The 72089-nt window shown below is 42.9% G+C and overlaps 1 protein-coding gene and 2 non-coding genes across 3 annotated transcripts; 1 reads left to right on the forward strand and 2 right to left on the reverse strand.

The window, feature by feature from the left end:
* Positions 1 to 12808: 12808 nt before the first annotated feature.
* LOC123406533 lies at positions 12809 to 12903 on the reverse strand. The gene has a single exon (XR_006612220.1). It is a non-coding gene; the product is annotated as a small nucleolar RNA Z103 (small nucleolar RNA).
* Positions 12904 to 13221: 318 nt separating this feature from the next.
* LOC123406659 lies at positions 13222 to 13366 on the reverse strand. Its single transcript, XR_006612319.1, has one exon. It is a non-coding gene; the product is annotated as a small nucleolar RNA F1/F2/snoR5a (small nucleolar RNA).
* Positions 13367 to 44693: 31327 nt separating this feature from the next.
* On the forward strand, positions 44694 to 45620 carry LOC123405232. Its single transcript, XM_045099000.1, has 3 exons — positions 44694 to 45045; positions 45130 to 45293; positions 45516 to 45620. The coding sequence occupies exons 1-3, from the start codon at positions 44694 to 44696 to the stop codon at positions 45618 to 45620; spliced, it is 621 nt and encodes a 206-aa protein (XP_044954935.1).
* Positions 45621 to 72089: the final 26469 nt, after the last annotated feature.

A 72089-nucleotide genomic window follows, 5' to 3' on the forward strand; every position in this document is an offset into this window, starting at 1 on the left:
CCGCGCTGTAAGGCTTCACTCGCCGAGCTCCTTTGGGGTTCTCGCAGGGACCCGTGATTTGGAGCACCCACGAGGTCACCCTGTCCTCGGTCACGCCCACCACGTTGGTCCGAGTGGAGTCTTCGGGACCCGTGTAATGCCACATGGCATGGTCGCGAGCCTGCAGAGGCTGGATCCGCCGACCAAGGAAGACTTCCAGCAGGTCTATACCGGTGACCCCCCCTCCTGACGACGTCCACGAGTGCCCCAACCAAGGGTTGGACGTCGTTCTTCTCCGCCTTTGAGAGCGCGAGCTGCTTAGGTGGGGCGGGCCGGTCTAGACTAAAAGGAGGCAGCCCAGTCGACGCATTCGGACATGCGATATCCTGGCAGTAGAACCACGTCGACTGCCAATTCCTAACCGACTCACTTAACTGGAGAGTAGGATAGCTACTCCGACTCTTCTTCTGGAATCCTAAACCCCCGCAGAGCTGGAGGAGGTGCGTCTTATCATCCGACTGGCTAAGTCATTTGATGGTTTGGGATAGGGCGGAGAAGATGTGTTTGAACAAACCCCAATGGGGAGGGCAACCGATGAAACACTCACACGAAACTATAAAGGCAGAAAGATGGGCGATGGCATTCGGAGGAAAATGGTGAAGTTGGGCCCCGAAGTGATTCATGATGCCCTTGAAGAAAGGATGCGGGGGCAAAGAAAAACCTCGGTGGACATGGCTGAGGAGCAGGATGCACTCCCCCTCCCGAGGCGCTGGCTCGACCTCGTCCTCCGCCGGCAGATTCCAGGACTTATGTACGAGCATTCCGTGCTCCACCAGCTGCAGCGGATCTCCCTCCGTCACCGTGGAGGGGAGGAAGTCTCCTTGGATCCACCCCGCCGGCAACGGCCGCTGCCGCCGCTGAGCAGGCGCCGCCGCCTTGCCCTTCTTCTTCCTCGCCTCCATCTTGCTGGTTTGACCCTTGGTCATGGAGGCGACAGCGAACCCTCGAGAGGAAGGAGAAGGAAGGAGTGTAGGAGCGCTGGAGGTGGCGAGGAAGACGGAGCAGGCGAGAGCGAAAGATTCGGCGAGCCTAACGAAGAAGCCTCGCTGCCCAGATTTAAATAGGGTTCCGACTGGGTCACTGGCGGGTGGCCCCGAAACCTTATGCGCCCGACCGGCCGCGGCGATATCAGTGGAGGAGTTGAAGGCACGAGAATCGAGTGCGCTGACGTCATCCCCGCTGAGCGCGCGGGACCCGAAATTTGAGATCCCGGAAAATCCGCCGCTGTCAGTTGACCGGTCACGTCAAAAGATGTCGCGGAAACACTCGGCTCCCGACAGTCTGTTTCGCAAGCACTTCCACTCGGATCGTTGGTCAGAAAAGATAAAATGGATAGAGGCAAGCAACGCCCAAGCCGAATCTAATCCAGTCGGATCCGAACTTCAAGCACCGCTTCGTCGTTTCAACCCCAATCCATTCGGGGACTAATGATGGGGTCATAGTCCTAGGGTAGGGTCATAGGCCTGCCATACAGGTCCTACCCAAGGACTACCCCACACAAAGGACAGGGCCCTAAGCCTGTCCCGACTGAATTAAGGAGTCCCCATCATCTAGTCGATAACATGTCCTCAATCATCCAGTCGGAGACTAGCATTCGTAGGATACCAAGCTAACCGACTGGATACACTCGATACACCGTAACCTCTCTGGAGGGAAACTGCCGTACGTTTCCGGGTGCATTTATTAGCATTTAGGGCATACGTTACCTGTAACATACGCATTCAACCCCCGTTACTCCACCCCTGTACCGGAACCGTTGAGGAGGGCAGCGGACTCTATATAAGCCGCCCTCCCCTACTAGTAGAGGGGTTAGCAAATCATTGTATTCCATATTACACTCGACAACAAGCTCTGAGAGCACTGAGACGTAGGGCTGTTACCTCCACCGCAGAGGGGCCTGAACTCATACAACCTTGCCGTAGCTAGGACTCTGCCCATCTCATTCGTACCCTACACATCTACTGTCTGGCTTATACCCACGACAGTGACTCTTGGTACCCGATAGTAGCTCTGCAGCGTCGTACAACTAAAGGGTGTGTAAGTGCTATGTCGGTTCTTGGCTCGTCGATCAGGGATCGAGACTTGAAGAGAAAGCGGGGGCAACTTGACTAAGGGGGCAAAGGGGGTGACTGCTCCACCTATACTAAACATTTTAGATTGCGGTACAGTAAAGTAGGAGTTTATCAAAAACAGGCTATGCCTCAGAATAGGATCTATTTACAACAGTAGCAAAATTCTAATGCAAGCATGAGGGAGAAAGAAATAGGCGATATAGGGAAGAACGAGGGGGGTTTGCTTGCCTTGTTTGTCTGCGGCAAAGGGCTGGTCGTCAGGAGGGTAGTCGTACCCGGCAGTAGCGTCAGTCTCGGGGTCTACCGGTAAGAAAAGGGGGGAACAAATAATAAATATAAACACACATGCCATCACTAAGCATGACATGGAAATATGCACGGCTAGGCATGAGCTAATGCAGTATCATCCATCATAGATGGATCAGGAAAATATCAGATGATATTTCCCAGGTCTCTGGCTACTAACAGTCAGGCGAAACAGATGGAAAAGTTCCATGTTCTCTATGCTAGGGACGCGTGACAGATGAACGGATAGCGTATCCTGGTTTGTCTCGTTCTGGTGATCAACTTTCATGTTCAAAATATTTTCATCTGACTTACGGTTTAATCAATATTAATTTTCAAAGTTTTATTCAATATTCAGTAATTAAAACATATTTAACTTAGTTCAATAATTGTATTTATGACATCATCATGATGTCATCATGACATCAACATTCAACACGATCTATTGACTCGTCAAAATGACCGGTGGGTCCCATACGTCATAGGCACAATTTTAATTAGGGTTAACTAATTATTAATCAGATTAATTTATGGGGTGGGACCCATGTGTCATAGTCTGCTTAGGATAGTTAATTAATAGAATTAATTAATAGTTTTAATTACTTATTTTATTTAATCTCAAACATCTTATTAAATAATTAACATAGTAATTAACTAATCAAATTAATCCTTAATTATCTATTCAATTAATTAACTATATAATTGATATAACTAATTATTTATTTACTTTTTTTAATTATTTTTTTATACAAATATTTCTAATTCCATTTTTTAAACATATTTTTAGAGGGGGAGGTGTCCTCGGCCCCCTGTGTCAGTCACTAAAGGGGAGGGGTTAGTGGGGGGTTAATTCCCCACTAACCAGATCGAGCCAGCCCTAGCAAGGGCCAGCAGCGGCACCAACAATGAGGGGGAGTCCAGAGAGGTGCGCTGGGGGGCGACCGACGTGTGACAGGTCATGGCGCACGGCGCGTGGCGGGTCATGGCGCACGACGAGCGGGGATGCGCCAGCCGGAGCCTCGGTGGGGCATGGCCGTGGCCATGGGGACTGGCCGAACGGCCAGAGCAGTGGTCGGGCGAGGCCATGGCGTGGCGAGAGGGTTCGGGGCTGGGCGAGCCACGGCGCAGGCCGGCACATCGCCGGATGGCGTGCGAAGCCGTGAGGTGAGGCGAGCTGCACAGGGGGGCGAACGGGGTGGCGCGATGGAGTGAGGCGCGGCTGGCCACGTCGGAGCATGGCCATAGGGGGGAGGGAGGAGCGGCAGCGCCGGGGCCTCACCGGCGGTTGTAGTGGAGTAGAGGCCTGGGGAGGTTCCGACAGCGAAGGGGAGAGGCGGCATGGTGGCGAGGTGGTCCGACGAAGGTCGCCGGAGGCCGCCGGCGGTGACACCGACCGATGCGGGGTCGGGGAGGTGCTGCCGGCCGCGAGGGGGAGTGCGCTACCAGGGGAGAGGGCCGGAGGTGGCCGACGGAGAGGAGGGCCGGTGGGGCAGGGCGTGGCTTCAGCCTACCCAGCCCCGATCCACTTGGATCGGGAGGGAGAGGGAGAGGAACGAGGAGGGGGGCGAGGGGTCTGGTGGTGGTTGCGGGTGGGAGGTTGAGAGTGGTGGGGTGGGGATATTAGGGTTAGGATTGGGGTTATATGCCCCATGGGTATTGGGTCGGTTGGGGGGAGGTGGGCCGGCCTGTGGGGGAGGCCACGCCGGGCCACGGTCCGAGGGGCGGGGGGGGGGAGGCTATAGTTCTTTTTTAATCTTTTATATATATATATTCTTTCAAATGTTTGTGTTATATTAATATTTCCTTTATAAAATAGTTTTATAAAATTTAGAGGACATGTCCAATATTACAAGGGTAACATTAGGCATGAGGATAAAAAGTTTAGGGGCCTTTTGAAAACAATTGAAACTTACATAAATCCAAATTGACATTTAATAATTGTTTTGCCACAGTTATAAATGTCTTATAGGCACAAAACCAATTGATAAAATGTTGTTTACAATTTTAGAATAGCTTATGGAATATTTGAAACCTATCCATGATTTTTAATGCCTGGGTTGGAGAACTTTTAAAATCATCTTTCAAATGAATTTTGAAAATCAGTTGGAAATTTAAGCGAGGTTTGTTTCTATTGATGATCAAACATGGTTTAGCAAAAGATGAGCTTAATCCTATGATCACTGTAGCTCAAACACAAGCATTACTATATCAGCTAATCCAGGGCGTCACATGATGTCCATAATCCCAGAAGGGATATGAGGATCGTAAAATCCTTGATTGAAATCATCCAAGGTGATCACACGCTCACCTTGCATGACCTTGAATCCATCCCACCAAGCTCTGGTGGTACCTCCGATGCAGTGAGAGGCATAGAGAAACTTCTCATAGTCCTCATTGCAGTTGACCAATGCAAGGAGGTCCTCGATGGTGTGGATCCAATCATTAACATCCAAGTGTTTAGCTATCTTGGTGAATGTGAGGGGCAAACTCTTCATGAACTCTGACAGAGTGGAACGATTGTTGCCATTCCCGCCCTCCTACTAGTTGTTCACGAGAATCCGAGCCGTCTCGTGGATAGCGGTAGTGTTGGCTTGGCGTTCCTCCCAGAGAACTTGGAGAAACTAAGCCATGGTCATGTTCTACGGTGGAGCGGTGGAGGAGCACTACAAGAAATATGCTCATACATGACGTTCTTTAAGATGCCGCTCATGAATTTGTCATAAATCTATGATGATTTCATCCGAGATTGTCGTAAGCCGTTTGAGGGGATCAAATCTACATATAAATTACGACGATGTGAGTCAAAAACATCGTAACCGCATATGATGAGATCTTCATAACTTTTACGACGATTATAAAAATGTCGTAACATGTTCTAACTATGTTGACATGTCACTCGTGGGTCCATTCTATCCCACCTCATCCTACTTTGTGAAGCAACCTACTATTCTGTCATTCCAAAAATTCTCGAAAAATTCTCATAAATACTTTTGGTAATATATTCCTCAAATATGTGAAGACCTTTCCTTCCATAGTTCAAAAATAATTCAGCAATATTCATTTTCCTATTCTGTTCACAATAGCACTTTGTGAAGTAAGTGCTATTTATATTTCTTTTATTACCCTCATATTTTTTGGCAATCTTTCCTATCCAAATCATTGCCTCATGAAAACTTTCCTAACCATTTGCCTAGTAAATCTTTCTCAGCAAATTTTCCAAAGTTTGTGTTCAGCTAACAGCTTTGTGAAGGAAGTACTAGATAGGAATATCCTGATGAGTTGAATCTTTTTCACATCTTCTATGTGCCCAAAACATAGCTCTCCATAAATTTTTAGCCCAATCTAACAATCCATGTGAGCTCATCATCCAATCTTTGTTTCTGGTAATATTTTCAGTTTGTGAAGCAACTACATTTTATAGTGCTTTATAGTTGATGAAAATTTACCACGGAATAAAACTGACCATATAACCTCACTCCACCAAGTTTTAGCTTATTTAATTCAGCCAATTTCCATCAATATTTTTCCCAATATTCTGCTCAGTAGAGAGCATTGTGAAGGAAGTACAATTTTTGTTTATCCAAATTTTATGAATTTTTTATAGTGCCTTAATGTGTCCAAATTATCATCCTCCTCCAAATTTCAGCTCAATACAATCATCTATGTGAGCCCAGTTTCAATTACCATTTTTTGTCCAGGTTGGCACATTGTGAAGGAATTGTCACTTTCGCATGTCCAAATGGTATAATTTTTTTACAGTGCCTTCATATGCCCAAATTAACATCATAATCCAAATTTCAGCTCAATCCATTCATTCATTTGATACTAGCTTCAACATCCATATTTCTGCACAGTGTGTTACTTTGCAAAGCAAGTGCCACCTAGGTTCATCCATTTGAGCTAAAAAAATCCACGAGAGTCTCCTTAGTATATGATCATCCCCAGCCAAAATTTAGGCCCATTGTCTATGTTCATTACCCGCACGGCTAATCAAACACTTGGCTGCTAGTTCATGTTTGAGCTTTGTTCAGTCTCCTCGTGAGATTCTTCTATTGTATTCTTCTTCCTAACACCTATCGAGGGATTGTCCAACCCACCAGACATGCTTATACGTCTCCATCGTATCTACTTTTCCAAACTCTTTTGCCCTTGTTTTGGACTCTAATTTGCATGATTTGAATGGAAGTAACCCGGACTGACGCTGTTTTCAGCAGAATTGCCATGGTGTTGTTTTTGTGGAGAAATGAAAGTTCTCGGAACGTCCTGAAAATTTATGGATAATATTTCTGGAAAATATGAAAAATACCTGCGCAAAGATCCATCGGAGGGGACGGGCCAATGGGCCACAAGCCCTGTAGCCGCCGCCCTGGTGGCGGCTACCAAGCTTGTGGGGTCCACGTGGCTCTGCCGCCCCCAATTCCAGCGCTATTTATTCCCTTTCGTCCTAGAAAAATCAAGAGAGAAGATTTCATCGCGTTTGCGATACGGAGGCGCCGCCACATCCTGTTCTTCATCTAGAGGGTAGATCTGGAGTCCGTTTTGGGCTCCGGAGAGGGGAAATCGTTGCCGTCATCATCATTAACCTTCTTCCCTCTCCAATTCCATGAAGCTCTTCATCGTTCGTGAGTAATCTATTCGTAGGCTCGCTGGGCAGTGATGAGTAGGATGAGATCTATCATGTAATCGAGTTAGTTTTGACGGGGATTGATCCCTAGTATCCACTATGTTCTGAGATTGATGTTGTTACTACTTTGCCATGCTTAATGCTTGTCACTAGGGCCCGAGTGCCATGATTTTAGATCTGAAATTATTATGTTGTCACCAATATATGTGTGTTTTAGATCCGATCTTGCAAGCTGTAGTTACCTACTATGTGTTATGATCCGGCAACCCCGGAGTGACAATAACTCGAACCACTCCCGGTGATGACCATAGTTTGAGGAGTTCATGTGTTCAACAAGTGCTAATGCGTTGTTCCGGTTCTTTATTAAAAGGAGAACCTTAATATCCCGTAGTATCCTTTTGGACCCCGCTGCCACGGGAGGGATGGACAATAGATGTCATGCAAGTTTTCTTCCCTAAGCGTGTATGACGACACACAGAATGCATGCCTACATCAAATTGATGAACGGGAGCTAGCCACATATCTCTCCGTGTTATAACTGTTGCATGATGAATGTCATCCAACAAATCACCGACCCGTTGCCTACGAGTTTGTCCCACTACTGCTATTACTTGTTTTGCTCTGCTGCCGTTACTTGTTTTGGTCTGCTGCTATTACTTGCTTTGCTCTGCTGCTGTTACTTGTTTTCCTCTGCTGCTGTTACTTGTTTTCCTCTGCTGCTGTTACTTGCTTTGCTCTACTGCTGTTACTTGTTTTGCTCTCCTGCTATTACTTGCTTTGATCTGCTGCTTGTTACCACTTTTACTGCTGCTGTTACTTGCTACTACTATTACTCGCTACTCCTGCTACTTGCTACTGTTGTCACTACTGCTGTTCCTTGCCACTGCTGCTACCTCCTATAATACTTTTTCTCGCACCGTTGCCTGGAAAGAATATTTCCCGTCCACGGGCAACTTCTCGCGCCATTGATACGACAGTTAGGAATAGTCTGCCTTGTCACCAGATCGTTTCTGACACCGTTGCTATCATACTACTTTGCTGCTGATACTTTGCTTGCAGACACTAATCTTTCAGGTGTGGTTGAATCTGACACATTCAGCTGCTAATACTTGAGAATATTCTTTCACTTCCCGTCGCGTGAACCAACAAATTTGGGTTGAATACTCTACCCTCAAAAACTGCCGCGATCCCACGCGCTGGTGGGCTATTGCAAGACAATTTCTAATTGTTGAGAAATTGGGAACAACATTTTTCTGGCGCCATTGCCGGGGAACTGCTAGCAGCATTTTTCTGGCGCCGTTGCCGGGGAAGGGATTGCTATATTCTCTGAGTCACTTGAGATTTATATCTGCTGATCACTATGAAGAATCTGAAAGATCCAAAAACCAATGTTTTGCCCTCAACTACGAGGGGAGGTAAGGAACTGCCATCTAGCTCTGCACTTGATTCATCTTCAGTTATGAGTAAGTTTGTGACACCACCTCGTGCTAGAAATCTTGATATGTCGTCTGTGCTTGATGATGCTTATGATGCTGCTATGCCTGATACTGCTAGAGATGCTATGCCTGATACTGCTAGAGATGCTATGCCTGATACTGCTAGAGATGTTATGCTTGATACTGCCTTGCCTAATGATGCTGTGCTTGATACTCCTTTGCCTGATGATGCTAGAGATGCTATTTTGCCTGATGATGCTATGCTTGATACTGCTTTGCCTGATGATGCTAGAGATGCTATTTTGCCTGATCATGCTACGCTTGATATTGCTAGAGATACTACTTTGCCTGATATGTCACTAGGGGTATTCCTTGATGCTCATATTGCTAGTGTTACTGCCAATGCTCGTGATGCTTTTGAAACTGCCGATACTATTGATGTAGAACCTGCTTTTGCTTCTGCTAGATCTAGCTCTCCTAGATATGAATTTCTTGATATACCTGAGGGTTATGTTATGGAGGGAGAGATAGCTGAGGATTTTCTTGCGTGTAAGGATGCCTATGACATTGAGAAATTACTTCTCAAGTGGAAGGAAAAATTTCTGAAAGCTAGGATGAAATACGACCCGAAGTTTGCCACTTCACCTATCTTTATCACCGATAAGGATTATGAATTCTCTGTCGACCCTGAGATAATCTCTCTAGTCGAATCTGATCCTTTTCACGGTTATGAGTCTAAGACGGTCGTAGCCCATCTTACCAAACTACACGATATAGCCACCCTTTTCACTAGTGAGGAGAAGATCCGCTACCACTACTGAAATTCATAAATTTGCCATCTGCCATGGCGGACGGCAAAGGGGGGAACAACGGACGGCAAAGCCTTTGCCGTCGGTCTGCAGACGGCAAACTAGACGGTAAAAAAAATCCGGTGAAGAGGTTCTTTGACGTCTGCTTTTTCAAAGCAGACGACAAAGAATCTTTGCCATGAGGGGGCAGCCGACAAAATAACTGGGACGACATATACTGCAACGACCCCGTTAAGTATTAACGGCAGGCCTCCTCTCTTTGTCGTCTGCCATCCCCCCTTTGCCATGCGGGGGCAGACGACAAAGAGGGGAGAGAGAGGGGGCTGATTCCCGCCTTTGCCGTCTGCCCACCCCCTTTGCCATGTGGGGGCAGACAACAAAGAGGGGAGAGAGGGGGGGGGCAGATTCCCCCATTTGCCGTCTGCCTACACCCCTTTGCCATGTGGGGGCAGACGACAAAGAGGGGAGAGAGAGGGGGCAGATTCCCCCCTTTGTCGTCTGTCATCCCCCCTTTGCCATGTGGGGGCAGACGGCAAAGGGGGGAACCAGCCCCTTTTTAATTTATTTTTTATTATATCCAGCATTTTTAACAATAATCACGATATATATATATATATATATATATATTTGACATAAATAAATTTCTTTCCGTACTCATAACCATATTTAAATAACTCTCATCCATCGTGCATACATATTATGCAAGTTGCATCCGTACCAAACCATATATTACACGAGTTTCATCCACATGCATACAATGTTTCATATATATCCATATACTACAATAGTTTCAATACAAGACATGGTACAAGAAATCATCTTCAAGCATTCCATCAATATAATCCAAGCTTCCCGTGAAGTTAAGCTAATCTGAAAAATGACAAATAAGAAAGTTAGAAGAATAATACTAGATGAAGAAGTGTATATATAGGTTATTTCGGAGGGAAATTAGCTAAGTATAGACCATTTAGGAGCTAACTAAGCTAATTATGTCATTTAGGTGGAACCCTAGCTAACTATAGGTCGTTTCGGAGCTAACTTGGGTAAAATAGGTCATTCCGGAGCAAACTATGCTTGTTAAGCCATTTTGGATCTAGCTAGGCTAATTATAGGCCATTTAATACCTAAGTTAGGGGGAATAGGTGATCTTGCAGCTACGTAAGCCTTATTATGTCATTTAGGAGAGAACTTAGCTAACTATAGGTCATTTTTTATTAAATAGGTCATTTTGGAGCTAACTAAGATAATTATGTCATTTCGTAGGATAATTAGCCAATTTAGCCTTTCTTGGATGAGTCTAAGCTACGTAGAAGAAGAGAAAGAGAAGAATAAGTAAAAGAAGGAGGAGGAGGAGGAGGAGAAGAAGAAGAAAAGAAGAAGGAGAAGGAGAAGGAGGAAGAAGGAGGAAGAAGATGGAGAAGGAGGAGCTCCTTCTCCTTCTTCTCCTCCTTCTCCTTCTTCTTATCCTTCTCCTTCTCCTTCTTCTTCTTCTCTTTTTCTTCTTCTTCCTTCCTTTCATTTTTCCTCTTTCTTCTCCTCTTGTCCCCTTCTTCGGGCTAAATTGGCTTAGAATGCCTTTTTGGAGCTAATTATGTCATTTTGAGGATAATTAGCTAAGTATAGGTCATGTTTTATTAAATAGACCATTTAGGAGCTAACTAAGCTAATTATGTCATCTAGGTGGAACCCTAGCTAACTATAGGTCGTTCCGGAGCTAACTTGGGTAAAATAGGTCATTCCGGAGCAAACTATGCTTATTAAGCCATTTTGGATCTAGCTATGCTAATTATAGGCCATTTAATACGTAAGTTAGGGGGAATAGGTCATCTTGCAGCTACGTAAGCCTTATTATGTCATTTAGGAGAGAACTTAGCTAACTATAGATCATTTTTTATTAAATAGGTCATTTTGGAGCTAACTAAGCTAATTATGTCATTTCATAGGATAATTAGCCAATTTAGCCTTTCTCGGATGAGTCTAAGCTACATAGAAGAAGAGAAAGAGCAGAAGAAGTAAAATAAGGAGGAGGAGGAGGAGGAGGAGGAGTAGAAGGAAGAGGAGAAGCAGAAGACACTACAAGGACTATGCTAATACATGACACTGTTTTTTCGTCGCTACATCGTCACGGTTTTTAATTTACGACAATCTCACGATGAAAAACCAAGCGTCGAAAACGGAGCGTCAGAAATGAACAGCAACGACGTTTTGATTAAAATCGTCATAACTTTTACGACGATTCGTGGATTGTCGTAACCTTTACGACGATCCTAAATCGTCGTTGGCAATCAAACTTAGTCCTACGTGGCAGTCCTACATGGCAAAATTACGACGAAATCAAAACGTCATGGTTGAAATCAGCCCAACCCATTTCAATTGATCACATGGGCTGGTTTTAATTTTTTGGGCTTTTTCTTATTGGGCTTGTTTTTGGGCCTTAGCCTATTTGCAGCCACTTCTAGTATTTTTTTCAAACTTTTTTTATATCATCATAATTTGGGCCATGGCCTTTTAGAGCCCAAATACATTTGGTCCAGTTTCAGTTTTGGCCCTTTTTCATTTTTGAATTGAGCAACTTTTTGTTCCAGAATTTGGATTCATTTCAATTTGTTGGGCCTTTTCAACCCAATTATTTGTCCAGTATTAAATCCAACACTATTTCATATTGAAATCAAGAAAACTCCAAGTCGAATTAAAATCATCCATATCCCAAGTTTACATATCACAATAAATCATCTCATGAATACATTTCCTTACACAGGAATATAGCAAGAATGAACAAAATTACACAATAGAACAATGGCACATCTTCTACTGTCCCAACAGTACAGTGGACTTCATTCCGCTCTCCTATGAGGCATGCTCGAGATGCCACAACTTGTCAACCTATAAGAACATTACACTGCACATGAATCAATCAAAAGGAAACAAATACAAAAAATATTAGAAATAAAAAGATTTGTTTTCATCCTGAAGATGATGTTAAACATCCTGAGATATAAATTCTGGAGTATAATTAGTCCAACCTAAACAGGTCACAGAAACTGAAAATTAAACTTCAAACTATCTAAGATTGTTCCAGGAAATTCTGGACAAAGGAAATGCAGACAAGCAAACTTAATATCTTTATGGTATTTTCGCTTTACTAGAGGAATTTAAGCACTGACACAAGCAGGAGTCAATGACACAATAATCAGCAGACATGTAAGATAATACAAAACAAGCTACTCCACATTACTGTGATACCCAAGTGCAAACCAGGGTGTAAGAATATTAGCCCAAAAAATCCTTTCGGCAACATACATCACTAAATTACGCTATCAATAAGTGCACCAGAGACTCTAATTTATTACCTTCAGAAGTTTTAGATCGAATCAAATGAAAACATGAAAAAGGGACTACCGAAGAACATTATTGATTTAGATAGAGCTTTGATGCTGAGTTGATTTCTGGTGTCAACTGGGGTAATTCTTTAGCCAGATTGCAGAAAGGAAACCTGACTAGCACTCAAAATATTAACGAGAATACAATAGTAAAACATAAAAGATGGATCAGATTTCTGGCTTGGAATCCTGATGGGATTACATTTGCGCATTGTATAGTCATAGTCGATAATTTGGGGAAAGTATCCTCGGGTCCATATAATCCATGGAAAAAAGCAATTGATCATCACAGTAAGTGCAGAAACGTGGTATGGATATGATATCATCACTTCTCACAGCAAACAAAAAATGGTGTAGGATTTTCTATTTATTTAAGACAAGACAACTATACAGCATCCATGACAGAATGTGTTGCTTACTAGACATTCAGAATAAGTAGAGATACAAAAACATGACTTCAGATGCCGAATATGCACAGTTTAATAATATACAGTCTCATGAGACACCTAATAAGTGTTGATCATCACTGATGAATCAACCACAGAAACCAGCTGCAGAAAGAATAATATAGTTGATATGTGTAAACGGGGTATAGTAACAGGAAGCTCCTTCTATGAGAGCAGCCAGTGTCGCAAAAACCTGTTTCCTTCTTGATGTCTGCCAATCTAACGAGAAACAAGGCCATGAAAGCAGGCCAAGCATCAGATACCTCATGGCATCCCAGATACCACTATCCAAACAAAATTCAGTTCAGTGCTAACATATGTATGGACAAGTTGAATGCAAAAACCATCTCAAAGAATGGTTCGTGCTAGAATCTTAACCCAAAGTATCTCTAGGCAACGTACATCGCTGAATTACGCTACCAAGAAGCTCACCCCAGTACTCAACCTTAAAGCTGATAAAAATTTAGCAGAGTTTACCAAAAGATGAAGGGGAACACTCAGCTTGTCAAAAAATAAGGCAGCATCAAATACTATAGTAATTATTATTGGACATGATATAGTAAGGTACTCTCACTGGTTATTGACTGTTGTCAGTTTTCACTAAGCATAAGTGAATAATATGGAAACAATATAAGAGAAAACATACATCCTCGGATATTAAGCTATTCCAAGTATGTGAGGTATACAACTTATAGGAGCTTACATGACATTTGAACCGATAGTCCCAACGCCCAAAGAAATGTTCTTCGGGTAATCTAGGTGTTCTTGTTTATTCTCTGTAATATCAGATCTCGATAACCTTTTCTTCTTCCCTCTACTGATTAAAAATAGAAGTAATTAATCTCAGTCCAATGTGTTGAGGGAAGAAAAACATAGCGTGTCAAAAAAGAAGGCAGCATCAAGTACTATAGTAATTATTATTGGAGACGATATAGTAAGATACTCTCACTAGTTATTGACTGTTTTCAGTTTTCACTAGGCATAAGTGCATAATATAGAAACAATATAAGAGAAAACAAAAGTAGTTAGTCCTAGTAAAACTATTTCACATATTTGTGGCATGTTCACTCTCAGTTCTTAGGAAGGGAAAATGCAACCTAGAGTCCTAAATTCTTTGCATATTTTGCCTATGATGAAACTACGAAAAACTAACTTGACAATACATGCTATGGAGTGTAGTCTAAAGAACAAATGACATACAAGATTAAATAATATGATTCTATTTTGCAGAAGAAACTATTTTTTCATACATCCCATGGCATTTCTGTCGTAATCACTCGCAACTTCAAATAGAGTTAAGCAAAAAATATCGACGTTCTTTATTGATTTCGATTACATGCAAATAAGTAAAAATGCCCTACTCTACCAATAAGACATAAGTAAAGAGCTGACAACACTAGACTGTACAACTACACAAACACATGAGGTGCTTCTAAGACAAAAAATAAACCTGAATTTAGTGTCAGGACTAGCCAATCAAGAAAGTAAAAAACACATTACTGAACAGTAACAGTTTCCAAAACACTAGACAATCCAGAAAGTAAATAACACATTAGCAAAACTACAGGACAACAGAAAGGAAGAGTTAATTTGTGTAGGTGACTGAACAATACTATTCATCTGGGCACCAGAAAACTCATCAACAAATCCTTTTCAGACAACTAATTCATCAAAACGAACAGGACATATCACGTACTAGTTCACATAGGACACTGAATTTGATAAACTGAAATATACCCAACAAAATACCGAGCACAAACAACATGTTTTAATATTCATATTCAGTTAGGGGAAGCAAGTTGGCACACATTTCTACATTAGGAAGTCCATGACTAACAAAACATTCATGGTAACACAAAAGGCACAATCCGGCGAAGTATTGTAAATTCCCTTGTATCCGAGTGGCACAAATCTGCCTATTTATGAAGTAAATCTAGGCCGGAATTCCTAGAATCTCGAACCCCCGAAGTCGCTGAATAATCAATTTATTAGAAGATCCAACGGGCTAAACTTGTCAAGTACTAGAAACATCTATCTAAACGTTGTCCCAGGTAACAGCAGATCCAGAAAATCTCTAGTTGGGACGTGTCCCGCTTACTTGAGGTAGTCATCGTTGAAGAGGTCTTCCCCGTCGTCTTCCTCCTCGTTGCGGATAACGGTGGCGCTGTCGTCCTCGGGGAGCACATTGGGGTCGACCTCCGCCTCGCCATCGTCGTCCGAGTAGGAGGATGCGTCGGTGGCGCCCTGGCTGCTGGTGGTGTTGGGCGGCAGCCGGTCAGTGCTGAAACCCGGCGAGTCGGGGGTCGACGGCGCGTTGTTCTCCGAGTCATGATGGGAAAAGCAAATCAACCGACGAAAACGTCAGATCCGGAGGCGAGAAGCAATTCAACAAGTTAAACCATCTGTTAAAAAATGAAAACCACGCGAATTTAATGTGTAAAGATCTAGCTCGAAGAACAATAATATATAGGTTATATGAAGGATGGTTCAAATGCATTCAACACTTCAAAATACTACTACTACTACAACTGTCCGCAAAATTATAGAAACTTGGCATATACCGCAAGCATTTCTCTTGCACTCAGTCAGGGATCGACTTCCAGGTTCCAGCTAGTAGGAGGTTTTCAGTAGATAATTTCGAGGCCACTATCTAAGAAATTTAATTAAGTGATTTCTCTTGTAACTAAACCTACTACACTATAGCCAGCTCACTAAGAATTCGTACAAGCAATCTTGTTACTAAACCTATTACACTATATGTCTTGTCATTCCCGTCCTAGTTTTCAGTGTCAGGAGACTTTGATTGACTGATAAACAGCAACTGCCACTATTGACTTTGCCAAATCAATAATTGCAGTCACAAGATCGACCAGGAAACACAGATTTCATGCAAAAGAGACGGAATTCAGAAACTAAAAACCTCCATGAACGAAGGTATAGCAGTTGAATCGAAGTTGAAGCAGTCCAAATCATTCATGCAGTTCCTCACAAGAAATCAAATCATATGGAGGATGGATGGAGAGGTCTCCATGCATGCATGTACGCTTCTTCTTGGTCGCAGCGGGCGGGGCGGAGGTTCCCACAGTCACGAGCTGTAGATCGCCCTCGTCTTCACCGATCTCCGCCGGGCTTCCGGCCATGAACGGTGGCTTCCCGTGGTATGGCAGCCAGAACTCCTCTCCCACAACCTCTCCTGTGCTGCTCACGGAAGGGAAGGGGGTTGGCTGGTGGTGGTGTTGGGCGGCAACCGGTCGGTTCTGAAACCCGGCGAGCCGAGGGTCGAAGACGCGTTGTTCTCCGAGTCGTCCTGGAAAAAGCAAATCAATCGACGGAAACGTCAGATCCGGAGGCGACGGCTGAGCGTGGCAGCGACGTCGAGAGGAGGAAATGGGGGAGATGGTCGCTTACCATCCGCGGGCTCCGAGAAGGCTCTTGTGGAGGAGGCGTGTGGTGGCGAGATGAGGCTAGGGTTTCTGCAGGAAGGGGGGAATGGTGGGGAGAGACGGTGTTTTGGCGGGAAGGGGGGAATGGCTAGGGTTTCCGACGGTGGCGCGGTTCGGTGGCTGGGGCGAGAGGGGAGACGGCGGTGCGGAGTGGGGCAGGGTGACGGGCGAGAGGGATGGGGGAGAAGGGTCGCCGTGGGAGAGAGAGCGAGGGGGGCGATGGGGACACGGGACGAGGGGGCTTTCCCCTCGTGGATGGGGTGGCGGCGTGGGGTGGTGTGGGAGGGAGTGAGGTTGTGGGTCCATTTAGGGTTAGATGGAGGTTAGGTGGGCTGGCTGGGGTCGAGCCATTTGGGCCAAGGGGGTTTTCTTTCCGCCTTTTTATTATTTGTTTCTATTTTTATTTCATTTTTTCACAGCTCTAGTTTTATTTTAAATTAGTGCAATGAAATCTCTTAAAATTAATAATTCTTAAAGGAAAATTCTCCTAGGTAATATCGGACACATCCGAACATTTTTATTTTGACATTCAAAAACTTTTATCGCTTGATTTTATTTTTAAATTCAAATTCGAACTGTTTGAACTAACGCAAGATCAACAATAGAAATCACAGTGACGTGGCAACATTAGCGTGAAATCACTGTAGCTCAATTACATAGGTTACTGTAGCAACAGTTGAGGATGTCACGTCGACCTCCACCGAGCCCTCCATCGACTGTGGACGGCTCAGATTGGATATAGTGGGGTAATCCATGAGAAGAGTTATCATTGGTTGGAAATATCTACGATTTAAAATACTAGTTTCTAAGTGCTAAAAATATTGAGGGAAACTGGCTGAATTAAATGAGCTAAGATTTGGTGGAGTGAGGTTATATGGTCAGCTTCATCCCGTGGTAAAATTTCATCAACTATAAAGCAATATAAAATGTACTTGCTTCACAAAATGAAAATATTAGCAGAAACAAAGATTGAATGATGAGCTCACATGGATTGCTAGATGGGGCTAAAATTTTGTTGAGAACTATGTTTTCGGCACATAGAAGATGTGGAAAAAATTCAACTCATCAGGAACACAAATTTTGGAAAATTTCTGAGAAAGATTTACGAGGCAAATCGTTACGAAAGTTTTCACGAGGCAATGATTTGCATAGGAAAGAGTGCCCAAAAAATATAAGGGTAATCAAAGAAATAGAAATAGCACTTCCTTCACAAAGTGCTATTCTGAACAGAATAGGAAAATGAATATTGCAGAATTATTTTTGAACTATGGAAGGAAGGATTTTTCACATATTTGAGGAATATATGATCCAAAGTATTTATGAGAATTTTTTGAGAATTTTTGGAATGATGGAATAGTAGGTTTCTTCACAAACTAGGATGAGGTGGGATAGAATGGACCCACGAGTGACATGTCAACATAGTTAGAACATGTTACGACATTTTTATAATCATCGTGAAAGTTATGACGATCTCATCTTATGCGGTTACGACGTTTTTGATTCACATCGTCGTAATTTATATGTAGATTTGATCCCCTGAAACGGTTTACGATGATCTCGGATGAAATCATCATAGAATTATGACGAATTCATCAATGACATCTTAAGAAACGTCATGTATGAGCATATTTCTTGTAGTGAGAAAAGAAGAAGGAGAATGAGAAGGAGGAAGAAGGAGGAAGAAGAAGGAGAAGGAGGAGCTCCTTCTCCTTCTTCTCCTCCTTCTTCTCCTCCTTCTTCTCCTTCTTCTTATCCTCCTCCTTCTCCTTCTTCTTCTTCCCTTCTTCTTCTTCTTCTTCCTTCCTTTCATTTCTCCTCTTTCTTCTCCTCTTGTCCACTTCTTCGGGCTAAATTGGCTAAGAATGCCTTTTTGGAGCTAATTATGTCATTTCGAGGATAATTAGCTAAGTATAGGTCATGTTTTATTAAATAGACCATTTAGGAGCTAACTAAGCTAATTATGTCATCTAGGTGGAACCCTAGCTAACTATACGTCGTTTCGGAGCTAACTTCGGTAAAATAGGTCATTCCGGAGCAAACTATGCTTATTAAGCCATTTTGGATCTAGCTAGGCTAATTATACGTCATTTAATACCTAAGTTAGGGGGAATAGGTCATCTTGCAGCTACGTAAGCCTTATTATGTCATTTAGGAGAGAACTTAGCTAACTATAGGTCATTTTTTATTAAATAGGTCATTTTGGAGCTAACTAAGCTAATTATGTCATTTCGTAGCATAATTAGCAAATTTAGCCTTTCTTGGATGAGTCTAAGCGACGCAGAAGAAGAGAAAGAGAAGAAGAAGTAAAAGAAGGAGGAGGAGGAGGAGGAGGAGGAGAATGAGAAGGAGAAGGAAGAGGAGAAGAAGAAGAAAAGAAGAAGGAGAAGGAGAAGGAGGAAGAAGGAGGAAGAAGAAGGAGAAGGAGGAGATCCTTCTCCTTCTTCTCCTCCTTCTTCTCCTTCTTCTTATCGTCCTCCTTCTTCTTCTTCTTCTCTTCTTCTTCTTCTTCCTTCTTTCATTTTTCCTCTTTCTTCTCCTCTTGTCCCCTTCTTCGGGCTAAATTGGCTAAGAATGCCTTTTTGGAGCTAATTATGTCATTTCGAGGATAATTAGCTAAGTATAGGTCATGTTTTATTAAAAAGACCATTTAGGAGTTAACTAAGCTAATTATGTCATCTAGGTGGAACCCTAGCTAACTATACGTCATTTCGGAGCTAACTTGGGTAAAATAGGTCATTCCGGAGCAAACTATGCTTATTAACCCATTTTGGATCTAGCTATGGTAATTATAGGCCATGTAATACCTAAGTTAGGGGGAATAGGTCATCTTGCAGCTACGTAAGCCTTATTGTGTCATTTAGGAGAGAACGTAGCTAACTATAGGTCATTTTTTATTAAATTGGTCATTTTGGAGCTAACTAAGCTAATTATGTCATTTCGTAGGATAATTAGCCTATTTATCCTGTCTTGGAGCTAACTAAGATAATTATGTCATTTAGATGGAAGTCTAGCTACTATTTATTAAAACACTAGAAATAACATACCATTATTGTCATCACAGCGGTGAAGCACGGTGGCTCTGGCTTGTTTCACCTGGAGAAGGCTGCCCTGGAGAAGGCTCGACTGTAGAAGGGTCGTGCGATGCGTTTCGGGAGATATTCTGCACCAAACATCGTTTGCAATGTGTAGTTAGCATGAGGACACTCTTAAGATCACTACACTGAAATGAAACTCACCGTCCCCGCCACGTTAATGACTGGTATCGGCGGAGGGACTTGGCCGCTCTTCTCGCACATAGACTGTACATTTGGTTTCGACAAGTCAAACTTTTTACTTATTAATGAAACTTTAGTACAACATATATACCAACATGAGTAATAAAATGTATATAAATACCAATATGCATACAACATGAGTACAACATAAATACCAATACAACATGTACCTTTAGTACCTCTCGGCTTCGCGGGGGGTCGACCTCCTCTCACGGGGGGCGCTCCTTGCAGAGTAGAGAGCAACGCTCTCCGAAGAGGCGAGGCAGGAATGGAAGTACCCATCCCATCACCCGTCGACGAAGAAGGAGCTGCGGAGTGCTTTCGACCCTTTCCCACCATCTTTCAACACCTATCATGACAAAGAGTAGATTAAATTAGTACAAAATAAATACCAACATGAGTAATAAAATGTATATAATTTAAGTGTATCATCGTCATAAATACCAACATGACTAATAAAAATTGAATACCTAACATGAACTCAAAATTTATATATAGTATAATAGTTGAATACCCGACATGAACTAATAACAATCGTGCTCGTCTATATATGCTTCGGGGTCAACAAATGCATCATGATCATCACTATCATCAATAAATGCATCATCAGCATCACTATCACGAAGAACATGTGGAAGGCCACCATTATGCAATCGGTCAAGAAGTGACAGGTCATCCGCAGCAGTAACCTCTTCTTCTTCCAACTCTTCCTGTTCGGGCTCAGGGGTTAAGACGGATTCACTGTCGCTGTCTACTTCAATGTTCTGGGGTGAAGTAGAGCGGTTCTTGAAACGTTTCTTGGACATACGTGTTTCTTGGAAGAATTCTCCTTCATATGTGTCTGGGTTAATGTGAGGTTCGTAATCCTGTTCATTGAGGATAGGTGGTCTAAAATGTGGTGGCACTTCATAAACGACATCCCAACCTTTGAGATTTGGATCAGTTTGGCAGGCCCACAGTAGATAGAAAACTTGTGTCGCCTGTTGAGCTGTAATATAGACATCGGGAACATCTAAGTGGGTGTTTTGGTTGATTTCGACTAGCCCTATATGTTCATGAGTCCTTCTAGTCTCCCACGGCTCAAACCAATAACATTTGAAGACTACGACGGTCGGTGGGTTTTCACCATAGAATAGAAGTTCATAAATTGCTTCAACTCTTCCATAATACTCGGTGTCTCCTTCGCCGATAGCAGAGACAGAACAATTTGTAGTCTTTAGGTCGGACATAGAGAGCTCTTTGCCAAAGGTACGAAAGTGATACCCATTGATGTTGTATTTGTCAAATGAACAGACCTTATAGTCAAAACTATTAGCGACTTGTCTCAACTCGGCGTCCATAAACTCTGCATCAGCCTACAAGTTTAATACGAAAGAATGGATGCATTAGCCGCAAATTAGACCAAGAAATCAAATGGGCCCTTAATGGTAATTAATTACCCTTTGTTTAAACCAAGAGATGAAACCCGGATAGTCGCCTCCATGCTTTAGGAGAAGCTCATACTCTTCGTCGGAATCCTTGTCGATGACCGCTCCATCCGAGAATTCGGCGACGTACCGACTATATCAAATATCCGGGAATAAGAGTAGTTCAAAGCAATTAGAATTTGCGGAACAATAAATTACTGAGAACTTACTCGATGTACGGCCACACTTCTACTAGGTTGGTGAAGATATACAATGAAATGGTCCGCCATTCTTCGACATCCAACGATTTACCATTCGAAGCACCGGATGGTGCGATCTTACCTTTGAATAGGCTGAGGTTGGATATACCTTTTTTTCGATCGCCATCATTGTACCGAGGCTTCGGGTTATGCAAATGATGATTTTTGGCTTCGTAGTGTGCTGTCATGAAGTTTGCCGCCTCCTCAGTAATGAATGCCTTGGCCATCGATGCTTCAATTCTACGTTTATTTTTACACTTAGCTCGAAGCGTCTTATGCATCCTCTCAGTTGAGTAGCACCATCGATTTTGAACGGGCCCCCCATTCTTGCCTCGGTCGGGAGATGCAAAATCAAATGTTGAAGTGGATTAAAGAAGCCCGGTGGAAAGATATTTTCTAATTTGCAGATCAACTCCGGCGCCAACTCTTCCATTTCATCTAGCATGCCAGGCGATAGTTCTTTCGCACAAAGAGAACGGAAGAAATTGCTCAGCTCTGCCAGTACTAGCCATTCATCCTCAGGGATAAAGCCACGCAACATCACCGGCATTACCCGCTCAACCCATATGTGCCAATCATGACTCTTGAGACTTAATATTTTCAATTTCTCAAGACTCGCTCCCCTATTTAGATTCACAGCATACCCATCGGGGAACATCAACCGCATTTTCACCCACAATAGCATTTCCCTCATAGCTGGCCTTTCAAGATTGAACCATGCCTTTGGCTTCGCTATGCTTTGCTTTCCTTTCCGTTGTCGCAAGTTTTGCAACGGTCTATCACATAGAGCCTCCAGGTCGATTCTAGCCTTAGGATTATCTTTTGACTTCCCCTCTATGCCGAACAATGTACCAAAAATGGCCTCCGCAATATTCTTTTCAGTGTGCATCACCTCAATCTTATGTGGGCAAAGGAGGTCTTTGAAGTAAGGCAAATCCCATAAGCATGACTTGTGAGTCCAGGCGTGTTCCGTATTATACCCTTTGAAGTATCCTGGACGCAAAGGATCAGGCTCGAGAGCATTTAACTGATCAAGGGTCTGTTGGCCTGTCAAAGCAGCTGGTGCAGTGTTTTTGGAAACTCTACCTTTGACGAAATTCTTCTTGTCTTTTCTGAACTTTTGGTCAGGATCCAGGAATTGTCTATGCATGTCGAAGCAAGAATACTTGCGACCATCCTGCAGCCAACAGAACTGAAGAGCTGCCTTGCATGTGGTGCACGGGAACCTTCCATGCACACACCAGCCAGCGAATAGCGCAAACGCCGGATAATCATGCATCGAGTACATGTACCACACATGCATTCTGAAATTTGTTTTGGTAGCCGCGTCGTAGGTCTTGATCCCATTATCCCAGGCTTCTTGCAACCCATCCTTAAGCGGCTGCATGTACATATTCATATTCTTCCCCGGATAGTTGGGCCCTTGAATTATCAACGTCACGAAAATGTTCTTTCTTTTCATAATCTCTCCGGGTGGCAAATTTAGTGGAATGACAAATACAGGCCAACAACTGTATTGTGCTGCCGTCACACCGTACACATTGAACCCATCCGTGTTGATGGCAACTCTAGGTTGCCTTGGATCTTCTGATTTATCCTTATGTAATGCATCGAAGTGCCTCCACGCAAAACCATCTGAGGTGTGTACCAGCATCTTGTTCCCATCCGCATCTAGTTCGGTTCTTTTGCCCAATTTGTGCCATGTCATCTGTCTGGTCGTCTCTTCGACCATGAAAAGACGTTGAAGTCTTGGTACGATTTGCAGATACCGAAGAACACTAATGGGGATTTTGGTCTGATTCTTCTCACAAATGCCGTTGTCTACCAAATTATACCTGGAAGAATTGCAAACGGGGCAATAGTTCAAGGCCGCATACTCAAGCCTAAATAAGGCACATCCATTCTCACAGGCATGTATCTTCTCATAGGGCATCGTAAGTACACGGAGGATTTTCTCTGACTGGTACAGGTTTGCAGGCAGTACATGGCCTTTGGGTAGAAAGCGTCCAAATATCGTCATCGTCGCGTCGTAGCATTCTCTGCCTAGGTTGAATTGAGCCTTCATAGCCATTACTTGGGCGATGGCATCCAGCTGACAAAGCTCAGTCTGCTCGTGGAGAGGATGTTTTGAAGACTCCAACATTTCATAGAAGGCCTTTGCAGATTCCTCCATCTCATCGTCCGAATCCCGAGCATCATCAAAGTCTTGCACCATGTCTTCAATCCCGGTACCATGCTCGTCGGTGCGACGACGAATCACCTCAGCTCTGGCACGTTGGTCAGACTCACCATGAAAAGTCCACACCGTATAATTAGGCGTAAAACCCCACTTCTGCAGGTGTTTACCCATTTCAAACTCTGTCTGCTTTTTCCAGTTGTCGCAGTTGGGACAGGGGCACCATGTTTTTTGCTGGCCATTTGCAAATGCGGCTCTCACAAACCCCCTGGTTTTTGTTAACCATTCATGGGTCATGTCTTTCTGACTAGGGTGACCAGTGTACATCCAAGCACGATCACTCATGTTGCCTAGCTACCTATGGGGGCACAAGAAATAAATATATAATTCATCATCTATATTCATACGCTAATCAAGTTTGTCAGTTTTATTACATCCATGCAACCTACCCGCTAATAGGTAAAGATAGGTCCTAATCCCAACCGAGTATGTGTAGACTGGGTTCGTTTTCCCATGCTCTCCTCCAGGTGCGACGTAGAATTTCGGGAGAACCTCCCCGCTGTTCTCCTGATACACGTCTCGGCAATAAACAGATAGGATGTGTACCCGGAGAACAACAAGGGAGGCAGTAACGAAATTCCGCATTGGATCCGGAGCATAGCATATGAGAAAGCAAACCCAATCTACACATACTCGGGCTGTCCATGGATAATGTTGGACAATTCGAAAGGATGGCGGTTATAAATATGCAAAGAAATGCATATTTATAGATGCCGCCCTTTCGAACGGGAGACGCATACTGGTCACTCATACTCATGATTGAAGAAACCTATAGCTAGCAAGTTTCATCGGCACGAAGACCGGGACAGAGCAAATTAAGGGGGTAGGAGGAGAAGTCATTTGTGATCACCAACAAACGCAAGAGTGGAGCTCGTCCAACGCACGTGGAGGTCGTCGAACAAGTGCACATTGAAATTCACACGATCAACACAAATACGATGTTTTTATAATTAACATAATCGGAAAATATGTGACCTAACTCATAATTTACAAAACTATGACCTCATGGGCCTCTGGAAGGCCGAAAAGCACCTTCTCGTTCAATAGAAGGCAGAAGAGGTGTTGGGGGTCGGGGCTTAGTGGCGTCGGGAGTCAGTGCCGTCGAGGGTCGGTGGTGTTGGGTGTCGGTGACATCAGGGGTCGGGGGGTTAGTGGCGTCGGTTGTGGGGGGTCAGTGGCATCGGGGGTCGAGGGTCAGTGACGTCGGGTGTCAGTGGCGTGGGGGGTCGGGGGTTGGTGGCGTCGAGCGTCGGGGGTCGGGAGTCGTGTGGCCGAGAGTCTGGGTCGGGGGTCAGTGGCGTCGGGGGTCGAGGGTTAGTGGCGTTGGGGGTCAGTGGCGTTGGGGGTCGGGGGTCGAGGGTCTGCTTTGGGGTGCCGGGGTTCCCTTTTCCTCTTCTTTCTTCTTCTCCTTTCTCCTCTTTTTCTTCTTCTTCTTCTTATTTTCTTCTTCTTCTTCTTCTTCTTATTCTTCTTTTCTCCTCCTCCTCCCCTCCTCTTTTTCTCCTCCTATTCTTTTTTTTCTTCTTCTTCTTATTCTTCTTCTTCTTCTTCTTCTTCTTCTTCTTCTTTCTCCTCCTCTTCCTCCTCCTCCTCCCCTCCTCCTCCTCCTCTTCTTCTTCTTCTTCTTCTTCTTCTTCTTCTTCTTCTTCTTCTTCTTCTTTCTCCTCCTCTTCCTCCTCCTCCTCCTCCACCTCTTCTTCTTATTCTTCTTCTTCTTCTTGTTCTTCTTCTTCTTCTTCTTTTTTCTCCTCCTCCTACTCCTCTTCTTCTTCTTCTTCTTCTTCTTCTTCTTCTACTTCTTCTCCTTCTTCTTTTCATTCTTCTTCTAATTATTTTCTTCTTTTCCTTTTTTCTTTTTCATTTTTTTCCTTCTGCTTTTCCTCTTTTTTTCTTCTAACCTAGCTAACTAACCTAATTAGCCTAATAATCTAACCAAATAAACTAACTAAATGACCCTATATATAATAAAAAATAACCTAATAAACTAACTAAAGTAATTAACTTTTTTAAAAAGAAAAAGAAGAAGCAGAACTCACCGCGGTGGACGATGGAAGGGGGCGGCAGCGGCGATGGTGGACGACGGCAGGGGGGCAGGGGGCGCGCGGCAGGGGGCTCGCCGCGGGGGTGGGTCACCGCGGGGAGGGGCTCTCGCGGTGAGGGGCTCCCCGCGCGGGGGGGGGGGGGGGGGGGAGGGGCTCGCCGCCGGGAGGGGATCGCCGCGGGGAGGGGCTCTAGCAGGGAGGGGGTCGCCGTGGAGAGAGACAATGAGTAAGACAGTGGCCAGGGGGAGAGAGAGACAGTGAGCGAGGAGGGGGGTAACGGCCGTTATAGGGCGGCCCCTTTGCCGTACGCCCCACGACGGCAAAGGGCCCCATGGCAGACGGCAAAGGCCGGCGGACGGCAAAGGCCCCCAGATTTCGGACACGGCAGGCATGGGACCCACCCGTCCTCTTTGTCGTCTGCCCTGGGTCTCTTTGCCGTCCGCTGGCAGACGGCAAAGAGCCGACACATGGCAAATAGTATTTTTGCCATGTGTGAGTCTTTTGTCGTCTGTCTTGTGTCAACTGATGGCAAAGAGGTTCTTTGCCGTCAGCCAGCGGACGGCCAAAAACTGGCTCACAGCAAAGAACTGGATTCCAGTAGTGTACTACTATATCCTTAAGCTATTTCCTTTCTCTCTAAAGGATGACGCTAAAGCCTGGTTCACTTCTCTTGCTCCTGGATGTGTGAGTAGTCCCGAGGATATGGTCTATTACTTCTGTGAGAAATATTTCCCTGCCCACAAGAAGCAAGCTGCCTTGCAGGAAATATACAACCTTGCTCAACTCAAAGAAGAGAGTCTCCCAAAAGATTGAGGGAGGCTCATCCAGCTACAGAATGCTTTGCCTGATCACACTCTTAAGAAGAACGAGATACTTGATATCTTCTATAACGGACTCACCGATACTTCTAGAGACCACCTAGATAGTTGTGCCGGTTGTGTTTTTAGGGAACGAACTATAGAACAAGCCGAGGTCCTTCTGAATAACATCTTGATCAACGATAATGCTTGGACTATTCCCAAACCACCTCCTAAGCCAACTCCTAAGAAAAGAGGTATTCTATTCCTTAGTCCCAAAGATATGCAAGAAGCCAATAAACCTATGCAAGAGGAAGGCATTAGATCTGAAGATGTCAAAACTCTACCACCTATCGAAGAGATCCATGGTCTCGATAACCCGATACAAGTAGTAGAAGTGAATTCTCTGCGTAGGTTTGATGAGAGTGATATTCCTTTTGACAAACCTGCTAGCCTAAGATTTGATGAATTTGACAACTTCGTTGCCAAACAACAGAGTTTCAATGATTATGTTAGCAGACATTTGGAACAAAGTACTCGTATTCTTAGTCATTTAAGTGCTTGTGTAGACAGAAATGTCAACGATCTGAAGCTTCTGAGTAAACATGCCTCTATGATTACTACTCAGGTAGAACAAGTACTTAAAGCTCAGAATGACTTGTTCAATGAATTAAATGACAACTCTATCAGAGTCATTACTAGAGGAGGCAAAACGACTCAGGAACCTTTGTATCCTGAAGGCCATCCTAAGAGAATTGATCAAGATTCTCAAGGAATTAATGCTGATACACCTGGTCATCCTAAGAAGAACGATGATAGAAACCTACATGTCGGTTCACCAAATACTGTCACACCTGAAGAACCAAATGATATTCCTGCGTCTGATGCAGAAACACATTCTGGGGATGAACATGAACCTGGTGACAATATGGACAACGATGTTCATAATAATGCTCAACCTTGGAATGATGAGGATGTGGAATTAGAACCTACGGTTAATCCTGATAACCCACAACCTAAGAGATAAGATAAGAATGACTTTGCTGCTAGGAAGCATGGTAAAGAAAGGGAGCCATGGGTTCAGAGACCCATGCCCTTTCCTCCTATGCCATCCAGGAAAAAGGATGATGAGGATTTTGAGCGCTTCGTTGAGATGATAAGACCCGTCTTTCTGCAGATGCGGTTAATTGATATGCTCAAAATGTCTCCATATGCCAAGTACAAGAAAGATATCGTGACTAATAAACGGAAGATACCAGATCTTGAGATCTCCACCATGCTTGCCAATTACACTTTCAAAGGTGGAACCCCTAAAAAACTTGGTGATCCCGGAGTGCCCACTATACCTTGCTCCATTAAAGGAAACTACGTAAAACTGCCTTATGTGACCTTGGAGCTGGTGTTAGTGTTATGCCGCTCTCTCTTTATCGTAGACTTGAACTGGATAAGTTGACACCCACTGAAATTTCTCTGCAAATGGCCGACAAATCAACTGCTTTCCCTATCGGCATTTGCGAGGATGTGCCTATTGTGGTTGCTAACACCACTATCTTAACAGACTTTGTTATCTTGGATATTCCCGAGGACGATGCCATGGTTTTCATCCTCGGAAGACCCTTTTTAAACACTGCAGGGGCTGTTATAGATTGCAACAAAGGCAATGTCACTTTCCATGTCAATGGTAATGAGCATACAGTGCAATTTCCGAAGAAACGATATCAAGTACATTGCATCACTGCTATCGAAAAAACTTCATCGATTCATACTGGGAGATTTGAATGCCCTATTCCTCGTGTCAAGATGAAGTATGATTTGCTTGTTGGGGAGATACATATCCCCATTGAGGTGACTTAGTGGCTATTCGAAAATTCTCCGTTCTATTTTGTGATTCAAGAAGGTTTTGTCATGAGGATTTGATCAACCCCATTGACGGATTTCTTTCGATGACCATGCAATGGATTAATCAAGGAGTCACATACCTCTGTTTTAAGCTTTCACTTTCTGTTGCTTAGAAGAAAAATGATAGATTTAGTTTAGTTTTGCTGCTTTCTGCTTTAGCGCCCCGGAGAAAAATACCCCGAAAATAAAAGTTCTCCGATGGTCCTGAAAATCAAATATGATTTTTTCTGGAATATTTGAAAAATACTGGGACTGAGAGCTAGCATGGGGCCCACACTAGTGGGCCACAAGCCCTATAGCCACCACCCCCTGGTGGCGGCTACCAAGCTTGTGGGGCCCACAGGGACCCGCTCCACTCATTCTAGCTCCCATCCTCTTCTTCTACCTCTAGAAAATATCGTTTCGCAGCTCAAACCTGTGTTCTTGCTCATTTGGCTGAGATTTTCGATCTCCTTGCTCAAAGCACCATTCTCTAAACCGTTTTGGGGAGATTACTCCTTGGTAAGTGACTCCCCCATTGGTCCAATTAGTTTTTTGCTCTAGTGCTTTATCCTTCGCATATTGTTGCTACCTTGGCGACCCTGTTCTTGAGCTTGAAATGTTGATTTTAGCTGGTCCCAAGTAGTTTTAGCGCGTAATACGGTCTCTAGGCACTAGTAGGAGTAGTTGCTACGAGTTGGGTTAATCCTTACTCACTTTTCTTTCGAAGTCTCTAAAAATTTCAGAATTTTTCAGAGTTAGAAAAGGGAAAAGATGAGGAGGTTCTTGAGAGGCTCTTCAAGCCGTAACCCAAAGGAGGATGAGAAGAACCACCCCAAGTACGTGGTTCCTCGAGTCACAGAAGTTCGAGCGTGCGAGTGGCCAAGTGATGAATTTTTGCGCGCCGCTAGGCTTTATGAAGACTTTTATAACTTGGTGGAGAACGCAGGTCTTACCGCGTTCGTTGAAGATAAGTGCTCACAATACCTCCTCCTCACCAATATTTCCGTTCAAAGCTTCAACTTTTATCCATGGAAGAATCCTCCCATGGTTGAGTTTATGTTATACGACATCCCCTAGTGCATGACATTACATGATTTTTGCAATGTATGCAAATTACCTTATGTTGGGGATATTCATGACCCTCGTCCACGGGACTTGGAGGATTTCATAGGTACTATTCCTGTTGGACAGGAGAGAGGAGTGTCTCGCGCTAGAATTGCTAGCATACATTTTCCTGTTCTTCAGTACTTCTCATTATTTGTGTGAAAATGTTTGATTGGCCATGGGGAGGCTGGATCACTTAGCTCTCCAAACCTTGCGGTTTTCCGCGAAGGCCTTTATAACGATAAGACTTATAGCCTAGGTGCTATAGTAGCTCAGCAGTTGAACACAAACCGTTCCAAGGGTGTCGTCTATGGATGTATCTATGCTACCCGTCTTGCCAGACACTTTGAGATACCCGTTAGACTGGGGAGGAAGGAGAGATGCTTCTTCCTGAGAAATATCTGGATTATGACAGCATGGTTCGCCATGATTTTCTGGATAGAGATGCTAGTAGACGGATGATTTATAACCTGGTATTTAGTCAGGGTACTCAAGAGACTATTACTTTGCCTGCTCCTTCTTTGTTCGATCTTCTTGCACGCAGGTACATGCTACTGCAACAAAAGACCATCCAATGGCGCCAGAAACAAGCGTGTTGACGGGAGACTGTTCTTGTCTTGATACTCCTCAGCAACGGCGCCCGGAATCCTTCTGCTACGGATACGCCTTTAGGGACTTCCTTGGCAAATATGCAAAGGATTCCCCCGTGGCCTTGGAGCCTTGCGTTGGTGTTCCCTCAAAGCGGAAAGGGTGATGTAGCACAGCGGCGGTAAGTATTTCCCTCAGTTTTGAGAACCAAGGTATCGAACCAGTGAAGGATTGCGTCAAGTCACAAGTACGTGCACAAACACAAAGAGCTTGCACCCAACGCTATGAAGGGGTTGTCAATCCCTTATAGATTGTTTGCACAGTGAGCACTGAAAGCAAAAAGGAAACAAACCAAAGTAAAAGTGAAAGTGGATACGATAGTGGTGAATAGACCCGGGGGCCGTAGTGTTAACTAGTGGCTTCTCTCATGAAAGCAATAGACGGTGTGTGAACGAATTACAGTCGAGCAATTGATAGAACCGCGCAAAGTCGTGACTTTATCTAAGTCAATGATTATATCTATAGGCATCACGTACAAAACAAGTAGACCGATACTTTCTGCATCTACTACTATTACTCTGCACGTCGACCACTATCCATCATGCATCTAGTGTATTAAGTCCAAAAGAACAGAGTAATGCCTTAAGCAAGATGACATGATGTAGATGGACAATCTCATATCTACGATAAAAGCCCATCTTGGTACCCTTGATGGCAACAACATGATGCGTGCCTTGCTGCCCATTCTGTCACTAGGAAAGGTCACCACACGGTATGAACCCAAAACCAAGCACTTCTCTCATTGCAGGAATCATAGATCTAGTTGGCCAAACAAAACCCAAGACTCGGAGAGAGTTACAAGGATATCAAATCATGCATATAAGAAATCAGCAAAGACTCAAATATAATTCATAGATAATCTGATCACAAATCCACAATTCATCGGATCTCGACAAACACACCGCCAAAGAGGATTACATCGGATAGATCTCCACGAAGATCATGGAGAACTTTGTATTGAAGATCCAAGAGAGAGAGGAAGCCATCTAACTAGTAACTACGGACCCGTACGTCTGAAGTGAACTACTCACGAGTCATTGGAGAGGCGATGATGTTGATGTAGAAGCTCTCCAACTCCAAAGTCCCCTCCGACAGGGCACCGGGATGGGTCTCCAGATGAGATCTCGCGGAAACGGAAGCTTGCGGTGGCGGAAAATTGTTTTCATGGATGCTGTGATTTTTCTGGGATTTTAGGGAATATATAGGCGAAAGAGCTAGGGCAGAGGAGCTCCAGGGGGGCCAAAGCCTGGTATCCGCCTCCCCGCCCCCTGGTGGCGGCTACAGGGCTTGTGGGCCCCCTGTGGCTCTCCTTCCTTGGCCCTTAAGTCCCCCGATCTTCTTCTGTTGTGGAAAAAATTATTTCGGGGATTTTATTCCGTTTGGACTCCGTTCCAAAATCAGATCTGAAAAGAGTCAAAAACACAGAAAAACAGGAACTGACACTTGGCACTGAATTAATAAGTTAGTCCCAAAAAAGATATAAAAGGTATGTAAAACATCCAAAGTTGAAAAGATAACAGCATGAAACCATCAAAAATTATAGAGACGTTTGAGACGTATCAAGCAGCCCCAAGCTTAATTCCTGCTCGTCCTCGAGTACGGAAGTGATAAAGAATGAATTTTTTATGCTTTCATGCTACCTAGCATAGATGTCCTTTGTAACTCCTCTTATGTGACGTGAATGTTCAGATCCATTAGATTCAAAACAATAGTTTGCTATTGACGTGGAGACAATAATAATTCAAGCAAACTAGCAAGTTAATCATGAACTTTCAAAATAACAAGGCCAAAAGAATGTTATCCCTATAAAATGATATAGTCTGGCTATGCTCTATCATCCTTGCACAACGAATTTAAATCATGCACAACCCCGGTATTGGCCAAGTAATTGTTTTCAAACCTTTACTTTCACAAAAAATTTCAACTCTCACGCAATACATGAGCGTGAGCCATGGTTTTAGCACAATGAGTGGAAAGGAGTGTGCTGGAAGTTGCAAGACAAACAAGGAGAAGATGGTCACATTAACTAGGCATATCAATGAGCTGTGGGGATGCTCATCAATAGATATCAATGTGAATGAGTAGGGATTGCCATAAAAATTATGGACTAGAGCTAAGAGTATGTGAAAGCTCTTGAAGAAAACTAGTGGGTGTGCATCCAACTTGCTTGCTCACGAAGACCTAAGGCAATTTTGAGGAAGCCTATCATTGGAATATACAAGACAAGTTATATAATGAAAATTTCCCACTAGCTATATGGTGGTGACAAAACGAGAGACTCTCAATCATGAAGATCATGGTGCTTAATAAGCACTAGTGTGGAAGGATAGTAGCATTGTCCCTTCTCTCTTTTTCTCTCATTTTCTTGGTGGGGTCTTTGGCCTCTATTTTTTATTTTTTATTTTTATTTTTTTATTTTGGTGGGCATCTTTGGCCTCTTTTTGTATATGGGCTTCACTGGCATCTTTTATTTCCTCACATGGGACAATGCTCCATCAATGATGATCATCACACTTACAACTCAAAACTTAGAGCAATGATGACTCTATATGGAATGCCTTCGGTAGTGTACCGTGACAATGATCTAGCATGGGATAGACATCAATGGAAACATCATGCTAGCTATCTTACGATCATGTAATGGCAATGTAGAAGTGGTGGCACATGTCATGGTGGTAGTTGCATTGCAATATATCTCGGAATAGCTTTGAAAAAGCCATAGTAGGTAGGTATGGTGATTGTTTTGAGGGAGGCTATTGGTGGGTTTTGTGCACCGGCGAAAGTTGCACGGCACTAAAGAAGATAATGATGGTGGAAGGTGAAAGTGCATCTAAACCATGGACTCAACATTAGTCAAGAAGAACTCATATACTTGTTGCAAAAGTTCTAGTAGTAATCGAAACAAAGCATTCAAAGCATACTCCTAGGGGAAGGGTTGGTAGGTATAAACCATCACGCGATGCCGACCGCTACACAAAGGATGACAATCAATAAACTAATGATGCTCAAACTTCATCACATAGCGGTTCACCATACGTGCATGCTATGGGAATCACTAACTTCAACACAAGTATTTCTAGATCCACAACACCTTACTAGCATAACTTCAATATTACCACAACCACAACTCAAAACTAATTGAGATGAATCAAACTTCTCTAACTATTCAATGCACATGAAGGTGGAAGTTTTCACATCCCTTTGGATAGCTACCCCTTTTGAGACTACTTTCATAGCATAGATCAACTACCAAGCCACGCGCTTCTATGCTCTAAAATATATAAGTGAAGCACATAGATCAAAATCAACTAGCTCAAAAGATATAAGTGAAGCACATGTGAGCTGAATTGTCTAACCAAAAGACATAAGTGAAGATCGACAAAATAACGGTAAGTGCATGTCTCTCTCTCTAGGTTTGCAGCAAGGAAGATTGTCGCACAACAAAAATAAATGACTCCTACGATACAAGACGCTCCAAGCAAAACACATAACATGTGGTGAATAAAAATATAGCCCCAAGTAACGTTACCAATGGATTGAAGATGAAAGAGGGGATGCCTTCCCGGGGCCTCCCCAAGCTTAGGATGTTACGGCATCCTTGAATCAACTTTGGGTGCCTTGGGCATCCCCAAGCTTGAGCTCTTGCCACTCTTTATCTCTTTGTCCATAAGAACTTCACCCAAAACATGAAAACTTCACAACACGAAACTTAAACAGAAACTCATGATAACATTAGTATAAGAAAGCAAACCACCACTTCCTTAGGTATTGTAGCAAACTTAAATTCTACTTATGTTGATGTTGGGTTACTGTATTTTCAATCTTCCATGGCAAATACCCCCCGATACTATCCATAGTTTCATCAAAATAAGCAACCAACTCAACAAAAACAGAATCTGTTAACAGAAGACTAGTGTGTAGCAATCTGTATACTTCGTATACTTCAGGTACTTCAACAAATCTGAAAAATCACGACAGTCTGAAGAATTTGCGTAAAAATCAGCAGCAAAAAAAATCAACTCAAAAGATCTTACAGAAAAAAATGCAAATTCTTTTCTTGAGTAGAAAGTTTCTATCTTTTCCAGCATGACCAAACGATCATCCCCAAGACTAATCATAACGGGTTTACTTGGCACAAATGCAAAAGAAACACAAAAAACACAATCATAACAGAATTATGAAAGTGTGGAAAACACAAAACAGAAAGAAAAAGGATAGATTCGTTGGTTTGCCTCCCAACAAGCGCTATTGTTTAACGCCCTTAGCTAGGCAAAAGGTGATGGAATCACGTATAGTCATCTTTGGTGCTCAAACCATATGTAGCCCTCGTCATAGATTCATAAGGCAATCTTATTTTTTTTCTAGGAAAATGCTCCATGCCCTTCTTTAGGGGAAATTGAGATCTAATATTCCCTTCCTTCATATTGATGATAGCACCAATAGTCCTTAGGAAAGGTCTACCAAGAATAATGGGACATGAAGGATTGTAATATATGTTAAGTACAATGAAATCCATGGGTACATAGTTCTTATTTGCAACAATAAGAACATCATCGATCCTTCCCATGGGTTTCTTGCCAGTAGAATCCGCAAGATGCAAATTAAGAGAACACTCTTCAATCTCATGAAAACCAAGAATATCACAAAAAGACTTTGGAATCGCGGAAACACTAGCACCCAAATCACACAAAGCTTTGCATTCATAGTTTTTGATTTTGATTTTGATAGTAGGTTCCCACTCATCATGAAGTTTTCTAGGTATAGGGACTTCTAGTTCGAGCTTCTCTTCAAGAGATTTCATCATACAATCTACGATATGTGCGGTAAAGGCTTTGCTTTGGGTATAAGAATGTGGAGAGTTTGCAATGGATTGCATCAAAGAAATGCATTCAAACAAGGAGCAACTATCATAATTGAATTCCTTGAAATCCAAAGTGGGAGTTTCATTACTACCCAATATTTTGATTTCTTCTACTCCACTCTCCACACCCTTATCATCAGGATAGGTGGACTCCGAATCATTGGGGCGTTTTTCAACCAAAGTGGATTCATATCCAGCCCCTTCATCAATAGGTTTGACATGAGAAAACAAAGATTCAAGAGGAGTCACACCAAGCACTTTAAGATCTTCGTGATTTGCATCACTAGAACGCACCCTTTTAAAACATTCATGCCTAGCGTGAATTTGGGCGGTTCTTTCTTTGCTCTCATTCATGGAGACACGCATAGCTTTTAAAGTTTCATCCAAGTTGACCTTGGGAGGAGCACATCTAACTTTCAAAGCATCAATATTACAAGACATCCTATCAACGCTCTTAGCCAAATCGTCTATTTTGAGTAGTTTTTCCTCTATGGACGCATTGAAAATCTTTTGAGAGTTGATGAACTCTTTGATATTACTCTCTAAATCAGAGGGTAATTTGTTGTGATTTCCATAAGTGTTGTTGTAGGAATTACCATAATTGTTAGAGGAGTTACTAGGAAAAGGCCTAGGAACATAGTTTCCTCTAAAAGCATTGTTGTTGCCAAAATTGTTCCTACCAACAAAATTAACGTCCAAACTAGCGTTGCTACTCTCAATCAAGGAAGATAGTGGCATGTCATTAGGATCTAAAGGAGCATTTCTACTAGCAACCAAATTCATCAACTCGTCCATCTTAGCACTAAGCGAGTTAATCTCTTCTATAGCGTGTACCTTTTTTCTAGCAGGTGACCTTTCAGTGTGCCACTGAGAGTAGTTGGTCATGATATTGTCTAGGAGTTTTTTAGCGTCTCCTAACGTGATTTCCATGAACGTTCCACCTGAGGCGGACTCCAAGATATTGCGAGAAGCAAAATTCAAACCAGCGTAAAAGATTTGTATAATTATCCACAAACTCAAGCCATGAGCGGGACAATTTCTAATCATTAACTTCATCCTCTCCCAAGATTGTGCAACGTGTTCATGATCAAGTTGCTTGAAATTCATGATATTGTTACGTAGAGAGATAATCTTTGCCGGCGGAAAATACTTGGATATGTAAGCATCTTTGCACTTATCCCAAGAATCGATACTATTTTTAGGCAAAGAAGAAAACCAAGTTTTTGCGCGATCTCGCAACGAGAAAGGAAAAAAGCTTTTACTTAATCACGTCATTATCCACATCTCTTTTCTTTTGCATATCGCAAAGTTCAATGGAGGTATTGAGATGGGATGTGACATCTTCACTAGGAAGGCCATAGAATTGCTCTTTTATAACAAGATTCAGCAAGGCTGCCTTGATTTCATACGATTCCGCACTAGTGGCGGGAGCAATCGGAGTACTAATAAAATCATTATTATTGGTACTCGAGAAGTCGCAAAGTTTGGTGTTTTCATCCATGATGACTTCAACAGAGAAACAAGTACCCAAGCAATCAAGAAAACCAGCAAAGGCAAAAGAAAACGGCAAAGGGGAAAGGCAAAAAGGCAAGTGAAAACGGCAAAGGAGAAAGGCAAATGAAAACGACAAATGTGAAGTGGGGGAGAGGAAAACGAGAGGCAACTGGCAAAAAAGTTAATGCAAGAGATGAGTTTGTGACACCTACTTGGATAGATCTTTCCTTCCCCGGCAACGGCGTCAGAAATACTCCTGCTTCTGCAACAAAAGACCTTCCAATGGCGCCAGAAACAAGCGTGTTGACGGGAGACTGCTCTTGTCTTGATACTCCTCAGCAACGGTGCCAGGAATCCTTCTACTACGGATACGCCTTTAGGGACTTCCTTGGCAAATATGCGAAGGATTCCCCCGTGGCCTTGGAGCCTTGTGTTGGTGTTCCCTCGAAGCGGAAAGGGTGATATAGCACAGCGGCGGCAAGTATTTCCCTCAGTTTTGAGAACCAAGGTATCGAACCAGTGAAGGATTGTGTCAAGTCACAAGTACCTGCACAAACACAAAGAGCTTGCACCCAACGCTATGAAGGGGTTGTCAATCCCTTATAGATTGTTTGCAAAGTGAGAACTGAAAGCAAAAAGGAAACAAAGCAAAGTAAAAGTGAAAGTGGATACGATAGTGGTGAATAGACCCGGGGGCCGTAGTGTTCACTAGTGGCTTCTCTCATGAAAGCAATAGACGGTGGGTGAACGAATTACAGTCGAGCAATTGATAGAACCGCGCAAAGTCGTGACTTTATCTAAGGCAATGATTATATCTATAGGCATCACGTCCAAAACAAGTAGACCGATACTTTCTGCATCTACTACTATTACTCCGCACGTCGACCACTATCCATCATGCATCTAGTGTATTAAGTCCAAAAGAACAGAGTAATGCCTTAAGCAAGATGACATGATGTAGATGGACAATCTCATATCTACGATAAAAGCCCATCTTGTTACCCTTGATGGCAACAACATGATGCGTGCCTTGCTGCCCCTTCTGTCACTGTGAAAGGTCACCACACGGTATGAACCCAAAACCAAGCACTTCTCCCATTGCAGGAATCATAGATCTAGTTGGCCAAACAAAACCCAAGACTCGGAGAGACTTACAAGGATATCAAATCATGCATATTAGAAATCAGCAAATACTCAAATATAATTCATAGATAATCTAATCACAAATCCACAATTCATCGGATCTCGACAAACACATCACCAAAGAGGATTACATCGTTTAGATATCCATGAAGATCATGGAGAACTTTGTATTGAAGATCCAAGAGAGAGAGGAAGCCATCTAGCTACTAACTACGGACCCGTAGGTCTGAAGTGAACTACTCACGAGTCATTTGAGAGGCGATGATGTCGATGTAGAAGCCCTCCAACTCCAAAGTCCCCTCCGGCAGGGCACCGGGAAGGGTCTCTAGATGAGATCTCGAGGAAACGAAAGCTTGCGGCGGTGAAAAAGTGTTTTCATGGATGCCCTGATTTTTTCCGGGATTTTAGGGAATATATAGGCGAAAGAGCTAGGGTAGAGGAGCTCCTGGGGGGCCACAAGCCTGGTAGCCGCCCCCTGGTGGCAGCTACAGGGCTTGTGGGCCCCCTGTGGCTCTCCTGCCTTGGCCCTCAAGTCCCCCGATCTTCTTCTGTTCTGGAAAAATTTATTTCGGGGATTTTATTCCATTGGACTCCGTTCCAAAATCAGATCTGAAAAGAGTCAAAAACACAGAAAAAACAGGAACTGGCACTTGGCACTGAATTAATAAGTTAGTCCCAAAAAATATATAAAAGCCATAAAACATCCAAAGTTGACAAGATAACAGCATGAAACCATCAAAAATTATAGATACATTTGAGACGTATCAGTACACTATTATGCCCTCGGACATCTACGCATATTGGGGCTTGGCCCAACCACAGGTGCCCGTGCCCGAGCCGCCAGTCGAGTACCAGACGCCAGTTTATCAGTGGGAGCCAGAGGAGCTCACACAGTAGTGGCATCCACAGTCCGCTCCGGAGTATCCCAGAGCTGGTTATTTCCCGCCTTGGGAGTAGACCAAGCTAGGCCAAAAGCCTAAGCTTGGGGGAGTACGTGTTCTCACCGACCTTACATTCATGCTTATGCTTTCACTTTGTTAGTCGGTGTTTACACTTTGCTACTATATTATCCATGCTAGTTTATTTTCGTTTTCTTGTTTTCTTGTTTTGTGTCCTTTTGAGAAAACCCAAAAAGATTTTCCTTTCTTCTTTTGCTTGTTAGGAGTTTTCCCGTGTAAATAGTTTTCTTTTTCTTTGTGTCAAGGTAGAAGATATTGGTTACAATGTTTAGTGGTTCTTGCATGCATACCTATTTAGCTTTCAAGAGCCATATTACTTTGTCTTCTCCTTTGTGTTTGCCTGCAGATTCAGCTTAGTCCAATGCACGATCACTCTTATTATTGTTCACATCGTTCGATTGTGCAAGTGAAAGGCAATATTAATGATGATATATGATGAAGTGACTGAGACTGGAAAAGCTGGTATGAACTCTATCTATTTTGTTTTTGTAAATATGACTAGCTTGTCGTCCCAGATTCAGCTTTGTTGAGAGAGAACCATGTTTGCAATGACAACTTAGAGATCATAGTTTTTGATGCCATGCTTAATTAGCTGAGAGCTTATAATGGTTTGTCTTGAATGCCAACATAGATTTTGAGATGACTATGATGTAGTATGATAGGATGGTATTCTCCTTTGAATGATTCAAGTGGCTTGACTTGGCGCATGTTCATGCATGTAGTTGAAACAAAATCAACATAGCCTCTATGATGTTCGTATTCGTGGTGATTTATATCCTCCTCATGCTTGCACTCAATGTTAGTCAAACTCATTGCATCTTGATGACTGTTGTCGCTCTCTAGTTGGTCGCTTCCCAGTCTCTTGCTAGCCTTCACTTGTACTAAGCGGAATACTGCTTGTGCATCTACTTCCATAAACCCAAAAGTTTTTCCATGAGAGTCCACCATACCTACCTATTTGCGGTATCTACCTGCCGTTCCAGGTAAATTTGCATGTGCCATTCTCTAAACCTTCAAGAAGTAATCTGTTTTGCATGCCCGAACCGCTCATTTGGTGACAGGGGGCTATTGGTATCTTCCATGTTAGGCGTGTTATCCTCGACATGTGTTTATTCACTGTCATTCACGAGAAAGGGGCCGGTAATTGGAATGCCCAGTTCCACGCTTAAATCGAAAACATAACTGTAAAACAAGACTCCCCCCGGATTGATGTTAGTATGGATGGTACCCGAGGATTCGGCTAGCTGTGGAGTGTGATTGATTGGTGGTGGGGGAGTGAAAACTTTACTTTTCTGTTTGGGAACCGCCTATAGCATGAGTAGCATGGAAGATATTGAGAAATATTGGTCATTCCGTTGACAATGAAAGCATGCCACCCAAAATTATTATTTCTGTTTTCAATGCTTGAGCTCTGGCACCTCTGCAAATCAATGCTTCCCTCTGCGAAGGGCCTGTCTATTTATTTTCATGTCGAGTCATCCTGCTCTTTTATAAGCACCAATCAGAGAGCACCTTTGTCATTTTTATGCTTTGCTTTTGATTGATATTGAGTATGACTATGACTGGATCTTCGTTGCTATGAATTACAATGTTTAGTCAGCCCTTGATCTTTGAAAGTGCTCTACATATATGTTTTGCGGCCTTAGAAAGAGCTAGCGAGATTCCACTTATTCATATTGCTTCATGCTTGTTTTGATTGAATTGTTGGTATCTGAAACTCATTATTATTTGCTCGCTAGCTGATTATGCCATTGATATTAGTTTACTGCGAGACCTTTGTGTCACTTGCTTATGTGGTTAACTTGTGATCTTGCTGAAATTCTGGTTATGAGTTAGACATAGTTGCAACAACAAGATCAAACAGAGTTTGTCAAAGTTTTTCTTTCTCTTTCAGTTTGTCAACTGAGTTGCTTGAGGACAAGCAAGGTTTTAAGCTTGGGGGAGTTGATACGTCTCCATCGTATCTACTTTTCCAAACTCTTTTGCCCTTGTTTTGGACTCTAATTTGCATGATTTGAATGGAACTAACCCGGACTGACGTTGTTTTCAGCAGAATTGCCATGGTGCTGTTTTTGTGCAGAAATGAAAGTTCTTGGAACGCCTGAAAATTTACGGAGAATATTTCTCGAAAATATGAAAAATACCTACGCAAAGATCCACCAAAGGGGACGGGCCAGTGGGCCACAAGCCCTGTAGCCGCAGCCCCCTGGTGGCGGCTACCAAGCTTGTGGGGCCCACGTGGCTCTGCTGCCCCCAATTCCAGCGCTATGTATTCCCTTTCGTCCCAGAAAAAATCAAGAGAGTAGATTTCATCGCGTTTGCGATACGGAGGCGCTGCCACATCCTATTCTTCATCTGGAGGGCAGATCTGGAATCCGTTTTGGGCTCCGGAGAGGGGAAATCGTCGCCATCCTCATCATCAACTTTCTTCCCTCTCCAATTCCATGAAGCTCTTCAACGTTTGTGAGTAATCTATTCATAGGCTCGCTGGGCGGTGATGAGTAGGATGAGATCTATCATGTAATCGAGTTAGTTTTGACGGGGATTGATCCCTAGTATCCACTATGTTCTGAGATTGTTGTTGCTACTACTTTGCCATGCTTAATGCTTGTCACTAGGGCTCGAGCGCCTTGATTTTAGATCTGAAATTATTATGTTGTCACCAATATATGTGTGTTTTAGATCCGATCTTGCAAGTTGTAGTTACATACTATGTGTTATGATCCGCCAACCCCGGAGTGACAATAACCGGAACCACTCCCGGTGATGACCATAGTTTGAGGAGTTCATGTGTTCACCAAGTGCTAATGCGTTGTTCCGGTTCTTTATTAAAAGGAGAACCTTAATATCCCATAGTATCCTTTTGGTCCCTGCTGCCATGGGAGGGATGGACAATAAATGTCATGGAAGTTCTTTTTCCTAAGCACGTATGACGACACACGGAATCCATGCCTACATCACATTGACGAACGGGAGCTAGCCACATATCTCTCCGTGTTATAACTGTTGCATGATGAATGTCATCCAAAAAATCACCGACCCATTGCCTACGAGTTTGTCCCACTGTTGCTGTTACTTGTTTTGCTCTGCTGTTGTTACTTGCTTTGCTCTGCTGCTGTTACTTGTTTTGCTCTTCTGCTGTTACTTGCTTTGCTCTGCTGCTGTTACTTGTTTTACTCTGCTGCTGTTACTTGCTTTGCTTTGCTGCTGTTACCACTATTGCTGCTGATGTTACTTGCTACTGCTGTTACTCGCTACTCCTGCTACTTGCTACTGCTGTCACTACTGTTGTTCCTTGCGATTGCTGCTACCTGCTACAATACTTTTTTCTCGCACCGTTGCCGGGAAAGAATATTTCCCGTCCATGGGCAACTTCTGGCGCCATTGATACGACAGCTAGGAATAGTCTGCCTTGTCACCAGATCGTTTCTGACACTGTTGCTATCATACTACTTTGTTGCTGATGCTTTGCTTGCAGACACTAATCTTTCAAGTGTGATTGAATCTGACACCTTCAGCTGCTAATACTTGAGAATATTCTTTCACTTCCTGTCGCGCGAACCAACAAATTTGGGTTGAATACTCTACCCTCGAAAACTGCCGCGGTCCCACGCGCTGGTGGGCTATTGCAAGACAATTTCTAATTGTTGAGCAATTGGGAACATCATTTTTCTCGCGCCATTGCCGGGGAACTGCTAGCACATGCCTATTTCACCCAAAACACATGGCAACGCAACGGTCAGGCGATGACCATGTGGCTGGCATGCAAGTTCACGCACTCTGGAGTTGGGGCCCTCGACCACCATCCAAACCTCGACGGCGAGTCACCACACCATGTATTTATCATTAAAAAGATACTTATGTACCTATAAATAATTTTTGGGAAAAATAAAGAGCAAACTATAATGCATCTGCAATTCAAATTTAACCCGCTTCCAGCTGAATCGACATAAATTTGTCTTTTTCACGAGAGGTGGATAAAAGCTTTTAACACCCAACCATTTTGTAAATTGTACATTAAATATTGCCTAGTATTTTACATAAATGATTTGGTCCAATTTTGGAACAAATATATGGTAGGTCCTTCACAAAAAAAATTCATTTTGGGCACTTGAAAAATGGAAAATAATTTTTATATACAAGGAAAGTGAAAACTTCCTTAATCAACATTATTTGCCATTTCAATATGCACCCTTGTGCATAAAATTATATCATTTCAAAAAACTATGTCATGAATGTGGGCTTAAGATTGATCATTTTGCTTGAAAGCCATTAATCTTCACACATGATAGCCCATTTCTAAGGACACTTTTTGAAAATAATTGTCGTGTTACAAGTTTATTATTTTTCTTGATAACTTTGTCACATATAATGACACAATGCAATGGTTTTCCATTTTTTTTGATTTTTTTGAATTTTTCATGGCCATTTCAAAATGCGGTCAAAACAGCGGGTATGACCGTTCCTACCTAGTGGTTGAATCTTGGAAATATTTTGGTGTTTCTCTGATTAAATAGATACTTGTGTACCTAGAAATGATTTTTGGGAAAAATAAAGAGCAAACTATAATGTAGCTGCAGTTAAAATTTGACCCGCTTCCAAGTGATTCAACGAAAATTTGTCTTTTCACGAGAGGTCGATAAAGCCTTTAACACCCAACCATTTGGTCAATTGTACATTAAATATGTCCTAGTATGTTATAAAAATGATTAGGTCCAATTTTGCAATAAATATATGGCAAGTCCTAAAAAAAACTAATTTTGGGTACTCGAAAAATGGAAAATGAATTTTCCGTCCAAAGAAAATGAAAACTTCCTTAAGCAACATTGTTTGCCATTCAATACGCACCCTTGTGCACAATATTAGATCATTTAAACAAACTATGCGATGAATGTAGCCATAAGATTGATCATTTGGCTTGAAAGCCATGAATCTTCCCACATGGTAGCCCATTTCTAAGAACACTTTTTAAAAATTATTGCAATATTACAATTTTATTATTTTCCCTGGTAATTTATCACATATAATGACACAATGCGAATGTTTTCTGATTTTTCGATTTTTTTTTGAATTTTTCATGCCCATTTCAAAATGCGGTCAAAACGGCGGGGATGATCGTTTGTAGCTACGGCTTTATTTTTGCAAATATTTTGGAGTATGTATGAAGAAATAGATACTATTGTACCTAGAAATGTTTGTTGAAAAAAATAGCAAACTATGAGGCAGCTGGAGTTCAAATTTGACCTGCTCCAACTGAATCGGCAAAAAGTTTTATTTTTCACGAGAGGTGGATAAAACTTTTTGACACCCAACCATTTGGTCAATTGTATATTAAATATGTACTAGTATTTTAGAAAATTGATGGAGTACAATTTTGCAACAAATATTTGGTAGGTTCTTCACAAAAAACCTACATTTGGGCACTCAAAAAATGGAATATGATTTTTTTTATCCAAACAAAATCAAAACTTCCTTAGGCAATATCGTGACACTCGAAATCTGGTATAATATTTTCGGACAATGGTGTAGTCCAATTTTGCAACAAAAATTTAATATTTTCTGTATTTTTTCTAGAGATTTGGATAAATAAAAATCGCGTTTCGAGCCGGCCAATGAGAGACGAGATACTGCCTTCACGTGGATCACTGAGTTGAATGCGATCTGAGCCATCCATCAGCATCCATCCAACGGAGGAGCCTCTCCTCAGAAAGCACAACCCTAACCACCCACACAGCTAGCCACCCTTGCTCAATTTCTACATCCGATCAAGCCATCGGCTCCTTCCTCCCCCTCCCCACCACCACCACCTCTGGCCGATCCCTGCGCCCTCAGCCGCTAGATTCCGCGAGCTCTCACCTCCACCCCCTCTCGTGCATGCATGCGTGCTCCCCGCGAGCTCCAATTCGCCTCGGACATGGCCCTCAACCCTTCTCCTCCGACAACTTCCTCGTTGATTTCGTGTTGGTTCTTGTTTTCTTGGGGATAACTAACTGCAAGATGATTTCCTTCAGTTGTCGCATGTTTGATTCTCATCAATCAATCCCCGGCCAGCCATGGTTGTGCGGGGCCACCAAGATCTGGACACCAACATCGTCCGCTGGGGCCTCCACCACCTCCTCGACGGTGACGCCTGCGTGCACCGCCCTCAATCCCTCACCACCGACTACGCCCCACCGCCGCTGCAGCCCCACCGCGCCAGCGCCCTCCTCGATGCTCCCGCCCTCGCGGAGGTTATGGTCGACGCGGTCAACAACGACGAGGTCATCGTACACGCGCTGCAGGAGGATCTCACACATGTCGTCATGGCCGAGGCGTCGGAGACCGCCGGCGCCGAGCTCCACCGCCGCGGCACCGTCCTCACGCAGCAATGGTTCCGCCCCGAGGTCGTCACCCATTTGCCCTCAGGTATTACTACGAAAAACACACAGTAAATTCAGACATTTTATCCCCTCCTGACGCAATCCCCTTTCCTGAAAAAAACCGTTGTAGCTCCACCTTATGTAGAGGAAGCAGAGGGATTCAGTCCGTGTTCGAGCCCCGAAGAAGGTGGCAATGCGCGCGATGGCCAGGGGTGCTCGATAGAGATCGTCGATGATTTCTCTGCTCTCGACGGCGAAGTCATCAAAAGACTGAAGGGCATGCTTCCTGTCCCTGTAAGTAGTCATTATGCACTTCACTTCCTGTTGATCCAAGATTATATGTCCATTATGACAGAGCAACTACTACTAGAATTTATTCACTCCATGAAGGGATTAAGCGCAGTAGTTTTGGGCTTGTACACTTTCAAGGGGATTCAGAGTTCCACCTCGGGTAGATATATTATCTAACCATACTCTGAAATTTAGATGGGTTGGAGGATTGCTGGTTCCTGCTAGATAATCAGAATAATGCTTGGTATATTCCTCAAGGATGCTGGACAGGCAGACACTACTTATAGTAGAGATCATATGTTAAATGCAGACAATGTTGTTGATTTATGAGAATTATCGATGTACCTAGTGGATCGCCAATCGTGTATCTGTTCCTATCAATGCAAATGCTGAGCCATGTTCCATTTTTACTACCCTGCATTATATTTTTATACTACTGAGCTTCTACAGTTTCAAGGGATTCAGAGTTCCACCTTTGCTTCCATGCATTATATTTGGATATATTTTGTGATTTGAAGTTACTGATCTATGCTCTCTGTAATATTACGGTCTAATGTTTTTGTTTTGTCTCTTTTTCTGTTGCTAGGAAAGTGGTGAGAAGATATCGATGATGCCTACTTGGGACATGCAACTCAACACAACATAAAAATTTCTGAACCTATGTCTCATAGGAGAGTGGAATGAACTCCATTGTTAGTAGATGTGCCATTATTCTATTGTGCAATTCTGTCCGTTCTTGCTATATTCCTGTGTAAGGAAATGTATTCAAGAGATGAGTTATTGTGTTATGTAAACCTGAGAGATGTATTATGTGATGGTATATGATGGATGATTTTAATTCGACTTGCAGTTTTCTTGATTTGAATATGAAATAGTGTTGGATTTAATATTGGACAAATAATTGGGTTGAAAAGGCCCGACAAATAGAGATGAAAACAAGTTCTGGAACAAAAAGTTGCTGAATTCAAAAATGAAAAAAGGCCAAAACTGAAACTGGACCAAATGTATTTGTGCACTAAAAGGCCAGGGCCCAAATTATAATGATACAAAGAAATTCATAAAAAAAATACTAGAAGTGGCTGTAAATAGGCTAAGGCCCAAAAATAAGGCCAATAAGAAAAAGCCCAAAAAAATAAAAACAGCCCATGTGATCAATTGAAATGGGTTGGGCTGATTTCAACCATGATGTTTTGATTTCGTCGTAACTTTGCCACGTAGGACTGCCTCGTAGGACTGGGTTAGATTGCAAACAATGATTTAGGATCGTCGTAAAGGTTACGACGATCTAGGAATTCGATCAAGACATCGTTGCTGTCAGTTTTTGATGATTCATTTTAGACACTTGGTTTTTCATCGTAAGATCGTCGTAAATTAAAAAACCGTGACGATGTTGCAATGAAAATATAGTATCGTGTATTAGCATATTTCTTGTAGTGGGGGAAGATCGCCATGTGGCTTCTCCTGGTGACCTCTAGCTTCAGTAAACCCACTCGCTCCTGGCTACTGTCTAGAGTTGCTGGCACAGGGGTTGCCAAAAGTACTGGTGCGAGTAGGAGTCACCATCCTATTTGGAGCAGCCAAGTCAAACAACTGGAATTGACGAAAGAAATAGCAACAAGAGGGAAATGCGCCTAAGGGGGTTGGTACAGTGCAAGTGTGTCAAACAAATATCAGAAGACTCATCACAAAACATTAAGATAAGATAGGCGATGTAGTCGCTCACGTGTTGCCTAAGGCAAAAGTGTGAGTTACATCAAAACACAAACAGTAAAACAAATCACAAGCACACATGGTTTCATATGAACCATTACACGGAATCGACTACGCATGAGGGATACATAGCTTATCCTACCCTAGGGGTTCTCGGACTCAGGTAGTGGAGTCCTCACTCTCTTACTCACGCTCCTCTAGGTCTTCCACATGATATACTTCTCGCCCCTTGTTGGTTACCCCAAGTGGAAGGTGGAGATGTAGTCAGCAGCAGATTTCCCTTACACGGGGACTGTAAGGTTTATCGAACTAGGAGGACTCCGAGGATCAACAAGTAGGTGTTCGCTGCTCTTCCGCCAGCAGAAGACATGGACCTGCACACACAACAAATAACTATGCTCCCAACGAGTACAGAGAGGTTTTGAATCTCTCCGGCCTTGTAGTTTGCAAAGGATCAAAACACAAGCAGAAATAGTGATAGTGATTGCAACGGAAAAGTAAATAAAAACAGTAAATGGTGGAGGTGTAAACAATGGTGGTAATATGGACCGGTGTCACATGATGTTCACTAGTGATGTATCTCTCCCAAAAGACGATAAACAACTATGCATGGGTAAACAAATTACAGCTAGGCAATTGACAGAATTATAAATGCACTACAATGCTAATCATGCTGCTAGAAAGTTAGAGGCTCAAAAGTAATGGGCAGTACGCCAAGACAAGTAGACCGATTATTCATCAACATCTACTTACTAATCATCCACCTTGAGATATCTATCCAGAACATCTCGCTGTTATTAAGTTGCGAGCCCCACCCAAAGTGTAAACTCAAAGCAACGGACAACTGCATTAACGAACTTTGCGTAAGGTAAACAATCCTTGCAACCGTGGTCACAAGCACCGTTGTTTTCTCCCTGGTGGCAACAACGCATCCCCTAGTCTCATGTTTCTGTCACTCAAGCTAGACAACAGGGGGCATGAACCCACAATCATGCATAACGCTCCCTCTTGGAGTTACAATCTACTACTCGGCCAAAACAATAAAAGGAAACGGAGACCGTGCATGAATCACTAAAGAACATAATATAAAAGGATAATCAAATATATAACTCATCACAATCTGAACATAATCTCATAATCCATCGGATCCCAGCAAACCAAGCATAGGAATAGCAGGAAAATTATATAGATGCCTTGATCATGTAGGGAAGCTCACAAGGGCTAAACAATAAAGCACAAGATTGGAGAGAAGACACAAAATAGCTACTGGTCATGGACTCATGGTCCAAGGAGGACTACTCACGGCATGTTCGGGAAGCATCCATGGTGGTGGAGAAGCTCCCGGAGGTCAATCCTCCCTCCGACAGGGTGCCGGGAAGAGGTCTTCTGACGCTCCCGATCTTCGAAGCGCCGCGGCGGTGGAACGATGGAGAAATTCACGATTTTGGATCCTCTCGAAGGGTTTCCTATCGGAGAGGTAAATATAGGCCTAAGTAGGGCACCAAAGGAGGTGGGTCCCACCCAGGCGACCTATGGGCGTGGCCAAGGTGTGGGCCGCACACGGAGGCCGCCTGGGTAAGCCTTGGATCCCCTCTGGCCCACCTTTGGTGCTCCGCCATGCTAATTTTTATATATTTTTCTCGGGTTTTTTGGGACTCTGTAAATTGGGGTAAAATTCCCTGCAAAAAAGACATCAGCAGACAGAAACTGGCACTGGGTGCATTGAGTTAGTAGGTTAGTCCAAATATGTGTAAAAATATATGAAAGTGCAGCAAAACATATAACAATGTCACCCAAAATATCATGGAACAAACAAAAATTATAGATACGTTTGGGACGTATCGACATCCCCAAGCTTAATTCCTGCCCGTCCTCGAGTAGGCAAATAATAACACAAATAATTTTTGTGGTGACATGCTAATACACATATAAGAACTTCAAAGTAAAGCAAGTAATATATTTCATTCAAGTCAAGACAATAACAAGCAAGAGTCTATATTTAGTATTGAAATTAGCAAAGTAAGAACATAAAGGTATAAGAGCTCTCACTGTCTGTGACTCGAATGTCACCAAATGGTGTTTGCGTGCAAGAAGTGCGAGATGGGTTTAGAGCATAAAAATATTTGTAGTTTAATTGAGAACTCAGTCTACTAAAACTTCACACTTGGTCTCCTTCGGAATCTTATTTTGACTCATCCCCAGACCACTAGTCAGGCACAAGTCAAAATGATCCTCTCCCTTTGGCACTTAGTATGGCAAAGATAGTAATGATGGGGAAGGAAGACAAAAAGGTGTGGAAGGCTCACATCAACGAGGACAACCATAGGTGAGAGAAAGCCAATTGATAGATATGATGTGAGGAGTAGGGATTGCCATGCAACGGATGCACATATGAGCTAAGGTAAGCTCTCCAATGGAACTAGTGGGGGTGCATCGAACTTGCTTGCTCATGAAGACCTAGCGCTCATTTGAGGAGGCTCGTCATTGGAATATACAAGCCAAGTTCTATAGTGTAAGGTTCCCCACTTAGTTATGCATGAATTATAATCTCTATGAAGTACAAATATATCAATGGTGTACGAGTGTAGATCTTTCAAAAGGAATAATATTGTTGCCCCCTTCTCTCTTTTTATTTGTTTTTTATTTATTTTTGTGTGTGCCCTCTTTGGCTCTTTCTATTTATCTCTCATTTGTCCTCTTTGGGATCTTTTAATTTGTCCTCTTTGGGATCTTTTCCTCACTTAAGGGCAACACTCTATGTTTTACAAGAATAAAGAGAAGATCTTCCCACTTTATAAGAAGTACTCAACATAAAGACAAATGAAAACTATCATGATGTATGCAAATGTATGCCTCTACCAATGTAGCAGGATATGCAATGATACTAGCACGTCATGTAGCAATAATAAGGGCAAGGCCCAACTAGCATGCGGCTCCTCGATCAAGCAAAACCATGTATGACATGAAGATCAAGTCATGAGAAGGTGGATGTTGCATGGCAATGTATCTCGGAAAGGCTATGGAAATGCCTTAATGGGTAGGTATAGTTGCTGTTTTGAGGAAAGATATAATTAGGCTTATGATGACAGAGCGTATCATGCCAAGGGTTTGGATGCACTGGCGAATTTTGCACCAACTCTCAAGATGATAAAGGGCAATGCACGGTACCGAAGAGGCTAGCAAAATATGGATGGTGGAAGTGCCAACAATCGAATACTCACATTAGTCCGAAGAACTCATGCACTTATTATCGGTAACTCTCTATCTAGTCAGGAAATTCACAAAGAGACAAGTACCCCATGGAGGAGTGTTTGGGGGTTTGATTATCCTTGCGCATCCTGGACCCATGATAAAGTGAGGGTACTCTATATATTACAACCCCTCTGGAGGTTAGAGATCCATCTAGTAGCTAGAGTTCTCAACTTTTTTTTTGTTTTAAAAAACTGTAAATGCATCTAGTGCCCTTAGTTATTTTGGTGGTTTGAATACCTATAGGTTAAGAGCCTTCTTTCTAAGTGTACACAGGCTCTATAAGTCGCTGAGGAATATCGACCCCTAAAAATGAATATCTTCGGCTGAAGAAATTGGTCTAAACTTGAAGACTTTGATCGCGAACAAATTGCGATGAAATTTATATTCCTCATGAAGATATTGAATATGAGGAATTCGGTGTGTCGTGAAGAAAATCAGTCTAAAGACTTTGAATCGTGAAGATTTACTCATTCTGTTTCATTTTCTTTAGTCTTGAGTTGTAGGAACACCATACTGTTAAAGGGGGTCGAAGTAACACTACGGAATGAATTTCCTCATGATGCTCAACCCAACCCTAAACCTACAAAAGCCTCAAGTGAGGAATATGAGAGACATGAGGACTTTCACAGATGAAAGTTCCGACCGTTGCCGCGACACACGCCACCTCACTGATCTTATCCACCCAACAGTCGCATTATTTAAGGGCATTTATGTCAAATCATGTTGGGATGCTCCTACGCTATAAATAGCCACTCCCCACAACCACTAGCTGGTTGGCTGCTCGACGAGAAACCGACACTTTTCATTTAGAGCAACCCAAATTCCTCAGAGTCTTCGAGAGTAAATCATCAAGTGAGGAAATACCCCTAACACGAAACCACAAACCAAAAACCAAGTGATTGAGCATCACTGAAGAATTTGTTCCTGTGTGGAACTGAAGCCTTTTACTTTGAGGACTGTGCATCCTCCAGACGGTTAGGCGTCATGGTCTAGAGCATCTAGCAGTCAATTGTGGATCGCCGGGTGACCGAGTTTGTGACGGTTTGGAAGTATGCCCCCAAGACTTACCACGAGTGTTGGGCAAGGACTGTGTGTCCTTAGCTCAAGGAGAATACGGTACGGACTGTGTGTCCCAGGACTATGTGTCCTTTGGTTTCAATACCAAGACGATCCAAACCAGACGTACGACTGACACAGCTGTTGGAACTGGGTCATCAACAACTGTCTTCATCGTGATACGGGTTCTATTTTTTCAACTCTTTCATTTCCTCAGAATTGTACGCTGAAGACTTTCATTTGTATTGTTTGAAGAATTTGTCTGAAGACTTTCTCTGAATTTACTCAACCTCAAATTCTTCAGTCTAGTCAATCTTCACCTGCGTTATGTGTACCTGCGTACTGTGCAAACCGATTCTCATAATCTTCACCAAGTAATCTGCTGTTGTAATCTTTGCACCTCTGATCCTGCACTATTTTCCGTTGCACGTAATTCATCAATGAGGAATTTTCTCAAAAGGAATTTCCTCAGCGATGAAATTCTAACAATATCCTATTCACCCCCCCCCCCCCCGCTAGTCGATATAACACACTTTCAATTGGTATCAGAGAAAGGTACTCCCTTGTTCTGTGTGATTTTGGTTTAACTACCTGGAGTTTTAGTTATGTTGACTGCAGGTATGATCAAGGTTACTGCAGGATGTCCTACCTTCGAAGGAAAGGACTTGCCCTACTAGAAGACCAAGATGCAAACGCATCTTGAGGCTGTCGACAATGATCTCTGGTACATTGTGGAACATGGCATTCCCTCCATCGTTGCTACTATCTCTGCTGCTAATGTGAAGAAATTCAAGCAACTTGATTCTCAAGCGAATAATATCATCTGTGGCCATCTGAGCAAAGGTCAGTATGGCAGAGTGAGTTCTTTGGGCACAGCTAAGCTTATCTGGGACAGGCTATCCAAAGTCAATGAAGGAATTTCAACTCAGCGTGACTCTCGTGTTGATGTTCTTCGCAATATCTTCAATCGCTTCAAGAGGCTTGATAATGAAAGCTCCCAAGATACCTTTGATCGCCTCACTGACATCTCAAATGAACTGCAAGCACTGGGAGCTCGAGACATCACTGACCATGAAGTTGTGAAGAAACTGCTAAGATCTCTGGATCCATCATTTGATACACGCGTTCTGATGATTCAAGAAAGAGCAGACTATAAGATGCTTGATCCTGCTGATATATTCGAAAGACTCAATACCCATGAATTCCAACAAGAAGAAAAGAGAGATCTGTATGGACCAAGCTACTCTAGATCTCGTGCGTTGAAGGCCAAAGCAATTTCCTCATCTGAAGAAGAAAACTCAGATTGCAGCATTGGTGATCCTGAAGAACTTGGACAGGAGCTTGCAATGCTAGTGAGGAAATTCCATAAGTTTACAAGGTGTGGACAGTTTGGTAAATCTTCAAGAAGAGACATGAGGAAATCAGAATCTTCATCTGAGGACTACAAGAAAAGAACCTGCCACAAATGCAAGAAATCTGGTCACTATATTGCTGATTGTCCTTGTTGGGTGAAGGAATCAAAGAAGAAGAAATACAAGGCTGAAAGTTCTGACGACTCAAAGAAAAAGAAGAAATCTTCAAAATCCTCATCCTCAAAGTCCTCAATGCACAAGAAGACTAGTTTCAGAAAGGCTCGGGCACTCATTGGCAAGGAAATGGATTCTGAGGAAGAATCCGAAGAATGTGATGAAGAGGAAGGTTCTGAAGAAGACTCAGAGTGTGGTGTGGCTAGTCTTGCACTGGCTACCACATTCGTCAGCAAGTCAATCTTCAACCTTGAAGAAAATGACAACACTATCTACAATGATGACTATGCTGATGACTTCGCTCCAACATATTGCTTCATGGAAAAAGGTTCAAAGGTAACAAATGACACTTCCTCCTCTGACTCAAGGGACCATGAATTTGATGATTACAAAAAACCCAGTTATAGTAAACTTGCCAAGATTGCATCTAAACAACAAAGTGCCATTGAAAAGCTTCAAAAACTAATAGACAAAAGCGATAACCTATTGAATGATGTAATGAATCATACTTAAATCCTCATTGAAGATGTGAAAAGTCTTCAGTCCAGATTTAATAGTCTTCAAGATCGTTATGGCACACTCTTGGCTGATCATGAGAAACTTTCCTATGAATTTCTTCAAAGGAAACTTGATCTTGAGAAGTTGAAGATGTCTCATGATGATCCTCAAATGTAAAACGATTCACTGCTTGCTCAACAGATCAGTCCCGCTCAGGTTGAATTCACTCCACCATGTCTCAAACGCATCGAGCATGAAACTGCCAATTCTTCACCAGAATCATCAAATGCTTCTATCGCTACAAATTCTTCAACTACTCCTATGGTATCAAATTCCTCACTTGAGGAAACCACAAATGTTACTGACGAAAATGCAGGCCTGAAGGAATTGTATGTGACAGGCATGTACAAAAGTCTCAAAGGGCATCAAACCCTTTGCGATGTGCTCAAAAACCAGATTTTAAACAGGAACCTGAGGAAAGAAGGAATTGCCTTTGAAAGGAAACTGAATGCTCATGGATCATACTGGAAACCTGAGCAGTATCTCAAAGCCTGATGGGTTGCTGCTAAAGGACCTCCTGTTGATCCATCCAATCTAACAGGCTTTGCTTGTGAATTATCCTATTCCTCAGACGAGTCATTTGACTCCAACTATAAACTGCTCAAAAATCAATCTGGTGAAGTATTTTCTCGATATGTTGGAACTAACTGCAAGAATGGACCACCCCTGAGGAAAATTTCGGTCCCCAAATGTTCCTTGGAAAATCTTCACATGAATGTCCTCATGAAACCACCTGTGAAGAACCTGAACCCCGGATCAAATTCCTCACGTGGACCAAAGTCTTCAAGAGGATCAAAATCCTCAACTGGTCAAAACTATGCTCGTACTCGTGCTAATGCTACTAATATGCATGGAAATTACAAGGGATATGAATATGAGCATTATTCCTCAAATCATTACGTTCATAAATCCTCAAAGAACTTCTCTTCCTATTCATTTGAGTACTCTAACCCCCCTACTGGGAAGAGAAGTGCATTATCTTCAATGCCCTCTTTCTCATATGGTGCTCACAGGATGATGAACTCTTTGCCACCCCTTCAAATATGGGTGGTGAAGAATTTGAACTAATCACCTTTGCAGGTCAGATCTCTAGATGAAAATCATCATATGAAGAATTTACTGGAGACGTGAGGAAAACGCTTGATTGGACGCAAGATAAAATTGATGAAATGATAACATTTCACACGTCCTCAAATTTACTGTTGTTGATGAAATTCCTATCTGATGAAATTTATATCGTATTCTTCAAGTCTGAAGCATATGAGATGGTAAGCTGTACTAATTCATCTGCAGGATGACAAATCCAAGAGTACTCAGTGGGTTCTTGACAGTGGTTTCGAAAACCACATTACTGGTGATAAAAGCTTGCTTATGAATATGCCACTGACTCCATTACCACTAAAGCAAATCACTTATGCTGACAAAGGTAAAATCAAGGTATTGGGACTTGGCAAAGTGGCTATTTCCAAGGACAGGCACATGGACAAAGTGATGCTTGTCGAATCCCTTGGGTTTAACCTCATGTCAATATCAATTCTTTGTGATCTTGATATGGTTGTTATCTTTGGAAAATATAGATGTGTAGTCATCATGGAATCTGACAGATCCAAAGTCTTCGAAGGCTTTAGGAGAGGAGATTTGTACATTATTGATTTTTTTCACAGGTCCTCAACCAGCCACATGCTTACTAGCAAAAACCTCAGAAGGCTGGCTATGGCATCGCAGACTTGGTCATGCAGGCATGAGGAATTTGCACACGATGGCGAAGAAAAATCATGGCATTGGCGGTATCGAATCGGTCAAATTCCTCAAGGACCACCTCTGCGGTGCTTGTGAGTCTGGAAGAATGACCAGATCCAAACACCCCTCGAAGACTATCATGACTAATACTCGTCCGTTTCAATTGCTTCACATGGATCTGTTTGGACCTACTCATTATGCTACTCTAACCAATGCATCATCCTTATATGGCTTTGTCATCGTTGATGACTATTCTCGATATACTTGGGTGCATATCATTCTGTATAAAACTGAAGTGCAGGAAGTCTTCAAACAATTTTCCTCAAGGGCCTCGACAAACTTTGACGTCAAGATCAAACACATCAGCAGTCACAATGGGACAGAATTCAAAAACATTGGTATTGATGATTATCTTGATGAACTTGGTATTACTCACGAATTATATGCTCCTTATACTCCTCAACAGAATGGCGTCGTTGAACGCAAGAAGAGGACTCTGGCTGAAATGGCATGGACTATGCTTGAAGAATATCAGACTCCTCATCGTTTTTGGCCTGAAGCAATCAACACTGCTTACCACATCATCAACAGGGTATATCTTCACAAATACCTCAAGAAAACCTCATATGAACTCCTCACTGACAAGAAACCCAATGTAAGCTATTTCAAAGTCATAGGCGCAAAATGCTGGATTAGAGATCCTCACCATAGCTCAAAATTTGCACCTAATGCAGATGAGGGTTTGAAGCTTGGTTACGGTAAGGACTCGCACACCTACAGAGTCTTCAACACCTATCACAACAAGGTTGTTGAAACTGTAGACGTGCAGTTCGATGAAACTAATGGCTCGCAAAGAGAGAAATTGCCTCATGTGCCAGATAAATTATCCCCTGAGGAACCAATCCAGTTCAAAGCTACTACAGACATTGTTCCTACTAAGGAAATTGTTGAAGAAATCGTCCCCAACATTGATGAAATTCAAGAAGGTGCTCCTGAGGAAATTTCTCCACATCAAATTCCTCAGCCCAGACAAAATCCTCAACCAACTTATCCAAGGATTGCAAATGAAGTAGAACTTGACAAAATCCTTGATGACATCAACGCGCCAGGTCCTCTCACTCGCTCAAAAGATTCACATTTAGTTAACTTTTGTGGGCATTCCTCTTTTGTGTCTATCACAGAACCCTCAAAAGTTGTTGAAGCTTTCATGGAACCTGAGTGGATTCAAGCCAAGCAAGATGAACTTCTTCAATTCAAGCTAAATGACGTGTGGGAACTCGTCAAACGACCAGATCCTCGCAAGCACAATGTCATCAGCACCAAGTGGATTTTCCGAAACAAGCAAGATGAGGATGGTCAAGTGGCGAGGAATAAGCCACCACTTGTAGCCCAAGGCTACACAGGTTGAAGGAATTGATTTTGATGAAACTTTTGCACCTGTTGCTAGACTTGAAGCTATTCGAATACTACTTGCTTATGCTAGTCATCATAATATTACTCTATATCAAATGTATGTGAAAAGTGCATTCCTGAATGGTAAGCTTGAGGAAGAAGTATATGTTGCTCAGCCCCCAGGTTTTGAGGATTCTTCAGACTAAAAAATGCACTCTATGGCCTCAAGCAAGTCCCTCGGGCCTGGTATGATACATTGAAGGAAGTCCTCATGAAGAAAGGCTTCAAACCTGGTTCACTCGATCCATCTCTTTTAAAAAAATCCGATGATAATGAACTTTTTGTGTGGCAAATATATGTCCATGCTTATCTTTGGTTGTACTGACAAACGTTAAAGTGATGAATTTACTTACATGATGAGTGAAGAATATCAGATGTCTATGATGGGGGAGCTGAAATTCTTCTTAGGTCTTCAAATTCGTCAACAACGCAATGGCATCTTCATATCACAAGAGAAATACCTCAAGGATGTTATGAGGAAATTCGACATGCATGAGTGCAAAGGCGTCAAGAGTCCCATGCCCACCAACGGCCACCTCTGCACAGACGAAAATGGTAAAGATTTCAATCAGCAGGTATATCGTTCGATGATTGGCTCTGTATTGTATCCATGTGCATCTAGACCAGATATAATGCTTAGTGTTTGCATGTGTGCTCGTTTTCAAGAAAAACCGAAGGAATCACACCATAAGGTTGTGAAGCATATTCTTCGATACTTAGCTCACACACCAACACTAGGATTATGGTACCCCAAGGGCTCAAATCTTCATCTCTTTGGATATTCTAATTCTGATTATACTAGTGACCGTGTGGATCGGAAGTCAACATCTGGCACTTGCCATTTCCTCGGAAGGTCATTAGTCTGCTGGTCCTCAAAAAGCAGAACTGTGTTTCTCTCTCCACTGCCGAAGCTGAGTACATTGCTACTGTATCCTGCTGTGCTCAACTGCTATGGATGAAGCAAACCCTCAAAGACTACGACAGCAACATGAAGAATGTGCCTCTCTACTACGACAATGAGAGTGCAATCAATATCGCCTACAACCCAGTACAACACTTGAAGACTAAGCACATCCAGATTCGTCATCATTTTCTTCGGGACCATGTCCTTAAGGGAAATATCATCATCGATCATGTGACGACTGACAATCAGCTAGCAGATATTTTCACTAAACCCTTAGATGAGAGAAGGTTTCGCAAGTTGCCGTGTGAGCTAAATATCTTAGAGTCTTCAAATGTTTTGTGAAAACATGCACACATCCTAACACTTATGCAAAATTGATGACTTAGATGTGCAACACACGAAGAATCAATTTTCTTCAATCAATGAAGAATATCACTGTTAGTGTGAAGAAATTAAGGAAGAATTAGGTTCTCAGGGCCCTACGACAATTGTACGCGGCGCCTGAAATCATTATTCTTATACGGTGGGTCACGCCACCACCCAACTTTGAAATTCTTCAAGCTGTTTTTTTCCTCAAAGTTGAAATTCATCAATCTGGCACTTATGTCACAAAATCCTCAAGTTTTCAAAATCTTCAAATTCTTCAAAACGTATGATGATTTTCATTTGCATATATATATATAGACTTAGTTTTTAAAGTCCTCAACAGCATTCAATTATAGCTCGGTCTTCAATTGATATTTCATCTAAGTGAATGTGATCGGACCTCTCTCCCCTCTATGCTCAGCTCAACCTAGTCTATTAAATTCTTCATATGCATTCTACTTGACACTTGTTCAAAATCCTCACTGTGTCCTTGTCAGTTGAGGACTTTGCAATGAAATCCTCAAAACTTCAAAAATGAATTTTTATAATGTTACACAGTAACTGGACCCACTTCCCACGATCGGATAACCACGAACTCCATCGCTTCAATCATGGGCTCCACGTATCGTGCGGAGTCGAATGGCAAGGGCAGTTCGATCCGAAAGTTTCCGCCGAATAGTTTTTCACCTGAGCTATAAATGGGCCCTTACTCCCCTTAGTCAAAACTCTTCGTCCTCTCGTCTTCTACGCTCGTGCTCAACCCTAGTACCATCGCTAGCAATCTCGTCGCGGGTGAGAAAAGGCATCACTACCTCGCCATCGCTGAACTCACGCCGGAAGCGGAATCTCTCCCTCCGCCACCGCCGTAGCTGATCTCTATCGCCAAGTTTGGGCGTGGAAGATCTAAACCAAAGAGCTTCTCTCTTTTACTGCTCCTGTTCTTCATGTTCTTCGCTCAGGGTAATTAAAATCTTATTTTACTGCCTCTGTTGATCTATTATTTCACTTTAGACTCGTGAAATCTGTTTTTCCTCAGAGTGTGTGTCAGCCACGCACACTCATTCCTCAAACACTTGATAAATTTCACTAAGCCACTCAAATTCTCCATGAGATTCCTCAATTGTGTAAATTCTCGAATCTGCACAACTCTGGAACCCAAGGTCAGAATGCTTAGTAAAATTCCTCAACCCACTGGTCATTTCCTCAACTACTAAAAATTTCAATTTCTTCAAATGTGAGAACGCATATGACCTCTCCAAATTTTTCGCACCCATACTCTGTTCACAGGTACAAAATGTCAGTTGATGAATCACTAGGTTCTCATCAACTTAACTCATTTGCAGCGTTCCTTGAAGAAACATTACGAGTGTCATCAGAATCTTCAAGAGTGCATGTTCCTCAGGAAAAGCCTCAGTTGAAGAAAATGGAAGATGACAGGAAGCAGAAGGGAGGAAAGAAGCTTGAACAGAACACATCTTTTGAGATTCCTGAAGATATATACGCTGACTACTGCACTCCTGATGAGGAAATTCATGGCAAAGAAACCATGGCGAAACGCAAGATAAGGCTTCAGAAAATTGAACGCAGGTGGGCTAAGGACTGGAAGGAGTACATATATGTTACTCCTAAGTATGCGAAGAAATTTGCCATCAAGCCACCTTGTAAGAGGCCACCTCAGGCTAATCAACAAGCTACTCATCCCTCAAGCGTTGAAACTATTGAGGATTACCCTAATGAGAAAGACAAATATTTGTCTAAGTTACAGAAGGAGGCAAAAGCAGTCATGAAGAAATTCAACAATGACTGTGCTGCTGCTGCCACTGCCGCCACCTCTTCAGCTGCTAAGGCATCTGCTAGAGCAATTCCTCAGAAGAAGACTGTGTCGAAGAAACCAAAGGCCTCAGTGGCCAAAGAAAAATTGCCTCAGAAGGCTGCACCAATGACAAAATCTTCAACAACACCATAGTCCTCACAACCTCAATAGAAGCAGCTCATTAAGCATCAACCTGCTCAATCAAGTTCCTCAGTGCCATCTGCCATGAGCTCTCCTACAAAGTCTTCACCACCTCTATTGAAGATTAAAATGACTGCTGGAAGAGGCATCAGGACTAGTCCTTTCAAAGTTATCAACCTTCCTTCTCCATCAAAAGGAAGTGAGGAATTTCATGAGGAGACTCTTCAAGCTATCATCCGAAGCAAGCAGGAACGAGTTGCTCAAGCCTCGGGTAGCTCTATTCCTCTTGCCATGGACCCGAAGATTCTGCTGGACTTCACCGACCTCTGGTATGAAGATCCAAACACTCCCATTGATGACTTAAAACTTCCCCTGGTGTAAGCCACATGGTAGCAACTTTCATCAATGAGGCAAAATGGAAAGAACAGCAAGCCAAGCAAGCAAAGGCTGCTAAAGTCAAGAAGGAGAAATTCCTGAAGCAGAATCTCCTCAAGTTGATGGCTGAAGCTCTTGTATCAACTCAGGATGAACTTAAAACTTTGACAGAAAAGTACACTAGTCTATCTGATCGTCAAGTTGTCAAGGTGATTTTCATCAAGGCTGGAACAACTGCAGTTGATGAATACAACAAGAAAGCTGCTCCTCCTATGCACCAAAATCCACCTCAGTCCAGCTACATTGTTCAGCTGACACAGGAAGATGAAAATGATGAACCAGCTGATGAGGAAATTCCTCAAGAAACTCCAGCTGAAGAAACTGCTCTAGATGAATACACTGCTCCAGCTGAGGAAACTACCAGGACTGAATGTGCACCAGCTCCTGATGAAACTATTCCTTCACCTCAACCCTCAAAGGTGAAGAAGATGATTCCGTCTGCATTAGACGTAAAGAAGACCAAAGCTGCTGAGAAAGAAGCAAAGAGAGAAAAGCTTCAATGACCTCAGAAACCTCAGAGGCCAAGCGCCAAAAGGTCACTCAGTTAGAGTCTTCAACTACCCCGATGGATGCTACTCCTATGAATGTAGCTCCATCTTACTTGATCGTTCCCTTCGGAGTTGACTACATCATTCCTGAAGTGATGAAGAAATGGCGGATGCGGAAGATGAAGAAATCATGGATGAGGAAATATTGATTGACGATATTCCTTAATCCACTGATAAGGACATCAACACCATTGTAACACCCACAACCCCAGCAGAAATACATACTGGACTAGTTACTAGAGCTCGTGCACGCCAATTGAATTACCACGTACTATCATTTCTTGGGAATACTTCTAATGTTCATGAACATATGATATTGCCTAAGTTAGATACTTTTGTTGTGCTCATGAATGAAGGACCTAGCATAGACAAGAAGGATATCCGTTGGAGCGGGATCACACATGGAGAAGAAGGTGCACGCGCGGGAGAGAACAATGGAGGTTCCACTAGTGATTTTTGCACTCTAAAGCCAGCATAAGGAGCGTATGAAGGCTTTGGACGAAATATTCAAGACGCCACTTTATAAATTTTGACCATATGCTATTATAGGTGTTGCGCCACCTTATCTTTGGGCCAGACCCATGTAATTTCGAAATACCATAATATAGGCTATTTTTAGAGTCCGTATGTGTGGGGAAACCGAGTTTAGGGCTGTTTTCGGACCCCTCCTCCAAGGTTCATGAAATTGCCTCACTATTCCCTCATATATACAGCCCTTAGGGCACCGTTTAGACTTGGGTTTTGTTTAGATTACCGGTTCGCCATAGTTGCAACTTTGCGTTCTTCGTTTGTGTTCTACGACTAGACAAAGCCGTCACAGAACCCCACCTTCATCAATAAAGCTTTCCTCTTATATTCACAATACCTTGATTGCATCTCGGTTTCTTGCTTGTTTTTCGTTTGCGTGCAGGAAACAGACCTTCGTGGTCAGGTTGATCATGCTCCGCACGTGGTCAATAACCTCTCAGAGTTGGTTTAGCGATTGCTAAGGCGCGACGTCCTCACACGTTCGTAGTCTGATCGCCAAAGTCTACTCCACCAAAACGATTCCCACGATCTCATCGAAAGACAGGGACAACTTCACCTCTATCAAGTGGTATCAAATTTCCAGGTTGCTCGGTGAGACTTTACTAGTTTTTCGTAGTTAGATCGCATCTATTCTTCATACCTATCATCCACGAAGAAGCCAAAAAATATTTAGGGTTCGATCATCATATGCGAACCAATCAGAGCCTTTGCATAGACTTTTCAGTAGTTTGCTTAGTTGAATTTGCGGTTACATCGTCGTGTCGAGTTGCTGGTCTTAGTGTCTAGTCCTTTTAGAGTTTCGAGTTCTGTTCACAGGTTGTCACGCCACCGCCGCACCGTCTTTCATCGCTGCCATATATCACCTCCACACTACCACCGTCGCTGCTGCCATATACCACCACCACACCACCATTAGCCTTGTTGCCATATACCACCACCATATACCCACCACAATGCTAGTGTCCCTCCTTTTCGTCTTAGGTTAATTTCGAGATCTGTTTGATTTCGGTTTCGCGTTTCCTTACCTGAGTCTGGCACTCTTTCCATAGCACTTTTTAGGCTAAAATTTTGAGGGGTGAAATTTTCCCTATCGTTTTGCTAGAATTTTTAGAGAGTTTTGAGACACTCACCATGATAGTGATTTTTGTCGCAATTTTTGGTCGTCGCAGCCCCGAATTGCTCCACAAGTTAAAAAACAATTGTCAAAAAAAAATCGTGCGTATTCTATTTTTGGTGCTTGGGAAGAGTTTGGAGACACTCGCCATTATAGTGATTTTCTGAAAGAAAAGCGCAAAAAAAACGAGAAAAAAATCAGAGTGGCTCTTCCCTTGATTAGTACGTGTCGCCATGACTTCGTTGGTGTCCTAGGCTCGCGTCTCTAGTATGGTCTAGCCTAGGACCACCACGGTACCATCGTTGAGCGTCTTTTCAATTTTGCATCTCTGAACAGATTATTGCTAACCCTTCTGGCTACCATATTATAAGCCTTGCCAGCTCCACATACATCTACATCGTGTGTTTGACACCACCTCGCCATCGCTTTATCCAAGCTTTGAGAGTTTTGACTACATCGGTTGCCGATCGCCACCTGTTGCTGGGTAAGAATAGGTAAGAAATTGGGATTTGCTTGATGGATTTGTGACACACCACCACCACCACCACCACTTCCTAGTAGTCTGTAGGTTCCTATTCTTCTATGTTCCTATTGCTGCTAACCATGCCAGGATCACACGACGAGGAGATCGATTGGGAGAACCTGACAAACCGGGAGCTCCATGATAAATTTCAGCAAAGATGTCTGACCAGGTACAGGATTTTGTGACCACCTTTGGAGAGGCCCTGGAGAAGCTCGAAGGTATGGAGAAGAAATTCGACACCAAGATGAATGCCAAGTTCAATGAGGTGCTTCCCCATTTACCACCACCAGCTGCAGCTGTTGTCCCTCTTCAACCACAACAACGGCTATGAGCGTGATGCGTGCCTGTCGGCCAAATATAGAATTTTGGGGTTGTTGCCACTCCTGCTGCTGCTGGTCCTACTGCTGCTCCTCCTGCTGCTACTACCGAAGTTTCTATGGCTGAGCAGAATGAGGAGTATGGTGATAATTATGATGGTGATTAGGATGATGAGGGAGAGGTTGCTCCAGTTCGGCACCAGGAACAACAACCACCATGACAAGCCGCTCGTCGTCCACATGGATACAATCGCAATGGTAGGGATGCACCACATCCGCAGGTACGGGATCATGACCATCTCCCTAAACTTAAGTTGAATATTCCTACTTTTGATGGTCGATATGTTCCTGATATATATCTTACTTGGGAGTTAGAAACAGAGCAACGTTTTACATGCTTGCAATTTCCTGAAGATAGAAGTGTTGCTACTGTTGTTTGTTCTTTCACTAGTTTTGCTTGTGTTTGGTGGTCTGAATATTGTAGAATACATCATGCTAATATTCCAACTACTTGGCATGCTTTAAAAACTGCTATGCGTACTCGTTGGGTTCCACCATATTATCAAGGTGAATTACTTCAAAACTTGCAGCATTTAAGACAAGGAAAAAAGCCTATAGAATAATATTATCAGGAATTACAAACTGGCATGATTAGATGTGGTATTGTTGAGGACAATGAAGCTATGCTTGCACGTTTTATGGGTGGATTAAATAGAGATATTCAGACTATTCTAGAATATAAGGATTATAACACTATCACTCGTTTATTCCATCTTGCTTGCAAAGCTGAACGTGAAGTGCAGGATCGACAGGCATTGGCGAGAACTAATTTTTCTGCAGGTCGCACTTCCTCAAGGACGCCACAAAACACATCTACTTCCACACGTCCTTCTACATCACCTTCTACTTCAGCCTCCAATTCCACCAGAGATACCAGGAAACAGGCCCATGCCACAACCTTCGCCAATAGCACACCTTCCGGGCCTGCACACAACTCTTCTTCATCCATGGCATCCACATGGCAAACACATGAGGTTATTTGTCATCGTTGCAAGGGTAGAGGTAATTATGCGAGAGAGTGTCCATCTAAGCGCGTGATGATTATTACTGCGGATGGTGGATATGACTCCGCTAGCGATTATGACGAGGAGACTCTAGCTCTTATTGCAAGTGAAGAACGGGGTGTAGATGATAATGAACAAGAGACACAATACATGGCTGCTGACTACGCTGACAGGTATGAAAGCTTAGTTTCTCAATGTGTTTTAAGTGTGTAGGTAACATAGGTTGAGCAAAATCAGAGGCACAACTTGTTCCATACTAAGGGAGTGGTAAAGGAACGTTCTGTTCGTGTAATCATCGATGGAGGGTGTTGCAATAACTTAGCTAGCATGGAGATGGTGGAGAAGTTGTCTCTCACCACGAGACCACATCCTCATCCTTATTATATCTAGTGGTTCAACAAAAGTGGCAAGGTTAAGGTAACACGTATTGTTCGTGTGCATTTTAGCATTGCTACATATTCTGATTTCGTTGATTGTGATGTGGTACCCATGCAAGCATGCTCCGTTTTACTTGGTAGACCATGGAAATTTGATAAAAATTACGTACACCATGGTAGAACAGATCAGTATACTCTTGTTCATAAGGATCAAAATATAACTTTGCTTCCTATGTCTCTTGAACATATTATGAAAGATGACATTGCTAGAACTAGTAAAGCAAAACAAGACCTACATAAGAGTGAAAATCAGATTGTAGCAAAGGAATTTGAGCAACACAATAAGCCTACTATCTAGTGTTGCCTTTGAAATAAAACTGAAGAGTGGTTGTTTACTTGCCGCTAAATCTGATATTACTGATTTGTATATTGCTACATCTGTTTGCTATGCTTTTGTATGCAAAGAGGTATTATTTTCATTCGAGGACATGCCACCCTCTTTGCCTCCTGCTGTCATTAACATTTTGCAGGAGTTCGCTGACGTCTTTCCACAAGACGTGCCACCGGGATTACCACATATTAGAGGGATTGAGCATCAGATTGACTTAATTCCCGGTGCATCGCTACCTAACCGTGCACCATACCATACCAATCTAGAGGAGACGAAGGATATTATGCGTCAAGTACAAGAGCTGCTCGACAAAGGTTATATACGTGAATATCTTAGTCCCTGTGCTATTCCTATTATTCTAGTGCCGAAAAAGGATGGTACATCGCGTATGTGTGTTGATTGTAAAGGCAGTAATAATATTACTATTCATTATCATCATCCTATTCCTAGGTTAGACGATATGCTTGATGAATTAAGTGGCTCTACAATTTTCTCCAAAGTTGATTTGCATAGTGGATACCATCAAATTCACATGAAATTGGGAGATGAATGGAAAACGGCATTTAAAACTAAGTTTGGCTTATATGAGTGGTTAGTTATGCCTCTTTGATTGACTAATGCACCTAGCACTTTCATGAGATTAATGAATGAGGTTTTACGTGCTTTCATTGGATGATTTGTGGTAGTCTACTTTGATGATATAAATATTTATAGTAGATCTTTGGAGGAACACTTGGATCATTTGTGTTCTGTTTTACTGGTGTACGTGATGCACGTCTATTTGGTAACCTTGGGAAGTGCACCTTTTGCACAGACCGAGTATCTTTTCTTGGCTATGTTGTTACTCCACGGGGAATTGAAGTTGATAAAACCAAGACTGAAGCTATTGAGAGTTGGCCGCAGCCCAGAACGGTCACACAAGTGAGGAGTTTCCTTGGACTCGCCGGGTTTTATAGGCGTTTTGTGAGAGATTTCAGCATCATTGTTGCACCTCTCAATGAGCTTACAAAGAAGGGTGTGCCTTATTCTTGGGGTACCGCACAGGAAGAAGCCTTCACGGTTTTGAAAGATAAGTTAACACATGCTCCTTTACTCCAACTTCCTGATTTCAATAAGACTTTCGAGCTTGAATGTGATGCTAGTGGAATTGGATTAGGAGGTGTGTTATTACAAGATGGTAAACCTGTTGCGTACTTTTCTGAAAAATTAAGTTGGCCTAGTCTGAATTATTCTACTTATGATAAGGAATTATATGCTCTTGTTCGTACTTTGGAAACATGGCAAAATTATTTATGGCCCAAAGAATTTGTCATACATTCTGATCATGAATCTTTGAAACATACTAAAAGTCAAGCAAAACTTAACCGTAGACATGCTAAATGGGTTGAATTCATTGAGACTTTCCCGTACATCATTAAACATAAGAAGGGTAAAGAAAATGTTATTGGTGATGCTTTGTCTCGTCGTTATACTATGCTTTCACAACTTGACTTTAAAATATTTGGTTTGGAAACCATCAAAGATCAATATGTGCATGATGCTGATTACAAAGATGTGTTGGAAAATTGTAAAGAAGGGAGAACATGGAATAATTTCATCATTAATAATGGGTTTGTGTTTCGTGCTAACAAGCTATGCATTCCAGCTAGCTTCGTTCGTCTTTTGTTGTTACAGGAGGCGCATGAAGGAGGATTGATGGGACACTTTGGCGTAAAGAAGATGGAGGATGTACTTGCTACACATTTCTTTTGGCCAAGGATGTGACGGGATGTTGAGCGTTTTGTTGCTCGCTGCACAACATGTCAAAAAGCTAAGTCACGACTTAATCCTCAGGGTTTATATATGCCTTTGCCTGTACCTAGTGTTCCTTGCGAGGATATATCTATGGACTTTGTTTTAGGTTTACCTCGAACAAAGAAGGGGAGGGATAGCATATTTGTTGTCGTGGACAGATTTTCTAAAATGGCACACTTTATACCATGTCATAAAAGTGACGATGCTGCTAATGTGGCTGATTTGTTCTTTCGTGAAGTTATTCGCTTGCATGGTGTGCCAAATACGATTGTTTCATATCGTGATGCTAAATTTCTTAGCCACTTTTGGCGATGTTTATGGGCAAAGTTGGGGACAAAATTGCTTTTTAGTACTACATGTCACCCCAAACTGATGGACAAACTGAAGTAGTCAATAGATCTTTGTCTACTATGCTTAGGGCTGTTTTGAAGAACAATCTAAAACTGTGGAAAAATGCTTGCCTCATATTGAATTTGCTTATAATTGTTCGCTGCATTCTACTACAAAGATGTGTCCTTTTGAAGTTGTGTATGGTTTCCTACCTCGTGCACCTATTGATTTGTTACCTCTTCCATCTTCGGAGAAGGTTAATTTTGATGCTAAAGAATGTGCTGATTTGATATTAAAGATGCGTGAGATAACTAAGGAAAACATTGAACGCATGAATGCTAAATATAAACTTGCTGGAGATAAGGGTAGAAAACATCTTGTCTTTGCACCTGGAGATCTTGTTTGGTTGGATTTGTGTAAGGATAGGTTTCCTGACTTGCGCAAGTCAAAACTAATGCCGCGTGCTGATGGTCCTTTCAAAGTGTTAGAGAAAACAAATGATAATGCATATAGACTTGAGCTGCCTGCAGATTTTGGGGTTAGTCCTACTTTTAACATTGCAGATTTGAAGCCATATTTGGGGGAGGAAGATGAGCTTCCGTTGAGGACGACTTCAGTTCAAGAAGGGGAGAATGATGAGGACATCAACACCATTGTAACACCCACAACCCCAGCAGAAATACATATTGGACCAGTTACTAGAGCTCGTGCACGCCAATTGAATTACCAGGTACTATCGTTTCTTCGGAATACTTCTAATGTTCATGAACATATGATGTTGCCTAAGTTAGATACTTTTGTTGTGCTCATGAATGAAGGACCTAGCATGGACAAGAAGGATATCCGTTGGATCGGGATCACGCATGGAGAAGAAGGTGCAGCTGGTGATTTTCGCACTCTAAGGCCACCATAAGGAGAGCATGAAGGCTTTGGACGAAATATTCAAGACGCCACTTTATAAATTTCGTTCGTAGGCTATTATAGGTGTTGCTCCACCTTATCTTTGGGCCAGGCCCATGTAATTTCGAAATACCATAATATAGGCTATTTTTAGAGTCCGTATGTGTGGGGAAACCGAGTTTAGGGCTGTTTTCGGACCCCTCCTCCAAGGGACACGAAATTGCCTCTCTATTCCCTCATATATATAGCCCTTAGGGCACCGTTTAGACTTGGGTTTTGTTTAAATTACTAGTTCACCATAGCTGCAACTTCGTGTTCTTCATTTGTGTTCTACGATCAGACAAAGGCATCACAGAACCCCACCTTCATCAATAAAGCTTTCCTCTTATATTCGCAATATCTTGATTGCATCTCGGTTTCTTGCTTGTTCTTTGTTTGTGTGCAGGAAACAGACCTTTGTGGTCAGGTTGATCGTGCTCCGGCGTGGTCAATAACCTCTCGGAGTTGGTTTAGTGATTGCTAAGGCGCGACATCCTCACACATTCATAGTCGGATCGTCAAAGTCTACTCCACCAAAACGATTCCCACGATCTCATCGAAAGACATGGACAACTTCGCCTCTATCATCCACCATTACTCAAAAGACCTCTGAACAACATGTGGGTGATGATGAAACTGGGTGCAGCACTCCAGTGATTCATGATGACTTGTTGGAAGAAACTCATCGCTCACCGAGGTCAACTCAAATTCCTCCAACTCCTGCTACAACAGAAATCCTCACACGCTTTGAAGGGAAGATCTTCCGTGAGGAATCTGCTCAAGAATCAGCTGCATCAGCTCAAGACAATGCACCAACAAATGCTGCAACTGCCTCCTCCAACAAGCAAATTCCTCAAGCTGAGGAAAATCCTCAACTTGATAAAAATGCTCAGAATGAAGAAAATGCTCCTGCCCCAAACATTGAAATTGCTATCGTTGTGGTAAACACATAAACAACAATGATAGTGGCTCCTCCTCAAGAACAGCAGCATAATCTTCAACCGTAGCAGAATGAACCTTTCTCCAAAAGGCCAAAGTTTCAAAAGGAGGCATTCTATGAAGAACGCATGTACTTTACTCGCGAGAATCCATATGATAAGCTTCGCATCAGGCACAGGAAGTTTTGGACAAGGAACAAGATATTTCAGCATAAACACCTTGATATGGAGGAAATACCTTGATTCACTCTAGTCCTCAACGTTCTTCACGAAGCTGGATTACTGCCTCTCGGCACACACATTGGCGACTGGAATTGTGGCATCATTCTTCAGTTCTACGCCACTCTGCACATCTCTGGCGACCCAAAGGATGTCAACACCTGGGTTTTGGATTGGATGACTCACCACACGCACTACAAAGCGCCTGCCACTGAATTGCTTCGAGCTCTTACAATCTCAATTCCCTCAGAGGATGCAGTGCTGATGTAGGATGAACGTGAAATGCCCAACAGACTAATGGAAGTCCTCATGAAGCCTTTGGCCAAGGACCAACCTCCACGGACTCGCTTTCTGGTACAAGACTTAAGGTATGAACCACGAACAGTCTACAGAAACCTGGCCAATGTCATTGCTCCTATCAAAGGGCACGATGATGAAGAAGCTGTTGTAGGCATCATGAAGAATATCCTTTTCATTGTCATCCATGGCATACAAATGAATCTTCATGATTTATTCCTGAGGACTTTGGCTGATAACGCACTATCACCTTTTGAAATGAAGCTTTATGCACCATGGATCATGAGATTCATCAGAAGCAGGTCAGGCATCAACTACCAAGATGATTTTCCGAATCACATCGGATATCTACCGCCAATCAGAGTCATCAAGAAAACATTTGAGCTTGTTGAAGGCAAAGGAAAATTTGTGATTGATGAAGGAAATTGCCCCCTTGATGGCCAGTTTCGTCAAGGAGAGTCATATTCTTCTTTTGATGGCACTGCTACCCAAGATCCACCAAGCCCAACTGCCCCCAGAGTGATGAATAACAGAGAGCTACTCCTGAGTCTTCATCAAAAGGTCGATCGCAATCACAAATGGGTCAAATATCAATTCACTGCCATTGTGAAAATCCTCAACGAGATTCAGAACGTAGTGAGGAAAAATCACTATTAACTTCATGAGGTGTTTGATCGAACCTCGGCCACCTTTGCTCATCTGAAGACTCAACAGGAACTTGAGGAATTGGAGTTTACTCAAGACTTTGACTGGTCATGGCCTCCCAAGAAGAAATTCAAGCCAATTCCAATTCCTGGCCTTGAGGACAGCTCTTTTTCTTCATTCCGCACGGCTGAGTCAGATGAAGAACCAGAAGACACTGCAACTGGTCCAAAGAAGAAGCCTGTCGCCAAGAATCCCCACGCCTGTGCATCAACCAAGAAGTGAATTTCCTCAAAGGGCGATTGTCGTGGTTTTTTCACGGCAGATGTCCTCGTGAAAGGACTTAGTGTTGGAGCCATCGCACCTTGGTGGCGACTCAAAGGGGTTATACGGGAGAGAGACAGAGATTTACCCAGGTTCGGCCCCTCGTGAGGAGGTAAAGGCCTACGTCCTGCTTGGTGTTTCTATTGATGGTGTCTCGATTACAAGGGGGCGTAACTCGCGTGACCTATCACTCGGTGATTTCTAACCTGTCCTCTCCTTCCCTGGGACTCGCCTTTATATACAGGTCGAGCCCTTAGGGTTTACAAGAGTCCTTACCTTTACATAAATCGTGATTCTTCCTATCTCTAAGTCGCCACCTTTCCAAGACTTGGAGATCTTCCCAACAATGGATTCTTCCCGAAGGTCCCGAACCGTCATCCGGCTCCCGGCCTCACTGGACCAAAGCCGGAACCACTTGAGGATGAGTCGCCAACTTTGGTGACCCAGCCCAACTAGGGCGTGTTACCCAGCAGATAATATCCCCAACATTAGGCCCCAGATTGACTTGAATTTTTTCACGCCAATATCCTCACCCAGTTAGGGGCGACTCATCTCACTCTTTTCATGCACCATGCACTTAAACCGCTGTTCGTTGCGGAAATACCCAAGTCACCGAACCACTTCTTGTTGGCATCTTCTTATCCCTTTAATCTCGGATAAGATAATGACGTAGTCCCCAACAGATCCTTCGACATTGATATCCCGAAAATTTTGGGCGCCATCATGGCGAATATTTATCTTTTTTGGCAGTTCCCGCTCGTGGCGCCTCGATCCCAGCGCTTGACCTGATAAATAGGCAGGAGGAGGGGACAGGGCACATTTCCACCTACCCGTCTTGTCGCCCCCTTCTTCCTCACCACCGCACCGAGAGCTTCGTCACCGCCCAAGAGCTTCGTCGCTGTCCGAAGTCCTTCGTCTCCGACCACCGCATCCGACGCACTCCGACGCCCGCTGAACGCGTGATATTCGCCGCGGATCTTTCCTCGGTCGCCTCCAGCCGCCATTACCAGGTCAGTCTCCCGCCATTAGAGGCAGATCTTAGCTCCTCGAGGCTCATGTCCGCCATTTCCTTAGAATACTTTGAACGGCTCTGTAATCGCCGGTCAATTCATGATGACAGTGAGCACAGCAGCATTCTCCATACCCTTAGTTTTCTAGCCTTGGTTTGAAGATCTAGAAAGGGTTTCGCCAAATCAACTGTACTATTTTCACCCTAGCCATAGGCTGTTTTATCCAGGCTTTTCTCATTCATTTTTTGCCTGCTCCGTAGATCCATATATCACTGCCTGTCGTATGAAACCTGTTTGTAGATCCATATTTCACCACTTTAGCGAACACCTCTAAAGCTCAGAACCATCTTTCTTTAAGTAGTAAGAAATTCATACGTCACCCTTGTATTCTGACCCGGCCCTTTATCGGCGAGTCAATAAAAATCCCTTAGCTATCAGGCAAATTTTTTGGCGAGTCAATGGATCTGTTTTACCATTTAGTAAGCACTTGG

Source organism: Hordeum vulgare, chromosome 6H (assembly GCF_904849725.1).
Source record: "Hordeum vulgare subsp. vulgare chromosome 6H, MorexV3_pseudomolecules_assembly, whole genome shotgun sequence".
Classification (NCBI taxonomy): domain Eukaryota; kingdom Viridiplantae; phylum Streptophyta; class Magnoliopsida; order Poales; family Poaceae; genus Hordeum; species Hordeum vulgare.

What these genes read in the sequence shown, in the direction of transcription:
- LOC123405232 (XM_045099000.1), top strand. Translation starts at nt 44,694, where the DNA reads ATGGTTGTGCGGGGCCACCAAGATCTGGACACCAACATCGTCCGCTGG. An exon ending in CGTCACCCATTTGCCCTCAG is followed by an intron (nt 45,046 to 45,129) that starts GTATTACTACGA and finishes AAACCGTTGTAG; the next exon opens with CTCCACCTTATGTAGAGGAA. An exon ending in AGGGCATGCTTCCTGTCCCT is followed by an intron (nt 45,294 to 45,515) that starts GTAAGTAGTCAT and finishes GGTTCCTGCTAG; the next exon opens with ATAATCAGAATAATGCTTGG.